At 34.4% G+C, this 60,948-nt stretch overlaps 3 protein-coding genes across 3 annotated transcripts in view; 1 reads left to right on the top strand and 2 right to left on the bottom strand.

Annotated features, from left to right (window-relative positions):
- Positions 1-346: 346 nt before the first annotated feature.
- LOC136040966 (mitochondrial glutamate carrier 1-like) lies at positions 347-36,870 on the bottom strand. The gene is made up of 8 exons (XM_065725435.1): positions 36,791-36,870; positions 28,584-28,718; positions 24,538-24,593; positions 21,801-21,894; positions 19,386-19,516; positions 12,296-12,481; positions 8,149-8,305; positions 347-1,637 (listed from the first exon to the last, which is right to left on the bottom strand). Exons 1-8 carry the CDS (start codon positions 36,811-36,813, stop codon positions 1,496-1,498), a joined length of 924 nt encoding a protein of 307 aa, XP_065581507.1. The 5' UTR covers positions 36,814-36,870; the 3' UTR covers positions 347-1,495.
- A 3,617-nt stretch (positions 36,871-40,487) lies between these two features.
- On the top strand, positions 40,488-41,894 carry LOC136040734 (GDP-Man:Man(3)GlcNAc(2)-PP-Dol alpha-1,2-mannosyltransferase-like). Its single transcript, XM_065725039.1, has one exon. It carries the CDS (start codon positions 40,488-40,490, stop codon positions 41,892-41,894), a length of 1,407 nt encoding a protein of 468 aa, XP_065581111.1.
- Positions 41,895-60,845: 18,951 nt separating this feature from the next.
- Positions 60,846-60,948, bottom strand: part of LOC136040733 (phosphatidylinositol-3-phosphatase SAC1-like) — a 1,734-nt gene continuing 1,631 nt past the window's right edge. The window contains exon 1 of the mRNA XM_065725038.1: positions 60,846-60,948. This exon is cut by the window's right edge and continues 1,631 nt beyond it. Within this exon, the coding sequence (XP_065581110.1) occupies positions 60,846-60,948 (103 nt within the window).

Here is a 60,948-nt window from a genome sequence, read left to right as displayed (position 1 = left end):
GAGTCTCGACTTTTTCTTCTTCTTCTGAAATAGAAGAAATAAATAAAACAATTTAATGGATCGAGAAGGTTAATAAGTCGATTATTTATGAAAAATGTAGCTAGATTTCGTCCTCTAGAAGAAGAAGCATATGTAATGACAATACTAAAAAAAAGACAACTTTTGGAATATTTAAAACTGTTTTTTTTTGTTACACTAAATCAGTTCCAGAAGTAGGTATTTTAGTTCAATCGTAAATACTATTCAGGCCATAGATGAGCCTTTCAGAGGCAAAATTAGTCAAGTCAGTAAGAGAGAAAAAAAGAAAGAAAATTCAAGGAGAGCACCTATTCCCATTTTTTGAATTAAAAAAAAAAAAAAAAAATTAAAATTAGAAAACAGCGGAAAATTTTTAAAAGGAGACACATCATTGGTTTTGATTATTCTACCATTTTTTTTTTTACCAAGAAATCTCCAGGGTAAGTAGGTGTTCATTGATGTGATTGATTACAGAAATATTCAATAATCCTGTTTTTGCATTATTGATGACGTAGTTTAATTAATTAATTAAGCCATGCTTAATTAAAAAATCACTTGTTCAATTATTTGTTTTTTGTAAATTGATGAAAATAAAGTAGTCTATTCTTGAGGAAAATGTTTATTATTATTTTTGGTATAACTCTCATATAATTTGATTGTACAAATGAACACGTACAGTTATTCAAAATTAAAACTCATTTATAAATATTGACACAAAATAATATTTTGTGTCAATGCATTATATTGGTAATTTAGAGAAAAGGATAAAGATACAAAGTTAAGAGTTAGCCATGTGTTAATGGTTAGAATCCAAATTTAAAAGAGGACTTAATAGTTTTGGCTTCTGAAAGGCTCAAATACCACAGACCTAAGAGACGTGCTATTTTGGGATAACAAAAAGTTTAAATACGGGATTTGTCTTCAGACGGCTAAGCTTCGAGCTCAGTCCTTGAGAGGCGACGTCACATTCAGGGAAGTTCAAATTTTAGAGCAAGAATGAAGCTTAAAATATACCGTTCTAGTTTTCTCCTATGATAGTATCCAGCCATCCAAGTCCAGGCGTAGTTTTTTTAGGGGGGGGGGGGGGAGGAGACTATTAGAAAAGCAAACATTTTTTGAAAATTTAAATATATTTTCCAGAAATTAGGATAATTCAAGATTTCAGGGGCGGCCAGTCCCTTCCACACCCTATGTGTCCATGCTTCCATTATTACTTCTACGCAATTACCAGGAAAATCCAGATAAGCAAAATTCCAAAAAATAGAAATCTCAACTATGCGTTTATGATGTTCAACTATCGCTCAAATTAACTTTATATAAACTGATGCCCAGATTTTAAAATCTCACGAGATTGTGTAAATGAATTTTTCATTAAAATATATACGAAAGTTCGGTTTCATTGATAGATCTTCGTCAAGCATAATTTTTGTCTACAGTTCGAAAACTAGTCCATACACCCTACATAAGTAGATTTAAGTCAATTTTTGATCCCAAGGATTCTCTCAGCCACACCCAAATAATATACTGTTTGTGCAATGCCGAAAAGGGGTGCTATCACCATTACTCTGCACCCAGCACCCTTCATGAAAGCAGAAAATCCCTCCTCTCGAACAATTGATCTGAAATAAAAAAAATTATTTAACAAAAAAAAAAATTTAAGCAGCATAAAGTATAGCTATATTCAACGCAATGTCAGACAAAGATCATCAGTAGACAAAAAACACAATCAAATAGCAATAATAATGACAAACTCTCGTGTTTCCACGTTTCGAATACCTAACTTTAAAGACGTTGTGAAACCCGAATTTTGGTATGTCCCGAATTGGACATTCACGCTAGGTACTCCAAACCGAAAACATGAAAACCACAAAGAAAGATGCAGCAAGTGTAATAAGAGGCCTAAAAATCAGAAGTTACTTAGCAAAAAAATTGCAAGACAATAAATTATAATAAATTTGTAAAAAGAAAAGGAAAAATCCATTCAGCATTCCAATAAAAAATTCTTAAGTTATCTATAAGAAACATATAAATATTTCAAAATATATTCAATTAACTATTCTTTAGATCGAAGATGGAAAAAGTTCTTTTTCCAATAAGAAATTTGACAACCTTTTGTTCTTGAATTAGCTTACGATTTATTAGCCTATATTGTTGTATAATAGAAAAATATTGTTGATTAATAGAAAAAAATAGCTTGAAACAAAATAATTTGCCTATTTCCTGAAATTTAAGCCTGGGTCAAAACAAACTTGATTTTTTAGTTATTTTTCATTTCTTTATAAGTTTCAAGACTTAATACTGTAATTCTTAGACTTAAAGCTGTAGAGACTACAACCACGATGAAGATAACTTGAAGCATTTAATTTAATAATAATTGTTTATAATTTAATAATTTAATAATGATTTAATAATAATTGATAACATTTAACTTAAAGCTGTAGATAACTTAAATGACGTTGCGAGCACACTTGTCAGCACCAGATAGTATAGTTTTCCTTAAAAAGTGTGGGTGTTTTTGTAAATCAACAGGCTACTAATGTTTGAATTTTTACAAATCTTGACAACGCAAAACACACGGGCAGTGAACGGGGAATATGTTATTCCTTTTTCTGTCCTTTTTATGGGGTCGCCAAGCTCAGGCAGTAATTTTGATGTATTTTTGCGACCTATGCGGTTATGATTTACAAGGACAGCCACACTTTTAAAGGAAAACTAAACTTTCTTAAACTGTCAGCACCTAGAAGCTATCAACCACGTAATTTTTGGACTTCAGTAATTTAAATATATTATTTTGATTGGTTCTAGTTCTGTTGGGTCAGTTGCACTGTGGCCACTCTTAGTGGTACAGTGATACTGTACTGGTAGTGACACCAGTAATTTTTTATTTCCATTGGACCTGTTTAATTTAATTAAATTTTGCGGTTATATTCACGCTAGGTACACCGAGAGTCTTTTAAAGGGGGATGGGGAGAAACCAGATAAGCTGCCCCGGGCGCCACAGATAGGGGAGGTCACGATTGGAGGTTGTCCACTTTGATCAAATTTCCACTTCGATTTAACTTTTTTACTTATTTTAGTCGGGAGGTGGCGCTGTAATTAATTTTACCCAGGGGCACTACCACCCCTAGGCGGGGGCGAAGCTAGAGTTTTAAGTTTGGAGGGGGGATATAAAGAATTTACCGACAAAACCGTCAAGTTTGCTGACAAGTGCGGACACATAAGCTGAATTAAGACGCCTAAGATACCCAAAATTCCCAGGCATCGGCACTACGTGCCAAAACCTTGGATTTTTGGGGGGAGGGGGGTTTCTTTTAGATTTTCTAAGGAAGGAACACATTTTCGTCAGTGCTGCAACGTTGAGTCGTGGAAATACAGCAAGGGAAACTAATTAGTTAAATTTGACAACCTCAAATTGAAAAAGTAAAATTCAAACATTAATAGCCTGTTGATTTACAAGGACGCCCACACTTTCAAAGGAAAGCTATACTTTCTTACGGTGTTTTGTGCCTTACGTTTTTAGCATGTTTTTTGCCCATGTTTCTTTTTTCTATAAATTTAGCAGCCCCTACTACAAAAAAATGACGGGTCAAAAAGAACTATCCTAGGTCTATTCATACCCAATAACCACGATTTTCAAAGATGTTCCTTCTGAATTTATCTAAGGCAGTATCAAATTTTCGTCAGTGTTACCACGTTGAGTCATGGATAAACAAGCAAAACTAATTAGTTAAATTTGACAGCATTTTTCACCCGTAAAAACATAAGCATTAACAACCTGTTGATTACCAAGGACATCTACAGCTTCAAATGAAAGCTACACCTTCTTAAGCTTTTTTAATGCCAGAAGTTTTAGCTTGTTATTTGCCCATATTTCTGTTTTTAAATTTAGAAGCCCCTACTACCAAAAAATGATCCAAAAAAGATGGGTAAAAAAGATCTATCTTATGTATATTCATAGCCAAAAAACCGCGATTTTTAAAGATTTTTTCTTTTGTAGTGTCTGAGGCAGTATCACATTTTTGTCAGTGTTGCCACGTTGAATCGCGAAAATAAACAGGCAAAACTAACTAAGCGTAACAAGCGTAACTCCGTAAAATTTCGAATATTACAGCCTGGTGATTTCCAAAGACACCTACACTTTCAAAAGAAAGCTATGCACTCTTAAGCTGTTTTGTGCCATATGTTTTTAGCTTGTTATTCGCCCATGTTTCTTTTTTTTAATTTAGCAGCCCCTACTGCAAAAAAAATGACAGGTCAAAAAGATCTTAAGTAAGTCTATTCATACCCAACAACCACGATTCTCTAATATTTGTCTTTAGAGTTTCTAAGGCACTATCATATTTTCGTCAGTGTTGCCACATAAAATTGTGGAATCAAACAAGCGAAACTAATTGGCCAAATTTGACGACGCTTTTACTCCGTAAAAATTTCAACTTTAAACTCTTTCTAAGACCTCAAAGGAGGGTTACATCATATGTTTTTAACTTATTATTTACCCATGTTTTTCTTTGTAATTCCGCATCTACTGCTATTAAAGACTGCATAACTGCACATGGAAGGTTTTTTCATTAAAAATTGAATCAAGATTTTTTACTAATTCTTTATCTCTACGGTTGTGCAAGTTTCCACTTAACCAGTTCAAACAATCATATTTCATCTCCACTATCCTTCGTACTTTAACTAAAGACCAGGGAATACTAGAAACACCAGATACACCAGATACCAGACACCAGATCAAGTTTCCACTTGACCAATTCAATAGTCAAATTTCATTGTCACTGTCCTGGTACTTCAACACATTCTGCGCTAAGCAAAAAATAAATGAAACTGTGAATTATGTTATTCTCCAAAATAAAGCCTCAACAAACAATGCCACTTTAGCCTCATAACTCTGCAGTTTGAAACATTCCTAATCAAGGCCGTATCTAGGGAGGGGAGTGTGTTTGGACCCCCATCCCCCATGTTTTCTTCTGATTCGTCAAATCGTAGCGAATAATGCATAAACAAACTTTTGATAAAAAAATTTCGTATCCCTCCCCCTCCCCAAGCAAAAATCCTGGATATAGCCTTGTTCCTAATAAATGTTTTAAAATGTCTATTATAAGCCTCAACAGAATTTCTAAGTAAACTGGCTTAACATTCATTTTTATTACTAAACATATATAAATATATTTTTTTCGTTACTGAGCTTAACTAATTCAATGATGTGAAATTAAGACTGGAACCGGCACTACATTTCAAATAATTAGCTATTTCGAAGATTTCAAAAAATCCAACTTTATAAAAAACTTGCGGACAATAATTCAATTGACAATAAAAAATAATAATAGAAAAGATGTTATTGGGTCAATCAAATCTCTTTCCAAACAGCAATAATTATAAAGTTTTGAAATCCATAATGAAAGTGAGAAAGAACAATACTTTTATAGTTTAAAAAAAAATATCATTTTTTTATGTCTACATAATGAGCTTCCCTCTGCTAGAAAATTGCAACTAATTATTAATTTTTTAAATTGTTTGTAATAAATGAACTAGAACCGGAAAAGGAAGCTGACAAAAACGCGAAGACTTTCACAATAAAAAATATGAACAAAGCCCTCATGCATCTCGATATCTCTTTCGATTAAAAAAAGAGAAGAAAAACAAAATAAAGAATGTAACAGAAATCTTTACCAAGAATTGAGGACAAGATATGTGTTCAACAAACTCATGAAAAGTATGAAAAAAATGAAATAATTTAAGCATGTCTTGTTGACTAGATCACGTATATATAGCTTTTCAAAATTTTGGTCTAAGATTTAAGGCAGAAAACTGCCAACTTTTAATTATTGGTCTGGAGCCTTCTAGTATTAATAATATTATAATTATATTAATTATATTATATTAATATTATATAATATTAATAATAATAATAATATTAGGGTCAAGAGATAAATTTGACATCCTTCTGATATTGTTTGAGTCTTTTCTTCACTCAAGTATCTCTTATAGTCCTTTGCCCCCAAGGGATATGAAGTATATGCTGTATAATTAGTACATACAATGAAATCTCTCCGTTCTTGTATTTCTGCAAGCTTTCGTACTGCAATTTCTCTCCACGATTTTTTAATTAGAAAGTCACTATAATCGTTTTAATTCTCTAGCTCTACCTTAAGTTCTTTTATCTTCAGGATGGTTACCATATCTTGGTTTTTCTAATCATCCTGATTTTGAATTTTATTTAGCTTTAATGATGAAACAATATGCTATAAAAGATCCCATTTTGTTAATGAGTAAGGAACAACAAAAATTAAATCAATTGCTCATGATCTTTTTTTGTTTTTGAAAGTCTAGAAAAGTTATTAAGCACTCTAAGAAAAATTTAGGTTTGCTCAGTTTTGTTGCTTCATACTGGTGCTGTCTATTGATAACTATTTACATTTGCTTTTGTAGTTATATTTTTACATTGTATAATTTATAATATAATAATTTTTTTTTTGTATATTTATTTATTATTTAATATGCTTTATTTATTATTTTATAAAATATATATTATTTTGTATTGTATAATATATTTTATATTATATTCAGTCCATTTCGGTTTTCGGCTATGGTAATTCTAATGGTGTAATTTTTATTTCGATCCGACGCAATTTTTCTGGGGGTTTCAGACTATTTCCGAAAGCCCCATATATCTGTTTAGAGCCGTCCTAGCCAAGTGGTTAGCGCGCTAGACTTAAGACAGTTGGTTCCAGAGGACATGAGTTCGAGTCCTGGTGTCGCTGGTTATATACTGCCCGTTACGGGCAGTGCTCTCTTAGGGTGTAGTTAGTTTATAGTGTGTGATTTGTTGTTTTGTTAATAAACGAATTGAAAACGAATTGAATTATTTATAATGAACGGGGTGAGTGATGTGACTCTGCAAGCTTAGTCAGAGTCGACCCAGCTCTAAATGGGCACCTGTAGAAATCTGGGGAAGGAAGGGCGTACGAAAACACAGGATGGTTGGCCCCAAGCCCCCTTGCACTTCCTGGTTGAAGGGCCATAGAACGGAAATCAGCAGAGCCGCTAGGGATTGTAAAAATCCAATGCAATATTCTTTATAATATATGTGTTTATACAACGAAACTTTTACCATTAACATACATCGAAACAATAGTTAGCATTCCTGAATCACCAACAAAACACCGGTTCTTACTCACTCGACAGTTTTTGTTAAAATACCTTTTCAATCTTTCAGTTACTATAAGCTAAACCTTGTTCTTTACTAGGCTGGATCTGATACTGCAACCATGATTTGTCTAAACAAATATTTCATTTTGGAAGCTCTTCAATTTTAGAGGCCAATAAAATGTTTGAACTGAATTTGAAATGAATTAAAGCATACCGGTGGCAAGAATAGCGGCGATCAGTACTTTGTTGATGGCGAGGTGAACCTTACATGCAAAATTGCTAGCGTTGAAGTTCTTGCTTACCAAAAAACTGTATGTTCAAGCTAACTGTTGTCAAAACCCACTAGTTTATTAAGAGAAATAAATAATACTTTTGTACGATATGATGGGCAACAGTGGCAAAATATACCTCTAATAAAGCTCTAAGCAATCTAAGCAAGCATTTGCTTATAATTATACCTCTTAATTATTTAATTATTATATATTTATTAATTATATTAATTAATGATTAATTATTAATTAATATATATTAATAGATAATTAAATTATATTAATTATCTAATTATTATATATTTAATTATACCTCTAAGCAAGCATTTAGTGAGTTGACTTTTTGTGCGTACATATGTTTTTAGTTAGTTCGAAGATAGTTTGTAAAGAGTTCTTTCAAGTTCGTCTTAGAGTTTAGAAAAGTTCATGTTGTTGGAATGACACTTCGGTCAATAAAAGTAAGTTATATTTTCTAACGCCGCAGTTGGTTATTTCCCTTACCCGGTTAGGTTTGGGAAGAGAGTCTTAGGAGAGTTCTTAATATATATTGAGGGGAACCCTTCCTTCAACCCCTAATAATATGCAAGAGTGGCAAGATATACTTCTCATAAAGTAAGCGTTTAACAGACAATGTCCAGTTTAAGACTTACCTAAAGACGTTAGGTATAGCCGTATATGCTCATTTAGTAGCAACTCTCACAAGACTTACCTAAAGGCGTCAGGTATCCCCGTATATGCTCGTTCGTTAGCACCTCTTGTAAGAAGTTGCAATCGTGTTTTGATGACATCGGCTGGATTCGCTGCCACTGCTGCAACCCCTCCAGCTATTAATCCTGACGTAAATGACCAATAGAAAGGGGCCTCATCTATAAAACAACAAAAACGAAGTACAGTTTCTAAAGCGTTTCATTCCAATCTAAAGAAACATGGAAGAAAATATCAGAAATTGCAGTGTTGCAAACAGTATTTGAAATGATGCACTAGAAACCATGCAAATTGAGATTTAATTCACAATTATATTTCAGATAGGAAATATAACGCTCATGTTAGATCATTTTTTAGTTCTATTTTTAGCTCAGGTTTTCGGCACAGCAAATATAATAAACTTCTTCTAAGAATTGATTCAAAGTATACACATGAAAGTAAAAGCTCCATCGGACAAAGATATTCATATTCAGCAACTGCTAGTTTAAAAATCGCATTTCATTTACCCGGAATAGAATAAAAATTTTCCAGTTATGCTGAACATTGCATATTGTAAACGGTAGTAATTGTATTGGTAATTACATCAGTAATAACTGCATTGGTAATAAACAATAATGTCTTTGTTACCGCGGTAATAATTAATATCGAAGGGGGATTACATAGCAACTGCTAGAATTTCCTTTTCTTAGGAGGAAATAAATTTCCTAGTTTTACTGAAAAGTGGTAGTTCCTTGTGATCCGGTTTTAGGGCTTGTTCGAAAAACAGCGCGGAGGAGCATTTGCATGGGACATATTTGAGCTTCTCTACATGCAATCGACTGGTGTACTGCAACAGTTACCATTTAAAGTTTTAAACATATTGTAAACGGTAGTAATTGCATTGGTAATTGAAAGAGTAATAACTGCATTGGTAATAAACAGTAATTTCTTTATTGCAGCGGTAATAACTAATATCGAAGGGGGCTCACATAGCAACTTCTAGGCTACTGCTGGAATTTGCTTTTCTTAGGAGGAAATAAATTTCCTAGTTTTCCTTAAAATGGCCAAAAACACGACAGTGTGTCCAAGTCTAAAGAAATCTTCAAGGCTAAAAAAACTGAAAGATGAGCCTTTCCTTCATACTATGATACTTGATACTATACATAAGGATTACTTCAAATTTCAGTTCTTAAAATAGCGAATAAAACTACAATTTTCCAGACCCATTCTTATTTATAATTGTATAGATAATCGTAACGGTAATAGCTGCATGGCAAAAAACGGTAATTTTGTGATACAACGGCAATAGTTACCATCGAACGGAGCTCGCACAGTAACTGTTAGTTTACTGTTAGCACGCATAGGAAGAACTAAATTTTCTAGTTTTTCTGAAAATGGCAGTTTCTTATGATCAGGTTTTAGGGCTTTTTCGAAAATTAACGTGGAGAGTATTTGCATGGAAGCTACTTCAGCTTCTAACTTCACTTGATAATATTGAAAGCTGTATTGCAACCTTTACCATTTAATGTTTTCAACCCTTTGTAAACGGCGATAGTTGTAACGCTAATTGTATCAGTAATAATTGCATTGGAAATTGTAGCGCTAATAACTGCATTGGTAATAAACATACACAGCATTCCCAAAGCATGGCAAACGCTAATAATTGTATTGTTAATTGTATCAGTAGGCTAATATGTACATTGGTAGTTGTATCGACAATAATAGAATGTGTAATTGAAATAATAAGAATTAAATCGGTAATTGTAACGGTAACAGCTGCATTGGTAAAAGAGGCAATTTTGTGATACAACGCCAATAATTACTACAAACAGAGCTCGCACAGTAAGTACTAGTTTACTGCTAACATTTATAGGAGGAAATAAATTTTCTAGTTTTTCTGAAAATGGTAGCAATAATCATATTGGTAGTTGTATCAATAAAAATAGAATTGACAATTGAATCGATATGAACACTATTGATAAATGTAACGGTAATAACTGCATTGGCAATAATCGATAATTTTTAGTGTTCGAAAATACTTGTTCGAAAACTAACGTGTAAGGGTTTTTGCAGGGAAGGTACTCGAGCTTCAAGCTTCCCTTGATGCAATTGAATACTGTATTACAAACCTTACATTTTAATTGAACATTTAATCGTACGAAAACGGTAACAGTTGTATTGGTTATAAGATCGGTAATAATTGTATCAGTAATACCTATATTGGCATAATGTGGGAGAATTTTCTCGGTTCGGGTGTTAGTGATGACAGACTTGGCAAAGCACAATCACAACGAAGGTTCTTCTGGGGAAGTCGATTTAATTTCTACATGGGAATCCAAATTTTCAATTTTCATTCTTAATGTACCAAGGACGATGAAAAATGAAATCTGATTGTCTGATTCGGTTAAGTGAAAACTTACACAATTATTTATATTTGAAGAAATTTGGAGAAAATCGTATAATTACTTTTTAATGAAAACGACATCAATATGAGGTTACGCAGTTTTTGGTAGTATTGGGTGTCAAATGAAATAAATTAAAAAAAGTAAAAAAATTCAGCGGAAAAGCTAAAAACAAATGGCACCAAATAGCTTCAGAAGATTTATATGTCGTTTGAAGGTGTAGATGTCCTTGGGATTCAACAGGTCGTTAATCTTTGAATTTTTATGTGATAAAAGCGTTGTCAAATTTAGCTAATTATCTTTTCTTGTTTATTTCATGACTCAAAGTGGCAACACTGACGATAATTTTAGACTGCCCAAAAAACCTCAGCAAAAAGCTAAAAGCATATGGCACCAAATACCTCAAAAGGTGTGTACATCCTTCGAAGATGCAAATGACCTTGGATTCAACAGGTTGTTAATCTTTGGATTTGTACGGGATAAAAGCGTTACCAAATTTAGCTAATTAGCTTTCCTTGTTTATTTCATGACTCAACGTGGCAACACTGACGAAAATATGAGACTGCCCAAAAAACTTTAGCAAAAAAGCTAAAACAAATTGCACCAAATAGCTTCAGAATGTGCACATATCCTTTGAAAATGTAGCTATCTTTGGAATCAAAAGATTGTTTACCCTTAAAGTTTCTTGCACCTTAAAAATTAGGAAGAATCGAAAAAACACTTCTTTATGAAAAGGACATCCGTAAGCAGTTACGAAGTTTAGCCAGCACTAAATTAAAATAAAAGGAACTTTGGAGAAAAATCGGCGAAAAATAAGCTAAAAACATACGGCACTAAACAGCTTAAGAAGGTGTAGATTTCCCTTGAAGGTGTAGTTATTTTTGGGCAACCACAGATTTTTAATAATTGAATTTTTTGGAAGAAAAGCAATGTCAAATTTGACTAATTTAATTTCGCTTATTTCTTTTCACAGTTATCCGTGGCAACCAGGGATGTGGAGTTGGAGCTTTTGTAAGTTTTGCTGAATGGGGTCGGAGTTGGACTTCAGAATATTGCTAATGTCTAGAGTCAAAGTCGGAGTCAAACTCGGTTATAACTTTAAAATTTAGTCAAATGAAGCTTTAAACAGGGCTGTGGATTCAAAGTCGAGGAGTCAGAACTGGAATCAAAGTCGGTATAACTTATAAAATCTAGGCAAATGATGCTTTAAAACAGGGCTGTGGATTCAGAGTCGAGGAGTCGGAGTTGGAGCTGAAGTTGGTAATAACTTATAAAATCTAGGTAAATGAAGCTTTAAAACAGGGCTGTGGATTCAGAATCAAGGAGTCGGAGCTGGAATCGAAGTTGGTAATAACTTATAAAATCTAGGTAAGTGAAGCTTTAAAACAGGGCTATGGATTCAGAGACGAGGAGTCAGAGTAAATTTTTGCTGAATGGAGTCGGAGTTGGAGTCGCTATATTGAAAATGTCTGAATTCGGAGTCAGTATAACTTATGGTCGACTCCAAATCCAGGGTAGCAACACCGATGAAAATAGGATACCTTCCTGAAAACTTTATAATCTTGAAGCATCCAAAAGAAAATGTGAAAAATTTGCGGTTTTTAAGTCTGAATTGCCCTAAGGTAGGTCTACGAAACAAAACAAAAATTATTTTTATGACCTTGGTACTTTAATGGATACCATCATCACTTTCAATATTACTAAAAATTTTATCATAAAAAAAATATTCACCAGAAAATCCGCTACGCAAAAACAAGCATTTTCTCTTACCAACTTGATTAGTTCGACCAAGGTCCCTTAAATTGGCAAACAGCGGAAAATATATCAAAGAAAAGAAGACATCTCTGAGTAAAGTAGCTGCATTTCCTTTATAGAGACCAGTTATGCCTTTTGACTTAAGCAGGTTTAAAGCAATAGCAGTGGCGCTGAGACGTGGCGCTTGCAAAGCTGCTCCACCTATAGAAGGAACGAGTTATTATAAAGTAAGAATAAGCTAAGGTCATTTAAACCAACTAACCAACTCTGGAAAACTAACGTCCGAACGAACTAATTCTACCTTCTTACATTGACAAAAAGACAAACGAAGGAATATCGTTGATTATAAAAAAGTGGAATATACTATGGACAATTAAGAACATGAAAGTATTAAATGGAATTTCATGAAACTTAATTTCATCTTTTCTAATAGAAAAGGATCTAGGCGATCGATAATACATTTGGCATATAGGCATTAAATTTATCAATCACCAAAGTTCTTTTATATAGGCATTAAATTCATCAATCACCAAAATTCTTTCAAGTCAGAAAGACAGAAACAGATCCCCAAAACCACCAGAAAACAACATGAATAGTTGGCCCTCCTTAATATGGAAATATACTATCTCTATGTACGAGTACAAAAGTCATATATACTAGAAAACAAGTCTATATAAGAGAAAGAGAGAGAGAGAGAAAGAAAAAGAGAGAGAGAGAGAGAGAGAGAGAGAGAGAGAGAGAGAGAGAGAGAGAGAGAGAGAGAGAGAGAGAGAGAGAGAGAGAGAGAGACTTTTGGTATACATATCATCAATATACAAAAGAACCACATCAGCCACTTTAGAAGGTAAAGGACTTGTTAGTAGTGACTGATAAACATTCAATGAACACAATAGCAACCTCATTAAAAAAAAGCGAAAAAAAAAGGAAAATAAAGATGAGAGAGGGAGAAAAAAAATCCTATTCAGTCAATATAGTCAATCTAAAAGCTATAGTAAACCAGCAATATATACTAGTAAAGAAGTAAATATACTAGTAAACAAGTCAATATCGTTAATTATGAAGTCATATACATCTTGTGAAAGTGAAATAAAATGTGAATAATTAAGCACATGAAACTCGTCAAAATTAATAAATAGGAAAAAAGCCAATGAGGTGGAATTTAATAGAACTTAATCTCATCTTTTCTGATACCAAAGCATTTCGGTGATCAGATACTAAATTTTGTCATATAAACATCAGATTTACAATTACCGCGATTTATTTGAATCAAAAGACAAAAAGATCTAGGTTGCATGGGTAACGTGAGGCGTTGCGACAATCTTGTTCGGCTTCAGCAAGTAAAGTGTTGTGAGAGCAACACTTTGGTTTTGTTTCCTCGCTTCGATTAAACGCTCTCCTACATGTCTTACCACTGGAACCAAATTAGTCTTACCATTAAATACACATGAAACAAATAATAGGTACACCAACTAGCAAAAGTTGCGAGCCCGTCATCGCCGAAGATGATTATGAGCTAAAAGCCGACTGTTGCTTAAAACTCCCCTATATGTCTCACAATTTGTATCGGCCTATTTTTGGTTTCAGTGTGTCCCTTACTACTGAAGTTGTCAACACCTTTAAACTTTCAAACTGGTATGCCTCATGAAGGAATTTTTCTACCAAAAAAATGGATGACACATACTTTGATCAGCTCATCAAGAGCTATCGACTGCCGTCAAAAAAAATCTATCTGTCTTAGTTCAAAAGTTGACTTTTTTGCCGTTGGCCAAGTTTCTAACGTCTTCACTTAGAAAGGATCAAAGAATAAACTCTAATTTCTTTAGCGATGAGAGAAATTTTGAAGTTTAAGAGGCACATCTGATACTATTTCTGTATCGGCCTATTTTTGGTTTCAGTGTGTACCTTACTACTCAATTTGTCAGCCCCTTTAAACTTTCAAACTGATAAATCTCATGAAGGATTTTTTCTACCAAAAAATTGATGACATATACTTTGATCAGCTCATCAAGAGCTATCGACTGCCGTCAAAAAATATATATATATATATCTGCCTTAATTCAAAAGTTGACTTTTTTTTGCCGTAGGTCAAGTTTCTAGCGTCATCACTTAGAAAGGAGCAAAGGATAAACTCTAATTTCTTTAGCAATGAGAGAACTTTTAAAGTTTAAGAGGCACATCAGACACCATTTCTTTACCGCAATCACAAGTGCAAAAAAACGAATGATAAACTCATCTGAAATCACGAACAGAAATGGGTAGAAACAATAGATTTTTGGCCCCAAACAAGAGTTCTACGAAGCTTTCCAAAATCCAAAGTCATACTCATCAATCCGTCCTAAGGTCCACACTTTCTGTAAAAGCCGCAGAGGTTAGACCCTTACCACTTTCTAAGAATAAGCTGAAATCGGGGTGCTAGAAAAAACAAAAACAAAAAAAAACGACAAAACCAAGGTGTTGCTCTCGCAACATAAAACAGGCTCCAATGGCCATCTGTAAGATAGTGAGTAGTTGGCTCTTTTTTATATGTAAATATACTATTTACATATAATTACATACTATATACGGAAAGGTCCGAAACTTGAGGTGGTTATGATGAGATATTATAAGAGGATGTTAGGACTATGGGATTCGTTTAGTAATTTGGTAATCCAGGGGGATTTAGGGCTAGTATCGCTGCGATCTATGAGGCTAGTGACCATGGTGAGATATTGGGTTAGGATACTGGGTATGCAGAGATTTACGGTAGCAAAGGCAGCATACTTAGAGGCGTTGAGAAAGAATAGTAAAACAGGGTGGCCAGCGGAGATTAAGGATATCTTAGATAAGTGTGGATTAGGGGAATGGTGGAATGAAGGAAAGGGGATTATGGGTATGGAGGAAATAGTAATAATGGAGGTACAAGAGAGGTTGAAGAACCAAGAAATACAGATATGGTGGGCAAGTCTGGATCGTTCAGGGTCGTTAAAATTGTATAGACAGATAAAGGGTAGTTGGGGGGAGGAGGTATTTTGGAAGGCTGGGTTAAGTAGAGAGGATTTGAAGGCTTATTTGGATTGGACGGGAAATGGATTTTGGATTGGGGAGAAAAGGAAGTATCAAGGGAGAAAAGGGGAGAAGGTAGAATGTATTGCTTGTCCTATGTGTGGATCTCAGGATGAGAGTTTAATACATTTTTTGTGTGAATGTGTCGAATTGAATAATTGGAGGCGAGAGATGTATGGTAAAGGAAAATTGAATGAGATATGGATGGTAGATAGAATGAAAGAGACAAATTTCCTGAGTATTAAAAGGATAGCAAGATTTGTAGGGATTGTAGCGGCACATCGGTAGCGTTTTCTTTAAATAGTATTAATTTAATTTAGTTAATTTGTTGTTTGTTTTTTTTTATGTAAATTTCCTATGGCCCACGGGCTTTTTCTGGAATAAATTATTATTATTATTATATTACTATATATTTCTATGAAATTACACGTTTCCTCTAGACGAAATCACGGCTTTATGGCCAATCGAGGAAATAAAAATCCCCAAACTTGTTAACTAAAACTATCTACGAGTGTATATTTATTTTATTTTGTCGGTCCTGTACCAAAGGTCATGAGTTACAAGATAAACAAGTCAAAAGATGTTAATTTACTATGGAAGAGATCTTTGTATAACTATTTGTTACAAAACAAGCTAATATTTTTAAACTTTCCAGCATAAAGGTTGTCGAGCCCACCTCCCCCTAAATAAAATAGCTCCAAATAATCTAAGCTGAGGGGCTGCAGGTAAAAAAAAAAAAAAAAAAAAAAGGATACGGCATTAGACTTTACAGTCCCTACCGGCGGTGCTGATCTCCGTTTCTTGGCCCTTCAGCCAGGAAGTGCAATGGGGGGCTGGGGGCCAACCATCCTGTGCTTTCGCACACCCTTCCTGTTTACCTTCCCCAGATTTCTCCAGGTACCCATTTAAAGCTGGGTCGACTCTGGCTAAGCTTATAGAGTCACGCCACTGACTCCCGTCCCAAACTGAACAATTGGGTACACTGGGATTCGAACCCGCGTCCTTTCAGACAAAGGATCCCAAATCCAGCGCACCAACCGACCAGGCTAGGACTCTGTTAAAGCTATAAAAAGACTATTTAATATTCGATTATAAAATTACCCTCAGAATAAAAAATCGGAGAAGTTCGTTTGGAGTGTAAAAACGACACAATTGAATTTTATAGACCACAGTTGGGAGAGGGTCAGTAAATTTACAGATGGGATTGGGTCCTTCAAATAAATCTTGGAAAAGTACTTTCTTCCTTCTAGCGAGCAGACCTGTTGAAACTTCCCAAAGAACTTGCAAAAATAGAAGTGCAAATTTGATTAGAAGGTTCCCTTAGGTTCCATTGATGGAAAATGGTACGTTAAAAAATATCTGTAGTCCTTTTTGTCTCCTTTCCTTTTAACTTAGGGCAAAAACTGTGCTCTCTTGGCGTTTGACACCTCCGCCAATTTGAGATTACTATCAATAGTCAATCAATAGTCAAAAACGGCATGGCAGCCAGGCCATGCCGTTTCCCCTTATGTGTTGGGAATGTCTTTCAAGTCTCTAATAAAATTAAATAAAAAAACTATTTTTTTAACTGAAAGTAAGGAGCGACATTAAAACTTAAAACGAACAGAAATTACTCCGTATATGAAATGGGTTGTCCCCTCCGCAATCCCTCGCTCTTTGCGCTAAAGTTTTTAATTGTTTTAAAAAGTAGAATTGTGGCAAAGAGTCAAACTTTAGCGTAAAGAGCGAGGGATTGCGGAGGGGACAACCCATTTCATATACGGAGTAATTTCTGTTCGTTTTAAGTTTTAATGTCGCTCCTTACTTTCAGTTAAAAAAACTAGTTTTTTTTTATTTAATTTCTGAACGTTTTTGAATTAATGCATGTTTGATTTTGGCTCTCCGTACATAAATTATTAAGATGAAATTTGCATAATAATTGTTTTTTTGGCTAAATGGCTTTCTCTTAGTTTTGATCCGACGATTATGAGAAATATGGGGTGGGGAAGGAGGCCTAGTTGCCCTCCAATTTTCCGGTTACTTAAAAAGGCAACTAGAACTTTTAATTTTTAACGAACGTTTTTATTAGTAAAAAATATACGTAACTTAAGAATTAACTTACGTAACAAACTTTTATATTCTTATATTTTTGATTATATATATGAGGGGGCAAGCATTAAATGGTTGGGTATCTCTTTTTCCACGTTACTTTCGTCTACTTGTTCCGCTATTACGTCCAGCGTGCTGAAAAGTATGCGGGTTGGCTACGGAAAAATTTCACCAAATCGTGGTCGATATAACCGAAAAGGACTTTATTCTAGTTTTTGTGCCCCTACTGTTTTTTATCTTTCTGGTTTTGCTTTCCTCCTTCGCAAGAAGGATACAAAGAAAATAGAAGATACAAAAAATAAAGGATATTTTAAGTATTGCAAGTATTTGCTGCGTCTGCCTCGGTGATATTGGAATCATACAGTCGTTTCTAAATTTGACATCGTTGATGCGCCCTCGCGACTGAAACATTTATCTAAAGATATATCTCTTAAAACTCAGCAAATGATTGGTGTTTTTGACCCTCTTTAGCCATTTTTTGAATTGAGGTAATTTGTTATGTTGTATGTTGTTATGCTGTTATGTTATTTATGTTATTATGTTTTTCTTCTTGTTTTTTTCTTTTTTTGTGTGTTTACTCCACAGTTTAATGTATTTTTTGGGTCATAAATAATTTATTATTATATATATATATATGCAATATGAAAAGACAGGAAACTGTCTGCAGTTAGAACACAAGGGACAATGAAAATCTATATATAAAAGCCTGCAGCGTGCCATGCTGGGGCCCGTCGGCGAAGCCGCCGGGTCCCAGCTAGTATTCTATAATAAAGTCTATCATACGGAACACCATAGTACACTTTATTGAGCCGTTAGAAGACTCGCTAGTTCCTATGTGTATGCATCAACACACGGTGGTTCTACTGGAGAGTACAATTTTAGAATCTGGAATTCTGAACCCAGTTTGAACTTAAAATTTTATTTTAAATTTCATCACCTAAAACAGTTCACCATTTGAAACCACACACATTTTATTTTTACAGGTTTGACTTTTTTTTGTGTCATGTTTTTTGACATTTTATGTTTCATTTCAATCACCTAAAACTGTTCACAATTTGAGACCACACAAATTTTACAGTTTTTTTTATTATATCAGTGAATGTTGCCGCTTTTAAAAGGGTACTAGAGATAGTGCCCTAGGGTGATATTTAAAGGGCACTAGATATTAGCATGTAGAGATTAGCTTCGGCCAAAGGTTTAGTAGCTTTGTTATTTTTGAATCGCCACAAGTCAAAGCGGTATATAGATAAATGCAGGAACTAGTAGCCAAAACGTCTTCAGAAATTTTGTAATATACAGACAACTTTAAGATTTTTTTAGAACATTGTTCGTGCGAATTCTCATTCTTTGTGTTAATCTATGAAAAAAAAAATAAATGGCATTTTTTGAAAAACTGGAATTAAAAAAAAAACTTAACCAGCTTCCAGAAAATTTACCTACCAGACGTCCCTGATGTACTTTAACAGTCATTGACTTTAAGCAGCAATTTTTTTGTAATGATGAAAAGTATATATTCAACTTTTACTTTTAAGATTTAACTCTAGAAGTTTTTAAAAGAAAATCTGTGCCAGTTCTTAGCATTGGTATTTGCTTATGAAAAAAAATAAAAAAAATATCGAATATCTTTTCTTTCTTAAATTTTTAAAACAATTTTTTCTCTTCAATTTGAATTTTTTTCTTGAACAATACAATAAACTTCCCGAATGGATTACCCCGTACAGTTTGACCATAAACCAGATATACAACTTACCAGGCGCGCACGCGCATTAAAACTGGCATGTGAAACTGTAGAACTGCCATGCGCATTGAGAAGCATTTTCTTTTGTGACGATGAAAAGTACATAAACATACTCTCACTTTTAATGTGTGATTCTGAACTTTTAAAAAGAGTTCCTGTCAGTTCCGAGCATCAATGTTTGTCTATGAAAGGAACTTTTGAAAATGTCAACTTTTTAAAAATTAAAGGTAAACTTACCATTTCTAGACTGTGCTGTCAATCTTCCCGCATCCTGAAGTTGAATCTTCAGTAGTTCCATAGGCGTTGTAATGATAACCTGGCAAAAGCCAGCGGATGCACCAGCAGCCATTTCCCTCCAAAGTGTTAATCTTAAAATCAAAAAAATATCTCCTTGAGTCAATAGAAACTAAAAAATAAACTTGAAAAATATAATATTTGGCTTATTACAACAGCTTTGCTATATAAAAAAAAGGAAACGGCATTAGACTTTACAGTCCCTACCGGCGGTGCTGATCTCCGTTTCTTGGCCCTTTAGCCAGGAAGTGCAATGGGATTGGGGGCCAACCATCCTGTGCTTTCGCACACCCTTCCTGTTTACCTTCCCCAGATTTCTCCAGGTACCCATTTAGAACTTTGTCGACTCTGACTAAGCTTACAGAATCACGCCACTGACCCCCGTCCCAATCTGAACAATTGGATATACTGGGATTCGAACCCGCGTCCTCTCAGACACAGGATCCTGAACCCAGCGCACCAATCCACTCGGCCAGGACGGCTCTGGCTATAAAGAATCACAAAAAGTTAATCCTGATCAAATAAGTTTGTAAAAACGGATAATGATTCAAAAGCTTCTCCGCTAAACGCATCTTCTCTAGATAGCAAGTCCTAAGACTAGATAAAGAATAAGGGTTGAGTTGCAGGCTTGCTGCCATCCTCCAGAACCCAAAGGGCACCACCCACAGGGAAAATAAAAAACGAAACAGAAACATTAAGATTAATTCTCATATTTAACCCCTTACTGACTACAACCACAAAACCCAGGACAAGATTTATGAATGCAAAATTTTCCCTTGAATTTAGTTTCTGGAACGTCTTCAGGAACTAACAACTCACTGTGGCCCCAAGCCGCCTGAGGGAACACAACTACACATGGTCCTCTTCCATCACCAATCTATTTAAAGGCTCTTTTTATACCATCCCAAGAAATTGTCCTATTTCCCCTTAAATCTTTCCTTACGAAATCTTCCCACCCCATTCGGAGAAAACCTCCTTTTCGTTTGGGCCTAGATGGTTGGCTGACAAGGACTACCTTTGGCAATCTGTCATCCTTCATCCCCAGATAAATAAATAACAAAAGTAACTCGTAATAGCAGGGCTTCTATGCACTTATCCCCTCTAAAAAAGTGACTTATGGCACAAAAAAGTGACCAAATAGTATCAATTTTCAGCAGAGGTTCCCAAAATTTTTCTCTCAGAGACAACTTAAAAAGTTTTACTGGTTCCGGTGGACCCCCTTCAGCTACATTTCTACCGTATCTCCAAAACTCGACAAAAATATGAAGATCAGATCTAACTATGGAAATCTGCTTTGTGGCTGAGTTCCAACCAGGAATTAACAGTTTTCGAGAAAAAAAAAGAGAATTGATTGGTTGATTGATCAACTGATTATGCAGTGAGTGGTTGTCAAAATGTAAGATTGACCAATCAAAATATTATGTCCGTTCAACATTTATTACACTTTTAATTAATAACGTAAAGTCAGTTATATTTCTACAATAACAATGAAAATCAATAAGAGAACGTATTATCGAATTTGATAAAACTTTTTGTTAGTTAATATTCAAACAATAGCAATATGTTAATTCCCAAAGCAGAGTAAACTTTCAAAGAAAAGCTGCAACTTCTTGAGTTTTTTTGGTGCTTTTAGCTTTTTTTGCTCGAATTCATCCAAGTTTTTTTCCTTTTAATTTTGTACCCGCTACCACCAAATAGCTGAACTCCAATTGGAGGGCTTTTTTATTAAGAATTGATTTCTTGATTTTTCCTATTTACGAAAAATATACGTGGTTATGTATGCTCCCATTTAACCGATTATGAATGATCAGATTTCATTTTCACTGATCTTGGTGCTTTGAGTAAAGACCCTGAAATACTAGAGACACCAGATACACCAGTTAACTTAAGGTTAAGTTTCCACTTAATCAATTCAAATAATCAGATTTCACTTTCACTGCCCTTGGTCCTTTGAATAAAGACCCTGAAATACTAGAGACACCAGATACACCAGCTAACTTAACACCAGGTTAAGTTTCCACTTAACCAATTCAAATAATCAAACTTGATTTTCACAGTCCTTAGTGCTTTGAGTAAAGACCCAGAAATACTAGAGACACCAGATAACTTAACACCAGGTTAAGTTTCCACTTAACAAATTCAAACAATCAGATTTCATTTTCATTGACCTTAGTACTTTAAGAACCTTGGGTCACACATTGCTCAAAGTTTAGTTTACAAATACGGCTATGTCGCAAGACATTTACAATACGACTAAAATATCGTGAGCTAGAAAATGATATTTACATTCTAACTAGAAAACAAAAAGAGAAATGAACTAGTATAGAGTGGGAATAACCGTATATGGGAGAAGTTTACCCAGACTGTCCAGTATAATGGTGTCGAAAAAAATCATTTGCTGCAAGCTTGATCGCCTTTTCTGGTGTCACCAAAACAATATTCACCGCCGAACCTTAAAGAAAAGCCGTTATTGATGCAAAATTAAAACAGGCGCGAAGAGTAACAAACAGAAATACCTAAGCCAAACATTTTATGTATCTGTTCTGGTCTTACGAAAAAATTAAAAGGCGAATGATGTCATAAATGAATTAAATTATAATTGAATTACATTGGAAAGACAAATTTTGAATAGTTAATACAAAATATAAGTTAATGGAAAATCATAATTTGAATCAAATAATGATTAAATAGAAGTTGTAATTTCATTGTTTTGCGCCCAAAAATAAGTTTAGTCAACCCTGGATTTTTGGCATTTAAATTGAGAGCCATGAAGATACACTCGTTAGGCTTATTCTCAAAGAAAAAGTTAGATCTGAAAAGAAAAATGGACACGGAAAATATACGGTGGTAAATATAATTAAAGAGAAACATTTAGGCAGAATATTTCATTGCTTATTCTCTGATTTCACGTATCTTCTTCTTCTTTTGATTCTTCCTTCTTCTCTTGTTTTACGTAAAAACATGAAAACCAAATTAGTTTTGGGAACTACAGAAGGTTACACGGTTATAAAGTGCCATAATAATAATTTATTTTTAACTTGATATCGAACAACAAAACCCAAGCGAAGTACTAGGAAAAAGAAACAAAAAAGAAAAATTAAAATGCACAAATATAATACACAACCATGAACGGCCAAATAACCGGATTAGGGGGTGGAAACAACCCAGAGAAAAAACAACATTATCAGCTAGAACAGTATTTAATATTTCAAATGACTCTGTAGCACTGAATTTACTAACAATAATATGATTACGGTAAGAACGAGGCAAATAAAATAGGTACTTCAGGTACCTAAAGTACATCATTCAAATTGATTTTAGTTGCTTTTTCTTGAGCAGTGAATACATACAAGAAATAAATAGAACAGACTGGTCGCAAAAATTACTATGAAGACGGGCGAGTACTCGACGTGAGTGATTAGCGACGATTTTCCCATAGCCTATCTGAAGCTTCTGTTTGATTAACGACGATTTTCCGTAGCCTATCTGAAGCTACTGTTTAATGTTGGCAACAGCTTTTGAACGGAACTCTGACAGCGTACTGCGAATATGGATTCCAAGCCACTTAATAAAATTAGCAAATCGGTTTGAAGAAGATTTCCACGGTAGTAAACAAAAACTGTAGATGACGATTTTACATTAAATGGTATGTACTCGCATTTATCAATATTCAAAGCAAATCCATAATTAAAAAAAGAAGAGGAAAAAAACATTCACCAAGCATCAATCTGAAATACTAGATAATTTGCTAGGTTAAAAAAAAATATTTAGATATACTATTGACAATTATTGAATTTAATGCTGATCAAACTCTTTGGCCATATACGACACAACTAATGACACATCTACACTAAAAATATAATTAACGACCGTTGGCAACAATTCACAGTAATTACGGGGGGATTAACACTAACATACCTTTCAAAATATAGGAGGGGAATATTTTTTCAATTTTCAATGAAAATACGAAAAAAGCGAGTTCTCAAGGAAACACGCCGCATAAAAAATTCTTAAAATCTATGGGAAGGGGGGGGGATAAAGGTAAATATCCCCTCGTTGGCACCACTCTTTCGCCACATGGATTACTTCTTGTTTGTCTCCTTCTTATAACCAGCCCGACTCCTATAATAACAAATTATACCACTAGAATTTGATCATAAACTTTAAACATATCCTTACTATATCGAGAATAATAATAGTAATAATAGTAATAACATGGAGAATAATAAATAAATATTCTTGAATTTTGGGTTGAATTTCATTTCTTGTTTATTCGAGCTTATTTCGTCATATATTGACTATTTTGCAATTATTTTCTTTAAAATAGGCCTACAAAATGTAGCTGTGAAACTTTTCCAATACATGAAAATGGTCACAAGACGTGTGTGTAGAGGGGAATTTTTGGTATTAAAACCTGGAGATATAAGGATACAATCCACTAAACGTATTCACTTCTGAACGCATGAATCTATATTATTTGTGCATTTTTAGAAATTAAAATTCGGAATTATAGTAAAGGAGAATATTTTGACGACAATAGTATGGATACAAAAATTCTGGAGCTCTGCCCGTACTCCGATATGGATTGGGGTCTCCATTTTGTAGAAAGTTCATTCCTCCGTGCCTATACCCGGGAGGGCAGCCCTACCTGCGTGGTCCTATAGTGATGTTGTTTTTCACTAGTTTGCCGAACTAGAACCATGACGGTTAGTTACGATGCAGGATGACCTTGAAGAGTGGGCACTTCTCGACGAAATTATAGCCTAGTAAACGGCACGGCATTGCAACAACCTAGGGACAAACGAAAAGCAGGTCATCTCCAAATAGAATGGACAAGGTCATAAGATAAGATTTAGAGGAATTTAGGAATTCATAGGAAAGAATGAATCTTTGAATAAATTGTGGTGGCGTGGACCTAAGGCTGCTCGGTGCCCCAATAGGTGTTAGTAGTAGTATGGTATTATTGAACCTTTGCATATTAGATACAATACTGTCAACACAAATCAATTCTTTTCATCTTAGTGTTCAATCAATTAAAATAGTGGGTGAAGTTAACAAAGTATCTATAGATTATAAAAATTACTTACGTTCTTACCTCTATACATTCCAAAGTAGCCTTCTGCCTTGAGGGTTTTCCTGAAGCAATCCGCCCTAAAAATAAGAATCAAAACGATAAAAATTAAGTAATACTATGATTATACTAATTAGTTGCATTAATCATAATTAGCAATTATTATTTATTAAATAATATAAACCAAATAACTGGTATATTTACATAGATTAATAATGTTAAGCATTTCGGTAGTAATGAATAATAATTAATGAAAGGTTGGTTATATCAATTGTATCGACTGATATAAAATTGTTACAGAATTGATCAACTGTAATAAAACGTAAAATAAAGGAGATGAAATCTTAACTTGTGCCCGGTGGGATAGGAAAACTTCAAATGGAGAATTTAAAAATAAGTTTTGTAAAAGTGCACACAACCGTCCTAATAATTAGTTATTTTAAGTTGTCTGCTGTTTTAATGAAGTCGCCTGATGTAGTAGTGAGAATGGCAAAGATGATTCATCTTCCTCTGTCTTCCCATGCTAGATCATTGAAGATACCGCACTTAGGACTCGGGGCGTTAATTTTGTAGAGGGGGCGCAATTGGCCTTTCTTGATTTTGCCCCCCCCCTAATTCTTGAAAAAACACCTTTGTTGGTATTTTCATAGGAAAAATCCGTTTCAGGTGTAATTATTGAAAAAATCCGAAGAACACTTAATTGACCCCACCCCCTCCTAGATTTTGAGAATAAATTTGCCAAACCTCTTCATTTTCATGAGTTAACATCTTTGCTTACCAGTTCCCCATTTCTATTGGATCACATGTCAGACACATATAATCAAAATTTTGAGATAGCTATTTTGTTCAGCGTAGTTGAAAGGTCTGGAAATTCTGTCTTTGAGGATGACAACCCCACACACACACACAGAGCTCTCAGTACAAGGGTTGTAAGTTATGCCCTGAGGGCATACAAGGTTTTTATGGAAAGGGTGGTCGTAAAAATTGCGGAGGGGGCTCATTGGATTGGAGTTAAGATGCTCTAGTTCCCTTTTTAAAAATCAAAGTGATCGGGGACGCCCCCCCCCTTTGCCGTATTTTCCACAAATGCATCCGATCAAAAATTTGAGATAGCCATTTATTCAAAATTAGTCCAAAGATCATATAACAAGCCCTTTGGGGTGGATAGAATCCCCCAGAGTTTAGGAATAAAGGTTGTAAGTTATACCGCAGGGGCATATTGTGAGAGAACTTTTCTCTCACAATATGTGGCATATTGTGGGCATATTGTTGTGAGAACTTTAGAAGAGGCTCATTTGACTTGAAATGTATAGTTCTAGTTCCCTTTTAGGAGTCAAAAGTGATGGACAGCAACTAGACCCCTCCCTGACATCCTCTTTTCCCAAGGGCGTTCAATTGAAATTGTGAGATAGCCATTTTGTTACCTACAGTCCATAAATCACACAACAATGTCTTTAGGGTTGACACAATCCCCAGAGCTCATGGGCAAGAGCTGTAAGCTATGTCCATGGCCTATAAGACTTTTATGGAACAGGTAGTTGTAAAAACTTTGGATCAGATGGAGCTCATTTGATTGGAAGTCGGAAGTTTTAATGCCCTTTTTAAGAATCAAAAGTAAATGGAGGGCCATCAGCCCTCCCCCAAGCCTCTCATTCCCCAAAACAAATACAATCAAAATTTTACGAGTTATTTTGTTCAGCATTGATGAAAGGTCCAGTAATTATGTCTTTGGAGATGTCAACCTCCTCCCAGTCCTCAGGACAAGGGCTGTAAGTTAGGCAATTCGTTCATTGTTTACACATAGTATATGTTATTGAGAAAGGTATGCATGTTTGAACTTTACTTTCCAAGAAGAAGAAGGGTATTCAGGTGAGCTTTTCAGGGAATGTTGAGAGGAATGTTTAATCAAAACAAAGTCATGTGTAAATGCATTGTCAAAAGGGTGCAACACAGGAATAACTGAGTATATTAAGTTATAAAATTCAGGAAATGGTAAGGGAGGTTATCAAAAGGGAATATTTGCATACTACCAATACTACTACAGCTACCACCACTGCCACTACCACATTACTCCATTTACAATATTGAGGGAAAATTTGAACTAAATCAAAAGACATTATGTGCATGCACATTGTCAAAATAGCGTATCTCAAGAATTGATTTGGTTGTTAAGTTGAAACTTTCAGAGAATGCTAAAAAGGGAAGATCATCTCACCAAAAGGCAATATGTGCACACTACTACTGATACTACTGTTACTACTATATTTATTACTTCTACTACTACTACTACTACTACTACTACTACAACTATACTTCTATTGCAACTACTTGTAGGGCTAAGAGCATTGAGATGAAAACTTCAAGAAGTATATGAACGTACAGGTTATCAAAAGGACATATCAGCAATGTCATAGTAATGGCTAATTGTATTAAGTTGAAATTTCCAGGACTTGATGAGAGGGATTTTCTACTGACCAAAAGGCAATAGGCTAAAATTATCGCTGTTAGTAGTCCTAGCGCTATTCAATACTATTACTAGTGATATCAATACTACTACTGTGACTACTAATACAACTATGCTTAAGGGTATGAAGGTGAAATTTTCAAGAAATTTTGAGGGAGGGGGGGGAGATGAGCTCAGGAAAATTTCGTAGCCTGCCATATGACCTGACGACATATCATGGTTCCACGTTTCTGTAACCGCGATATTATTTGACATACGGTAATTTCAGATTCTTTCATTTTGTTGCATAAAGACTGGTATTTTATAACAAGAAAATCCAGCATTCTATTTTTCACAGACCGTAACAGGGGGGGGGGGGGGCTGACCACTACTAGCCAAATATATCGAAGCTTGATTGAAAGGAATAAGAGATGGCATATTGGCTTTTGTTGAGCAGTCTATCTCAACAAGCATACGTTGACAGGTTTCAGTTTTTGGATCATGACTGGTTGTTCATAATGACACGATAACTGGGATCATATGGTGAGTTGTTAGTAGCAATAGTATTTGGAGATATTTTAGGCTATTATCTTTCCCGGAAATACTAAAAAAAACATAAGAAAAGATCTTAGAGCATACAAACTAACGTTTCATGGCATTTGCTAATAAAATAAGCATCTGCAACTGTTATTTTATTTTTTCTGTAGAAATGTCTAGTTGCAGAACAAGGAAAATGATGGAGAGGCAAACGCATGGCCCCGAAGGAGGGAACCGAAAGATTTTTCATCGTTTTGGGATAGAGGCCCAAACAGTTTGAGTACCCTTTGTGAGCATTTTTACATTTTTTGTCTAGTTCGTTTTTCTTTAGAAATCCAGTTTCAAAAATAACAATAGCATTTCGTATTACAAATAAATATTATCAAGTAAAAATTAAGTGTCTAGCTTGAGCTGAAAAGGCAGCAAAAAAACAAATGACACATACTTAAGAAAAATAGACAAAATAGCAGTATTACTGAACAGGGACTTCTCATTATCTTGCTAAGGAGTTGAGATAGAAAATTGAACCATCATGAATGGATATAGAGCCAAACTTACTCCCTGGGAAGGTTTTTTTCCAGTTAAAAAAAAAGGACAACGCTAAAAAAAATAACGCTAGAAGGCGATGTTCATTTTTTTCAAAACTAGCACTTTAATACACTCGTGCCAGTCTCCTATACTCTTAGGCCCAATATAGAGCTGTTAGCTTTGTTATAAAAAAAAAATATCAAGATTGTAGATAATTTAATATTTTTTTTTTAAGAATTAGTTGCCTAATAAATATTGATGTCTGTGGGTATATCTTTTCCCTGGGGCCAGGTATTCCCTTTTCCATCATTTTCATTAATCAGAGACTAGAGTTATATACAGTTTTTTTTTATACTAGTTGAGAAATAACTACAGAGTTATAAAAAACTTTTTTTTCCACAATTACTTTCCAAAAAACCACAAAATGCTTAAAATTTTCTTTTTCATTTAACTCTTTGAGATTCTCAACATATAAGGTGTGAGTAGTTACTATAATTCGCTTAACTCTTCTTCAAAAATAGTAATGTAAGTAGTAAAAAAAGTAAATATTAAATATACAAACATTGATGCATAGAGACGTTCTCCATTTTTCCCAATCTGTTGATTCTGAAGTCTTGTTTTAACTAAATCAATTGGAAAGACACATGAAACACCTATAATTCCAGCTATTCCTCCATTAACAATCTTTGGTAATAATCTGGAAAAAGAAATATACTAAATTAAAACATTTCTCACAGGTGCAACTTAAAGCAATGGGTATCACAGGATATAAGGAATGATTTAAATGCAATTGGAACTTCTTGGGAGGGGGTAAAGCTTGACCCTCTGAATAGACTGGGATGGAAGGAGCATGTATAGCTATGTTGGCTTTAGGCGGCATGATGAATTGTCATGAAGTGAATTGTCAGTTGTAGTGGGAGAATCACGCCTCTCATTCACACGAAAAAAAAAGGTAAAAAGAATTATTACCAAAAGCCTTTAGTGGTGGAAAGACTTCCATAAGATGTCACCGTTTATTACCTATTTTTCAATAGCATCAAATATGCCTAGAAGACGACCCGAAAAAAAAACACCAAATTAATAGCCGTTTCAGCTTTTTCAGGCGTTTACACATAAATTGTTGAAAAACAAAAATTTAATTACCACGAGAGGGACATCAGGATTTTAGAAATGAATAGGTTGGACATGGCCTGTAATCTGTTGGGGACCACTAGTCTAACCAAACACCTAAGAGCTTAAAAGAGTCTTTGGTGCTCAGTTCCAGGTCTCGGCAGTCTTTTGTGCTGGTAAGCTTCAGAATATGCTTCAATTGTTCCAGAATAAGCTTCCAGATAGGGCTGGAAGACTACAATAATCCTTTAGGCAATCACCATTTTTTTTGTATATATAAAAAAAGTAATATTTTATGGATGTCTTTTCAACATTAAAGGATTTCGGCAATAATAATGCTATCTCATGGACATCTGAGAAACAGAGTTCAGTGCTGATGAGAGAGATAGAGATTCTGTGCTACATATATACCTTTTGTCTGCAGTCAGATGCATCTGCGTTGGTGTTGCACGAGTCCTTTGCGCAATTTCAGAATAACGAAAAATAATTAAGTGTTTCTTGCAATATCTTAAAAAGAGAAGGATGTTGCAAAGCCCTATTAAAAACCAAATTTAAGGCTTATAGCTTCCCTCACTCTTGTCCTGGAAAATGCACAGGTACAGGTTTTTTTCTTTGCAAAAAATTAGCAATTTTAAAATTGAGTGGTACTAATAAAAAAAAATATCTTAATTTTTACTTGCAATTTTCTAATTTATTTGCAATTTTAAAGAAATTAAAAATTGTACTGAATTAAAAAAATGAATTGGTGATTCTTTGCTGCAAAAGCAAATAGACTTAACTAATAGACTAAGAAAGAAATCCAAATAAAATCCTTTGGCTCTATGATTTGAAAAAAAAAATGTATCTTTTGCCTTTATGTTCTTATGTACTCTGAAATATTTCTGATTTCCTGAATAGGACCTTAAAATAAATGAAGACCTACAAAAAAAATTTCAATTCAAAAATGAAAAATCTAAGGGTGGGGGTGGAGGAGTCTGTCTAGAACCAGCCTGGAACACCTTCAGTACTGCTCAGTTTATTCCTTGTGAACATCACCACAGCATAAATATATATACCAACAGTAGCAAAAAGTTTCTTCAAAAATAACACATCATAGCACACTGAATGGGAGGTTCCGAGTACATCAGAACAATAGTTTCAATTGCGACTTGGCATTGGATCAGATCATTCCGTTGTAATGAGCTAAACATTTGTCATTGTGTGAAGAGGCAGTCATGAAGAGACTTCTAGATTAATTGAGACTATAAGACATTCTGCTAATGTTCATATATATATCTATGCTGTAGAGCATCACCCTCAGTCAATCCTTCATAATTTTCATACAGATAATTTCATAAACCACACTGGTCTGCCATAACATAAAGAAAGAAAACGGTCAAAAATGGGGTTTTTAAAGGCCAAATGAAAATACTGAAGGAAAAATGGTTAAAATCAGAAAGCAAGTGACCTAGTTCTCCAATTTATTCCATTGCTGCTTCGCTTGTTTTTGAGTGAATGAATTTTTTCTTTTATTTCTCAGTTGTTCATTAGTATCCATTTATGGCAATTCATATTTGTTTGTATTTTGTGCAAATTGCGGATAATGGCGAATAACTCACTTTATTGTTTGTTAGGTATTTGATTTTAATTCTATTAATTTTTGGTCTTTTATTGAATTGTATTAAATTTTTTTTGGCGGTTTTTTTCATTGGTTTTGTTGTGCATTCTATGCTTCTTTTATGGTTTTTGTTTTTTTCCTTGATCATAATATTTTGTTTGCACTGAAGAAGAGAGGCGGATGTTCTCTCGAAATATTCACTTTCTGCGTTTTCTTCAGTATTTTCATTTGGCCTTTAAAAAACCCCATTTTTGATCGTTTTCGTTCTCTATTGGATGGTCCAACTTTATTTTCACAGAGCAACGTAAATATGAAGAAATGAACAAAAACAGTACCCAGATAATTTTTAGCAATGCTACTAAATGTTCTGCTTTTATAAAATAAAAAAGAACGGTCCAAAAAATAAACATATATGAACAACCTGGCAACTCTAAGGACTATGGTTCAAACCAGCTTGTCACAAGGTACCCAAAGAAGAGAGGGCCATAAAAAAATATATCCAGAACATATAGCTTTACACTTATGCTTTGGCTGCAGACAGGTTTATGCTGTGACGAGTTGTAGTTTTGGTTGTATGTCATGTTATTATATATGAGTTGGGTTTTTAATGTTATTACTAGGCTATACTTCATTTTGAATCAATAAATTAAAGGTTATTTAAAAAAAAACTGCTCAAAAGCCATATTTGTTTCTCATAAAAATAGATGCAAGGATTGAAATTAAAATAGTACAGAATATAATTGTACGACACAGTTAGTTTCCCCTACATTCCCTACATTAAATCCTTCTGGAAGATTCTTATACTGGCTGAACATTTGACCACTTTCTTCTGTTACACAAATACCTACTGAGATATCAAAGCTCATCAACAGTCTTCATATAGCAGATAATACTATAGCTGATGCTAAACTTATAGTGAAACACAGTAAAAAGATTTAAGAACATGCATGGAACCCAGTGTGGAAAAAGTGGGGTAGCATGGAAGCTGTGCTACTTGGCAGTTTTCATGAAAACGTTAATGATAACACAACGCAGTAATGACACTATTGATATTTCTATGTTTCATAGAATAGCTCTTGAGTACATTCTGTTTAACAGACAAGTGCCATTCTTTCTTTGAGACTTGTCTTCAGTAGTGAAGTATTTGTCATTCAGAAATGTTGTACTGGTGACAGGGGTCATTGCTACCAAAGGGAAGGACATTACACTTTCATATGTTGAACTCAAGTTGCCAGTTTTGTGCCCTGGTTTAGATTTTAAGAAGATCACATTGCATGCTTTCTAAATATGTGGGCCTAAACAGATTGTAGCTGTTGGCATAGAAAGTGATAATAGAAACCAGTTTCCCTTCCTAGATCAGTTATGATTTGCTTTTTTTTAGTGAGAAAACTACAATGTACATATATATTTATACATATGGTTAGGGGTTATGTTAAGTATTTAATATAATGTGTTCTGTGTAGCCTGCTTTCCATAATTCTGTTTCTGAAGTATTATATTATCATCATGTTTTGGTATATTTCATTAGGATTACCTTAACTTCACTTATTGAGTGTATTCTGGGTATCATGGGTCTCAACATGAGTTTTGTCACAGAGCAGTGTATTTTAAGTTTAGTTATTTCCTTTTTTTTAATTAAACCCAATTGAACCTTGAACCTAACCTTCTGTTTAATAGACAAGCACAAAAAGAAATCTAGGAAAGCTGATAAAAGGACAATTAGTTACACAGCAACTAGCAATATGCAGTCACAAGAGGGCATTCAAGCCTTGATCCAGTCAAATGCAACATAACTAGCCACTCTTGCAAACTCAAGCTGAAATAGCAATTACACCTATAGCTGTATCCTTTAAGTCGAAACTTGGAACGGAATAGAATAGAAAGTCATTGAAATATGAGGATGACAGTCTGTCTTATTCAACTACCTATTGATAGCAACTTTGTCATATGAGTGTCTTGCTAGGAAACTGATATCACTTCTCATACCTAATCATCTTGTATGCTCTTTTTGAAGTTACTGTTTTATGGCAGTGTTGGCTTCAAAACACCTAAGAATGATCATCATAGGCCACACCTACCTTGTGCTCACCATTACCAAGGAGACTTAAATTGTATTTTTCCAGCAGACCTCTGTTATGGTCTGTCACTGGGATGTAGCATAGTGACAACATTTCATCATATTTGAAATAAAGCAGAAAAGATTTAATATGGACCTTAATTTTGCTTCAAAATGGAAATTCAGGTAATTAAGTGTGAAATTCTAGATTCATCTTAATAGGCAGCTGACTAGCCTTCTACCAGTTTCTATTTCTCCCAAAAATGCTGTTTTGGTGACCTTTTACAACCTGGGCTATGCTTTGCATAAGTCAAACAGGTAAAATTCTAGTTGAGTGACTTCTTGCTATCTCAGAAAAAGGTTAGGTTAGGAAAATGAAACCTTCAGGGATGGGTCTACAGGCTAAAGTATGTCCCAGGAAGGTGTTTTGAAGTACCTGACTCAACTCCTTCTCCCTCTAGAGGGCCCTGAAATTTGCCTACATGACAGGTCTATACCAATTAAAACTTTGACAAAACAACATTTTACCTTAATTTTCAGTTACTAGTTGCTTTTTCTCTGCCTTTAGTTCTGAAAATGCAATTCCTGCTATTTGAGTAGAATTTTGAGCCATATCAATGTTTTTTTTTTCAAAATTTGAGGAAATGTATTTGCATATCTTAAAAACCTTATAAAATGGGATTGAGCAAAGTTATGAAGCTGAAAACAATTTTGTTGTACTTCAATTAAGCAGAAGATCTATTTTGCAAGGTTTCACTTTTATAACACACATATTTTCAAAGGTCAGGGCCCTCTAGATGGAGAAGGAGTGGAGGTAGTTGCTTCAAATACCTTCCCAGGACATACTTTAGTCTGTAGATTCATCCCTGAAAGTTTCATTTTCCTAACCTAAACCCTTTCTGAGATAGCAAGAGGTCAATTAACTAGAATTTTACCGTCTGTTTTGCAAGGTTTCACTTTTATAACATTCATATTTTTAAAGGTCATCAAAGGCCAGGGGCCTTTAGAAGGAGTTGAGGTAGGTACTTCAAAATACCTTCCTGGGACATACTTTAGCCTGTAGACCAATCCCTGAAAGTTTCATTTCCCTAACCTAACCCCTTTCCAAGATAGCAAGAAGTCAATCAACTAGAATTTTACTATCAAACCTTGCAAAATGGACACTCTACCTCAAATGAGCAGATCAAAACTGTTTGGACCATTACACTTTGGCTTAATCCTAATTTAGGCTATATGGTTTTAAAAATATATAAATTTATTTATATACTAGCTGTTGGTGTGGGCACTTTGCACCCCCAAGCACATAAGTTGCTATGTGCCATATTAGTTACACACCATTGTAGTTGTGTCCCACCTGTGAATATATATATATATATATATATATATATATATATATATATATATATATATATATATATATATATATATATATATATATATGTTTTTAACAATATAAAACTTGCAAACATACAGTATTCTTTGCTGTCCTATTGTCTGTGCATATAAATAGATTGTCAGGTTTACCGACTCTTGAACATGCAACATATAATTGTCCATGGGAGAACAATCTGTATTCAGATCTATACTACATTTTTCTAATGATTGCCCTTGGGCTTTGTTGATGGTAATTGCTAGTCAAATATTCCCTGTGTCCCAATGGTTATTTGTATATCCCCCATGTGCCCTTCCAGCATCCCCATTGTAGTTGTGTCCCAGTCGTCATTTGTGTCCTGGTGTCTTGGTCTGTATCTTCTCTTTGAGTGTCCCGGTCATCATTTATATTCCCTGTGTCCTGCTTGTCATTTGTATCCCAGTCTGTAATTTCTCTTTGAGTGTCCTGGTTGTCATTTATATTCCTTGTGCCCCAGTGTCCCATTCTGTAACATATGACAATAGATCAATTGTTTTGTAACTTTGTTCACAATCCCATTCTACACATGTAGAAATAGAAGCAGTATGATTAGGTGAAGGCATTCCCAAATGCCTGAGAAGTTTGTTTGCAATAGATAAGCACTAATCTTCAATCAAAACGAAAGAGCAGGTATAAATTTCTGTTGGTATCATATACAAGCATTCAAAATATATACATGATGTCATTATGCTCAATCTTTATAATGATGTCAGTCAACAAACATGACATCAGTCAACACACAAACAACTTATTTTTATATATTTACTAGCTATTAGGGTGGTGCTTTGCACCACTCCAACACCTAGTTGGTGCGCTTTGCACCCCCCCCCAAGCCCCCCTTGCATGTAAGTTGTTACATGCCATATTAGTTACGTGCCATTGTAGTTGTGTCCCTGTGTCCCATCTGTGTATATAGATAGATATATATATGTTTTTAACTAACGTGGCACCCCAACACCTAGTTGGTGGGGGTGCTTTGCACCCCCCCCCCCCAAGCCCCCCTGCATGCATAAGTTGTTATGCACCATATTAGTTATGCACCTTTGTAGTTGTGTCCCTGTGTCCCACCTGTGAATATATATATATATATATATATATATATATATATATATATATATATATATATATATATATATATATGTTTTTAACTACATAAAACTTGCAAATATACAACATTCTTCACTGTCCCATTGTCTGTGCATATAAATAGATTGTCAGGTTTACAGACTCTTGAACATGCAACATATAATTGTCCATGGGAAAAACAATCCGTATTCAGATCTATACCTCATGATTCTAATGATTGCCCTTGAGCTTTGTTGATGGTGATTGCTAATCAAACATTCTCTGTGTCCCCGTCTTCATTTGTATATCCCCCTGTGCCTCCTGGCATCCCCATTGTAGTTGTGTCCCTGTGTCCCAGTCATTTATATTCCCTGTGTCCCAGTCATTTATATTCCCTGTGTCCTAGTCATTTATATTCCCAGTGTCCCAGTCGTCATTTGTGTCCTGGTGTCCCAGTCTGTAATTTCTCTTTGAGTGTCCATATGATGAAATAAATTTTTTGCTTTTTTGCTTTTATTCTTTTTAGTTTTTTTGTTTTTTACCTTTTTTTAGTTTTTTTTCTTTTTTCTTTTTAGTTTTTTTTTGTAGTTTTTACCCTTTTTTATTAGTTTTCTTTTTCTCCTTATTTTTCAGTTTTTTTCCTTTTTTAGCTTTTTTCCTTTTTTAGTTTTTTTTCTTTTTTACTTTTTTTTCTAGTTTTTTTGTAGTTTTTACCTTTTTTTAGTTTTTTTATTAGTTTTTTTTCTTTTAAGTTTTTTTGTAGTTTTTACCTTTTTTAGTTTTTTTTCTTTTTTAGTTTTTTACCTTTTTTAGTTTTTTTTTCTTTTTAGTTTTTAAAGTCAAGGTTCAAACCTGGAGCCTCTCAAACCTAGAACCTGGAACATAATGTGTTACCAACTCAGCTACATTGGCTTGAATACTTTCATTTTTGAATTGATATATGACAGAAATAATTCAGACATCATACGTGGACAGACAGACAGACAGACAACTTATTTTTATATATATAGATATATAAAAAGAAAACTTTATATGGCTGAAAATTCAACTACAATAACAGTACCCTAATTGCATCTTCTAAGTTTAAGAAGTGTTTGAAAACTGAAGGTTAAGGTAGCCTAATACATTTTTGTCAGAATTAAGACCCATCATGCTTAGACCTGTTAGATATTGTTAGACCATCGGAAGTTAAACCTGTCACAAAAGGAAACTTTTTAGCCCTATAAATATGAGAATAGCCTTATGCACATTAGTATCTTGGCCATACCTTCTCAGGAGCCATTTTAAGCCCTGGTTTCATTCTTAAGAGCTTGATTCATCTAACTAGCCTAAGCTAGGCAACTTTCCAGTATTGCAAGAAACTCTTAATCTAGAATTTAATGATACTGGGTTATCTCCATATTAGTAAGATCTTTCTTTCAAAGGAGCCAGGTCTGGGTCAAATTGGGGTGCTTTATATTAAACTATCGGTAATACAGACTGTCTCTAATCTATAACAACTAATCATGAAAACAAGGTACAAGGATTTACTTAAAGTCGTGACCAGTTGACATTTATAGACTATTTTCTGAATTTGCGTGCTTAAGGCAGTAATTTCTTCTGGTTCTTCATGATCTACGGGTAATCGGCGATGTCAAATTGTTATCTATGCTAATGGGCCTTTGACATTGCTATGCAAGAAATTAGGATACAGATTGTATGTACGTAGTATGTTTTGATTTGGTTCAGCTTTCACTACAACATTTCCTCAAATTTTTACTTCAATATCCTCAGCATTGGTAGTACTCGCTACAAATTCAGTAGTCGCAGTGGAAGTGATAGCACTAGAAGCTGTGGTAGTAGTAGCATGCAAAAATTACATTTTTGGGCAATTTATCATCCCCTCATCATTTCCTAAAAATTCCACATTAATTCATTCAGTCATTGCCAAGTTACACCCTTTTGACAGCCAGTATGCATATATCATGTTTTGATTTAGTTCAACATTCCCCTTGTTAATCTCTCAAAAGCATGCCTGAATGTATCCCGCTCTCTTCTGAACAATCAAAACTATAGATAAATCATGTCCTTTAAGAATTGACTTCTTCAAGCTTTAATCATTATCAAACAATATTTCTCTTCTTTAAGATATCAATTGCTGCCTTAAATATCTTACAACCAATTTCCCATGGCAGCTTAAAATCCAGGATAGCTGTATAAGTATTTAGAATCTTAGCCAAGGAGCATAAACGCTTAAGAGCAATAGTCTCCTCACTCTGAGCCTGGCAATCAAATAATATATGCTGGATTGCTTTGTCTGCTGAAAAGCAGACTCGGCATAAAGGGGAATGATGTAGCTTCCAATTAAATAATAAGCTATTTAGAAGTAGGTCACCTGATTTCAGCCGGTAATATATTATTATATTATTACTCTTGTATGAAATTGAGATAAAATTAATTTACTGTGATTAACATTGGATCTTTGCCTGATAATATCTCGTGAATTGAGGTCAGAGGAAGGAATAGGAATTAACATAGAAGGCTTTGCTGCTAGAGAATCAGCCATATCATTATATTTGATGCCTTTATGACTTGGAACATGTTGAAAATAAACCTCATTTCCGTTGATCTTAAGATTAAGAAGCTGCCTTCTAATATTATATAAATTCTTACCATTGGCAATTCTATTAACATTTTGGATCAATAGTAATGCTGATTTGGATTCAGAGAGACAGAGTATATTTTCAGTTTACATGTTATAATTTATAAGTGCGTCCAAGTCCAGGCAAATGGTACATAATTAAGCAGACAAGATAGAAGATCCCAATGGGAGAGGAGAATAGATGTTCAAATTCAGGGATGGGATACATGCTCCTGCTTCAGCTCTTTCCCTCTGGACAAATCCATTTGTATATATTTTTCTATAGTTGGGGTACGCCTTTGAAATCCGTTCAGCCAAAATAGTCAGGATCTCGTAATTAGGTATCAAGTGTTTACTAATAGAGATAAGTTCTACTTGACAACTTGGAGGACTCGTTTCCCATGGAGGGGACTCAGTAAAGGGACATGCATAAAGCGAATTTGGATTCCAGTTTGGGACCTCCAGTTGAAACTGATTCCATGATGAATGGACATTGGGGCAGGCTGACTTCCCAGCAAACTGACTTCTCAGCTTTCCTTCCTCTCTTTGGGTACTAAAAGTTCAAAAATGCCGACCTTTTGTCAATGACAAATACTATGTTTAGACAGTGGATGAATTCAATAGCTTGCAGCCCTTCTGCCAAGGGTTTTGGAGGAAGGGGGACGGCTGGCATCCCCAAAGACAAACCTACTGGACTTTTTAACTCTGCTGTACAAAATAGCTATCTTGAAATTTTGATTGTATGTGAACGGAGATTTGTTGGGCGTTAAAAAGGGGCTCGTTTCCCTCCAATCACTTTTGAGTTTTAAAAGGACACTAGAGCCTTGAATTTCCAATCGAATTAGCTTATTCTAAACTTTTCTCAACAACTCCTCCTTTACAACGTGAAAAGTTGCAAAAAATACATAGTGGACAAATTGCTCTTTACTTAAGCAGCGCTAATTAATGATTGCATGGTCTAATTGTGTTGTCACATTCACAGCTTCAAAAGAATATGCAAAAGAATATGTTTGCCCTTATTTTTACAATGTCATTCGCTCTCCAGGAGTACTTCAAGTGAACCTGAAACTGAATGAAACATAAGAGCAATGCCAACAAAATCTGGAAGAAAATAAAATCAAAGATTAGTAGTAAACTAGTAAACCTGTATGAGATTAAAATTGTCAGGCCTCTGTGAAATGAAGCTTTACCATGAACAACAGAATAGGTTGTACTTCAGCTAGTTTATTAGAAGTCATCAGCTCTCTTGTGGGTTTTCAAACGAATCTGAAACTGAATAAAACATAGTAGCAATCGCAAAAAAATCTGGAGGAAATTAAAATCAAAGATTAGAATCAAACTAGCAAACCTGTATGATACTAAAACTATCAGACCTCTCTGAAATGAAGCTTTCTATCAATAACAGATTGAATTATATTTCAGTGTGTTTGTTAAAATTCATCGGCCCTCTAGTGAGTTTTTCAAAGGAATCCGAATTCGAATTAAACATAATAGCAATTGCATCAAAATCTGGAGGGAAATGAAATCAAAGTATCAGATTAACGACGCTTCTTGACTACTAAGGTTCCTGCGTCGGCCCTGCAGTGCAGTCCTGCAGCGTGATTCGATCTCTGGGTCCCGTATTACCAAGCTAAGGTCAAATCCACTGCGCCACCACAGGACGAATGAAATCAAAGTGTAGCACCAAACTAGCAAATTTGTGTGAGCTTAAAATTGTCAGACCTTTATGAAATGAAGCCTTCCCACGAATAAAAAGGGGACTATACTTCAGTTTGTTTGTTACAGGTCATCAACCCTTTAGTGAGTTTTTCAAACAAATCCGAAATTGAATAAAACATAATAGTAGTCGCAATAAAATCTCGGGGAAAATGAAATCAAAGTAGCAAATATACATGAGATTACAATCGTCAGACCTCTATAAAATGAAGCTTTCCCATCAATAAAAGAGTGAATAATACTTCAGTTTTTTGTCAAAAGTCATCGGCCGTCTAGTGAGATTTTCAAACGAATCCAAAACTGAATAAAACACAATAGCAGTCGCAAAAAAATCAAAAGGGAAATGAAATCAAAATGTAGCTGTAAATAGCAAACCTGTATGAGATAAAAATTTTCAGGCCTCTCTGAAATGAAGCTTTGCCATCATTAATAGAGTGAATTACACTTCAGGGTGTTTAATAAAAGTCATCGGCCCTCTAATGACTTTTTCAAACGAATCCGAAAGTGAATAAAACATAAAAGCAATCGTAAAAAAATCGGGAAGAAAATGAAATCAAAGTGTAATAGTAAATTAGCAAACCTGTATGAGATTACAATTGTCAGACCTCTATTAAATGAAGCTTTCCCATCAATAAGAGAGTGAATTATACGTCAGTTTTTTGTTTATTAAAAGCCATCAGCCCTTTAGTGACTTTTTAAAACGAATCTGAAACTGAATAAAACATAATAGCAATTGCAAAAAAATCGGGAGTAGAATAAAATCAAAGAGTTGTAGTGAACTAGCAAACATCTATGAGATTTAAATTGTCAGAACTCTATGAAATGAGACTTTCCCATGAATAACAAAATGATTTATACTTAAGTTTGTTTGTACTCATAATCATTTTGAAAATGATTTTATTTGTAGTGACGAAAATTTTCGTTTGCACACTTGTGTTCTTTTTGATTTTACTTGGGATAATAAGAGTTTATTTGAGACAGCTGAAAAAGCGACATTACAAAAAAAAACGAGGACCAACAATAGGTATATTTCATCCATATTGCGATGCTGGAGGAGGTGGGGAAAGAGTTCTGTGGTGTGCAGTCAGAGCAATTCAGGAGCGTTATGAAAATCGGAATATATCCATTATAATTTACACAGGTGATCATGTTTCTCCAGAAATATTGCTTTCAAATGCAAGGAGAAGATTCAACGTTAAAATAGAAAAACCGATAACGTTCAAGTATCTACGGTTAACGCGTTTCGTAGAAGCAGCCAGATATCCTGTTTTGACACTGATGGGCCAGAGTCTTGGCTCTCTTCTACTTGGATTTGAGGCCATGATTCTACACATACCAGATGTGTATATAGACACCATGGGGTATGCATTTACTTTCCCAATGTTCAAAGTACTGGTAGGATCAAAAATTGGGTGCTATGTTCATTACCCGACAATTAGTAAAGACATGCTGATCAATATTGACACAAACATGGCAGCATACAATAATAGAGGAGCAATTTTCAGGTTTATTAAACTTATTTATTATAAAACTTTTGCTAAGTTATATGGATTTGTTGGAAGGTTTGCTGATGTTGTTATGGTAAACTCTTCTTGGACAGAAAATCATATAAACTCTATGTGGAATATACCATCTAGAACAAAAAAAGTTTATCCACCATGTAATGTAGACGAATTTTTGAAAATTAAAGCAATTCCTGATTCACAGAAGCGGATGATAAATATTGTAGCTGTTGCCCAGTTTCGACCTGAAAAAGACCATCACTTGATGATTATGTCATATTTTAGTTTGTTGCAAGTTATACCTGACGAGCTGAAAGAACGAGTACGACTTATTTTTGTTGGGAGCTGCCGTAATGAAATTGACGAAAAACGAGTTGAAAACTATAAGGACCTTTGTAAACATCTTTCTATTGAAGATTTTGTCAAATTTAGAGTAAATGCGACCTTTGATGAGCTGAAAACAATTTTACAAGAAGGAACTATTGGAATTCATACTATGTGGAATGAACACTTTGGAATTGGTGTTGTTGAGTGTATGGCAGCTGGATTAATAATGGTTGCTCATAGATCGGGTGGGCCTAAATATGACATTATAGTCAATAGTGGTGATAATCGGAATGGGTTCTTAGCAGAGTGTGAAGATGAATACTCCAGCATCATATTACAAATACTAAATATGTCAGATACTGAGCGTCGAGAAATAAGAGAAGCAGCTCGGTCATTTGTTGATAAATTTTCGGATCTAAGTTTTCAGGAAGGATTCTTAAGAGAGATTGCAGTATTGCTGGAAACCTAGATTTTCTTCTTCTTTTTTCTTGTAAATTTATTTTTAGGTTAAATTTATTATTGCTTAAAAAAAATCTTCACTACGAAATTCAATGTCGCCAATTTTGACGCTTCCAGGATTGGAAAAATAGTGGAGCATAGTAGAAAAGTTGAAATTTTGGAATTTCTTCTTGCCTGTGTGGCTGCATATTCATCTCTCAGAGCAGATTGGCTTAAGTGGAGCCATAAGTATTGCCTGAAATGATCCAGTATCTGTGATGGTTTAAATTTTTTTTTGAATATTTTTAGGCTTTTTTCAAATGTGTCCCTCTTCAACTCTTACTATTCTATAAATATTGAAAAGTATCACGAGTCTTTTGTATTTTTGGCAAGTTTTGTATAGCCATTACGGCTATACATTTACGATTCCATGTGGTTTTTGTTGATTCTTTACCTGTTCAGAGGTCATTGGTCATCTTTTGTAATTTTGTATGCATCATAGATGCTAAAAACGTTGCGACTAATCTCGGGGGAAACGATGGTGTAATTTATCGTCATGACGTACTCATAAATATGATGTCACGCATAGGACTTTTTCTTTGACTTTCTTGTGACCAATCTTGATTGTTTTCAGGGTATTAAATCTCAGAATACCCATAAAAAAATAAAAATAAAATACAGGTGTTTCCGGGTAAAGATACACATACACACAGTATTTTTGTCACTTAAAGTGAGTAGATTGAGAAAATTTACTTAAAGTCATAGTTTTGGAAACATACTTTTCCATTTATGCGACATAATATTTTCATCATTGTTGTAACGACACCATGCACTAATTAGAACAGTAACTATTCAGGTGTGGCCATATCTGCGGGTATTGTCGCTCCAAAACAGTAACAGTGGACAAACAAGAAAAATGTTATACTTATTCAAGAATGACTATAGGTCTCTCCCTTCAACATTAGGGTCTTAGGCGCTCTGAGGGGGTTGGACTTTCAGGTACCATGTCTACCAGTCCATCCAAAAATACAAAGGATAAAAAATCCTAATTAAAAGTATAGTTTCTGAGAAGGAAAACTCCCTTGTATTCAGAGAGCAAACTTTGTTTGCTCTCTGAGGGCGTATTTCGTTTGATTTCATGTGTTTAGTTAAAAAACAGAAAAGTTCTTATCAGCTAAAAGTAAGGAGGAACTTTAAAATGTGAAACAAATTTTTCTGTTGTTCGTATATAAAGAACAAGGCCTTACCCAGTGGGGGGGACTAAGGGGTTTCAACTCCTCCCCCTGACTTTTTGTCTAACTCGTAAAAACGGAACAAAAATGTTTTTGAGGGTCTTTCTGTGTAAAACTCCCCGCGAAAAAAAAAAATCCTAGATACGGCCCTGATAAAGGGGACTACCCTGTTCTCAATCTCTTACTGGTTACACTAAAGTTTCTTAGCACTTGAAAAATCTTCTTATCAGAGGTAATGCTATAGCTTAATAAAGACCATAAGTGTTCAGTGTTTTCATATTTATTTACTATTTTTTTTACTCTAGAGGCACTTCAGATGGAATGGGTGATCGTAAAGCTTAGTAGGGGGCTCATTTGAATGGAGATCGACAGTTCTTGCGCCCTTTTAAGAGTCAAAAGTTATTGGAGGGTGATCAGCACCTCCACACAGACCCTTTCCTCCTAAATGTACTCGATAAAATTTTGAGACAGTCTTTCTGTTCAAATAATTAACGTTCAGAGGGGGTTCATTTGATTGAGAATTGAAATTTCTTGTGATCTTTGATTCAAAAGTGAGTGGTGGGTAACTAGCCTCCACGCACTTTTCCCCCAAACATCTTAGAGCAAAATTTTGATAAAGCTGTTTTATTAAATATAATTCAATGATGAGATAACTAAACTCCGAGGACGACAGCCCCCCCCCCCAAGAGCCCGGTGGTAAGAGTTGTAAGTTATGCTGTGAAGGTATATAAGGTTCTCATGGAAGGGCTGATCGTATTAACTTAAGAGGGGGCTCATTCACTAAAGAATTGAAAGTTCTTGTTTCCTTTTTAAGAATTAAATTTGATTAGAGGGCCACTATCCCCCCCGTCTGCTTTTATCCGAACATATCCGATTGGAATTTTGAGACAAGCAATTTTTTTCAAAGCAAACCGAAGATTAAATAACAAAGCCCCTGGGGTTGACACACATTCCATGGAAATTTTACTCTAATTGGAGGCTATTTAATTTGTACATCCCCTCTAAGCTCGTCAAGACTAGAATGGGCTGAATTGTATCCGTTTCCTCTCCTATGAGAAGAGATGGATCTCTTGGACGAGTAAAAGGTGATGCCTCCATCCCAAACCTCTAGACAAAAAATTCAGCTGCCTCTCTATTCATCACAGACGGACGAGAACACATTTGTCAATTTGTCCTTTGACAGATATTAGCTCACACGTAGAAGAGGTGCATATTTCTATGAATCTCATAAGCCTCTCACTCATGGGTGAATTCAGACAAGATGGCACTGGAGACCTCTCCTGGCTTGAAATTGTTGTCACTTAGACCTTTGACCACATTCAATGGAATAAAATCGTCCACCATAGTACCAGGAATAGGTTCAAAGTCGGTGTAACGTTACTGGTGCAAATTTTAATTTATTTCTGCAAAGTCCATCGTTTAAATACAGCTCTTTACTTTTCTTTGAAAAACTCTCTCTTTATGAAAACTATTTTTTAAATTGATCACCGTTTAGTTATTCGAATTTTCCATGTGATATAAGCAAATATAGTACTGCCGATTTTTCTGAAACAGAAAACAAGGATAGTGTGCATTGCAGGGTTACTATGAAATATCTAAGAATGAAATATGCTATTTGAAACATCCTTCAATCTTCTCTCTGAATCTGGTATAAAATTTTAAAATTCCCAGTCAGGAAATTTTAGTGAATTCATTCTGATATTTCAGATTGTTTTTACTTCAAATAAAGCATACATCAGTTTTGACTCGATAATCCCTTAAATTTCAGTAAGTTATATGCATAATTTTTTCCTTCATGGTTACCTTCTTCATTTACTTTTAATTTAGATTGTAATTTTTTGTTAATTTTCGCTTTATAATGAACTACGTAGTTTAATTACCTTGTTTTCTTGTTAAGCTCAATATAAGAGGAAGTTCTTTCCCATTGCACTTACCAGGATAGCTTTAAAAACCTGCGAAGGCTGAGAAAAACCTTCAAGGAGCCCATTAAATCAAAATTTCTAAGATTGTTACCTGATAGTTTCTTTAAGAAAATCTACGCTAAATCAGGATTTCCTTGGGTGTTATGTTTAAAAATCATGAGGTCATGGCTTGTTTACTTGTTGATTCCTGAGATTGTTATATTAAAAAAAACCTTCAGGGGCTCCGCTAAATCAAGATTACCTTGGGCTGTACCTAATAGTTTCTTTTAAAAAAAACCTACGTTACATAAGATTTCCGTGGGTGTTATGTTTAAAATGTAAACGCGTGGGGGAAAACCTTTTGGGACCCCGCTAAATCAGTTTTTCTTCATTCTTTTACCTAGTAAGGTTTGCCTGTTACCTAATAGAGAGTGTCTTCTGCAGGATGCAAACGTTAGTTAATTGTTTCTTAAAAAGAAACTACGCCAAATCAGGATTTCCTTTATTATTGTTATGATAAAAAACCTAAGGGTGTAGGGAAAACCTCCAGGGACTTCTTTACCCCAGGATTTCTTGTTCAGGAATATTATGTAATAGGGTCCGGGATGCTACATAATAGGACGTGTTGAGTCAAGCTGGGGAATTTTATTAAGACTTCTTTCTTCAAGAAGTTTTTCAAAATGTTTCAAGACGTTTTTAAGAAATTTTTGTTTAAAACGTTTTTTCAAGAAGTGTCAAGACATTTCAAGACGTTTTCAAGATATTTTTCTTCAAGACTTTTTCAAGACATGTCAAGAGATTTCAAGACGTTCTATGAGACATTTTTCTACAAGATGTCTTCTAGTCGTTTCAAAACATTTCAAGACATTTTTAAGATATTTTTCTTTAAGACGTTTTTCAAGAGGTTTCAAGACATTTCAAGACATTTTTCTTTGAGACTTTTTTCAAGAGATTTTGAGAGTTATCGGGACGTTTTGTAAGACATTTTTCTTCAACACGTTTATCAAGACGTTTCAAGACATTTCGACATTTTTTTAAACTTTTTTTCAAGACGTTTTTTAAGATATGTTTCTTCAAGACGTTTTTCAAGATGTTTCAAGACATTTCGAAACGTTTCTTAAAACATTTTTCTTCAAGAAGTTTTTCTTCATGATTTCTTCAGTTTTTATGCAAGAGGGGAATGCTTACCAGTGTTAAGGGTGACATATTCATCTGTGACTTGTTTCTTCAAGGCCCGCAGGGAAATACCGCTTGTAACTGAGCAGAAACAAGATTTTCGTGATTTCGTAACATGATAAATGTTACGAGATGGCAGCACACACGGTAAATGTTACGCAGTGGCTGCGCAAACGTGGGTTATACATAATGATAATTTATACTTGGGATGCTACATAATACTTTAAGAGATTTTATTTTCTTCAAGATTTCTTCTTTTTTAAATCGTCAATTTTTCTTAGAAATTATAAAAAAAATGGTAAGGTGCTTTTCTCAGGAAACACTTATATTCTAAATATTTTATGTCCACATTAAGATTCGAAAAGGCCATTTCCATCCAATAGAACTGTGCCTTGGACATCTGGACCATGAAACCCTTTGTAAATTTTGTTTAAGTTAATAGATTCTTCATGATAGCCTATTCAGCGCATGGAAATATCTATATTTTGAATACTGGAATAAAAAAATGTATTGCGTGTTACCATATGATGTACAAGTAGTACAGTTCGTACAGTCCTCCAAATTGAACCTAACCTACTACAATTTCTATCAACAAAATCACCTTCACGAGACCAGAAAAATCAATATGCAGCAAGTTTAAGAAAACTAGGCATTCAACATTTTCCATGAACGAAAATCAGCATACAAGAAGTTCCATGAACAGAATCAGATTCACGAGGAAAAAATTAATGTACAAGTTTCACAAAGAGAAAAATCAACATGCAATATACAAAATTTTAAACACATAAGTTAGCACTCAGAAAGTTCCATGAAACAAATGAGCGGGTAACAAGTTTCATGAACAAAATCAGTTTTCACGAGGAGAAAAATCAATGCACAACTTTCATGAAAATTTTCAGAAACAAAAAATTAGCTTGCAGGAATTTTCAGGAACAAAATCAGCACGCAACAATTTCCATGAACAAAATCAGTCTCACGAAGAGAAAAATCAGCATGCAAAAAAGTTTTACGAACAAAAATCAGCACCCAATAAGTTCCATGAACAAAATCAAGACGTAACAAGTTCCATAACCAAGAACAGTTTCATGAGGAGAAAAATCAATGTACAAGTTTCAAGAGGAGAAAAATCCACATGCAATCAGTTTCACGAATAAAAATCAGTTTGCAATAAGTTCTATGACAAAAATCAACAAGTAACAAGTTCCATGAACAAAAACAGTCTTATGAGTAGAAAAATCAATGTCAAGTTTCATGAAGAGAAAAATGAACATGCACATGTTTCACGAAGAGAAAAACCAACGTACAAAAGTTCTATGAACAAAAAATTGGACTCAACAAGGTCCAGTAACAAAAATATCAGCAGACAATGACTTCCTTGAACAAAATCAGATTCTCGAGGAGAAAAAATTAATGTACAAGTTTCACATAGTAAAAAATCAACGTGCAACAAATGCCACGAACAATAATCAGGACACAGCCGGTTCTATGAATAAAAATTAGCACGCAATAAGCTCCATGAAAAAAATCAGTTTCATTAGGAGAAAATCCATTTATAAGTTTCACGAAGAGAAAAATCAACAATCAACAAGTTTCGCAAACACAAATCAGCATGTGACAAGTTCGACGAACAAAAATCAGCAAGGAGCAGGTTCCATGAGCAATATCAGTTTCATGAGGAGAAAAATCAATGTACAAGTTTCACGAAGAGAAAAATCAACATGATGTAAGTTTCACGAACAAAAATCAGTGAAAATCAAGTCCCATGAATAAAAATCAGCACCCAACAAGTTCCATGAACAAAATCAGTTTCACGAGGAGACAAATCAATGTGCAAGTTTCACGATGAGGAAAATCAATGTACTAGTTTCACGAAGAGAAAGATCATCATGCAACCAGTTTCACCAACAAAAATCAGCACGCAGCAAGTTCAAATAGAAAAAAAGGCCATTTTTTAGTGTGTAAATATACGGGACCCAGAGATCGAATCACGCTGCAGGAATGCACTGCATCGCCGACGCAAGGACCTTAGTAGTCAAGAAGCGTCGTTAATTCTTAAATAAAAAATAAAATTAGTGTATAAATTTATTTTTGAGGGAAAAATATTGAACAAAGGTGTGATAATATACGCCAGAAGGGAGTTTTCAGAAGTGGTAGATTGTGCTGCGCTGGCCTCAAATGCTAGGAGTAATCAGAAGAAACACTAATGGTAATTTTCATATTAAGTTTAATTGATCAGTTTTAGCTCAGATAAACATTTTTGCAGGAAAATTCTAAAAAAGGCATATATGTGATAATACATGCTAGAGGATGTTTTTTGTCAGCTATAGAGTGTCACGACCCTGAAATTGTCATGGAACATCACAATCTAGCAAAGAAAAGGTAAGTTTTCACTGTTCAAATAGATGCAATGGTCAATTCTTAGTTTAAAAATTGATTTTTGACGGAAAAGGTTAGAAGAATCCTTAGATTTGATAATGTTTGCTAGAAAGGTGTCATCAGGAACGGTACATTGTAATACACTGGCCTCATATGCTAGGGGTCATCAGAAGAAACGTTAGTAGGGATTTTTTTCTTTAAGTGTATACGATCGATTCTTGTGTAAACAAATATTTTTGCGTGAGAAATCATGAAAAAGTGTGAAATGTGCGATAATGCTTGTTAGAGGGTGTTGTTTGTAAGCCATTGAGAGTCAGAGGCTGGGCATTGTCATGGAACATCGAATCTGCCACTGAAATGGCTAGTTTCCACTGTTGAAATAATAACAATGGTCATTTTTTAGTTTATAAATTTGTTTTGAAGGTCAAAGCTCGGAAACCCCTTAGGTGTGATGATGTGTGGCAGAAGGAGGTCATCAAGGGGGGTGGGGCTAGTACATCTTGCCACGCTGGCACCTATTTCTAGGAGACATCAGAAGAAGCGCTAATGGAGATTTTGTCACTAGGTTCAAATGATCGATTTTAGTTTAAACATAAAATTTTACGTGAAAATGTCCGAAAAATGCCCAATGTGTTAAAAAAGACTGTATTTGTAATAAATGCGCTAAGAGCAGCTCGTATTACTACCAGATAATACTCTCTAAATATTACTCAACAAGCAGGTGTACTTTAACTATAAGCAGATTTCAGCAATCGATTTTGCACCCTGCATTTCGGTTAACGCAACCATATGGGAGCACGCAATAACTTTAATCATTCTACAATGCAAAACAGGGATTTCTCCATGCGCTGAATTGGCTATCATGTAGAATGTTTTAACCAAATCAAAATATTAGAAAGGGCTTCATGGTTCAGATGTCCAAGGCACACTTCCATTGGATGGAAATGACCCTTTCGAATACTAAAGCAGACATACATTCTTTATAATATAAAGATTCCCTGCGATAAACACCGTGAAAGAAAATGGAATCATGAAGAACAAAACGCTTTGAAAAAATAAGGAATCACGAAGAAAATGAAATCTCTTCAAGTGTTAATTAACATCCCACGTGTACATCGTCATTGCATAGCACTCACGTGTGCACTGCCATTACGCAACACCTGCCGTGTGTGCTGCCATTATGGACCATATAGCGTTTGCGATGTCATTATGTAATACTAACGTTTGGAGCATCATTACGTATCATCCACGTTTTTACCCTCCTCAGTTAAAAAGCGGGACTTTCTCACGGGCCCTGAAGAAACAAGTCACGCGTCAATACGTCAAACTTAACACTGGTAAACATTCCCCTATTACATAAGAAATAAAGAAATCATGAAGGAAAACGTCTTGAAGAAAAATGTCTTAAAAAAAGTCTGGAAATGTCTTGAAAAGTCTTGAAAAACCTCTTGAAGAAAAATGTCTTAATAAAACTTCCCGGCTAGGAAAAAAATCCTAGGATAAGGAAGCCCCTGAAGGTTTTTTCCGCACCTTTGTGTTTTTTAAGCATAACAACCAAGGAAATCCTGATTTGGTGTAGATTTTTAATAAAGAAACTATTAGGTAACATTTGCATCCTAAAGAAAATACTTTCTATTAGGTAATAGCCCAAACCTTATGCAAGAATAAGAAAAACTAATTTAGAGGAGTCCTCAAAGGTTTACTAAAGAAAAATCTTAAAAATTATGTGGTTTAGAATTCCTGAAGGTTTTTAAAAAGCAATATTAGAAATACTGTGGGTAAAGAAGCCCCTGAATTTTATTTAGAGAACAATCTTAGAAATCTTTGGGCAAAGAAACCCTGAAGGTTTTTCCTGCCACTTGTAGGTTAAAAAAAAGCATTAGGTAACAGACACCAAGATCTCTTAGAAAACATTAGCTGTGACATAGCAGCACCTGCGTCTAGAAGAAGCTAAAGTTGGGTCGCCATCGAGGGTATAATGGGGTCACTACTCTCACCTCAATCTTTCAATTACATATAAAACACAAATGACAAAAGCTACATATAAAACGATAACTCATGATCCTAATGATCAGTTTGCTAATAATATTATAAATGAATTAAAGGAGCTAAAACAGAATGGTGAAATCACTTCACAATTATACAATAAATCTTTCCCCCAAGGTAGATTCCATCCAAAATTTTAAGGTTTACCAAAACTATATATACAAGGTGCTCCCACAAGACCTATCGTAACATGCACTAAAGGGGCTTTATATCAGCTTCTGATATCGGAATATGGTTTTGCACAGCTTTCAAACATTTACTGTATTCCCGAAATTTCAATAATACATAATAATTCAACATTTCTCTAATAATTCAACAGATATAGTTGAAAAACTTGAAAACAAAAGCATATCAGAAAACAGAATAGTTTGTGGTTTTAACATTGTTTCCATGTATATAAATACAGATGTGGCTATTTCTGAGCAATTATTCAATCTTGAAATATAACAAAGTAATCACTTAATCGAAGATTCAGCGACAGAAATTGATTTAGAAATTTTAATGACCTTAGTTAAAAATTGTAATAAGTTTTCAATGTACTTTCAGTTCCGTAATTTCTTTTATCAGGAACTAGAAGGGCTGCCAATAGGAGCACCTCTGTCCGGGCTACTGATGAATATTTTTTGTCGAGAATCTAAAAAATTGCTCTTTAAATTCATATATTTTAAAACACATCCACTGGGATCCCTACATGGATGACGTAGTATCACTTTGGAATGATGCGGAAGTTGAGCTTTTTTTTTTTTTTAGATAATCTTAATATATATGATAGAAATGCAATTTACTTTAGAAATTAAAATAAAATACTGTTTTTAATACTGTGTTAATTTTCCCTAATACTGATAAGCTAGATTTCACTATCTACAGAAAACCAATACAATACAAAACAATACATATCTTCATTTTGAATCAAATCATCCCCCGCAAGCTAAAAGAGCAGTTGTAACTTCTCTCATTCATCGTGCCCTGAACATTAGCTCCGATACATTTGATCCGAATACATGTTAAGTGGAAATCAGTCAATTATCACAAGAGAAAAAAAAGTAAAAATCTAGTAGAGTCGTGGAGAAAGAAACTTCAAGGAACCTATCGAATGGAGACAATTGTACAATGACGTTGTGGAAGAAACTGAAATAGATCTAACTCAGGCCGATGTTCTTCTGAGAATTATTAGGGCAAAAAGTGTTCAATTAACTGAGTTATTGTTAGTTGCATCCACAATAGAAATTTTGTGTATAACTATATTTTCACTGACGGCAGGATGGGTATTATATTAGAAAATTAGGATTAGAAATGTTACTGAAGAGATTACCAAACTCCAAGCATTATTGGTCACGTGTGAACAGCTCAGAGTTATACAAGAATACGCAGATTATGTAGGTGTAGTTCGTTAAGAGGCCCAACGCGCAAGAGCAAGTATAATTATTGTTGCATTAAATCTAATATTAAGCTTACTACTTCCAGATGGAGCTATCAGTGCTTGTTTTCGTTTCTGTTTTGCTTTATAAGACTTACGCCGAGTATAGTGTTGTCAAAGGAGTCGTCTTTCGGAAGCTGAATAACGTACCACCAACCGAAGGCGAATGACAAGTAGCAATTTGTTTTGATGGATCACCCCTGTACTAACTTCAGGGTCAAGTGAGAACATCAAAGCAACTGAGGAAAAATAATAAAAATTGAAACTAAGTTAACTATTCTGTTGCGAAATAATCTTCTTGTTAGCTAATATTGAAGCAACTCTTTTTGGTACAGTAGGTAATCTTGTCCCCTGGTAATTATGTAAAATTTTGATTCTCTTATTGACTATTGATTCTATTTTCAAACGACAATCGTAAATTGGGTATTAAATTCCCCTCAATATTTAAATTCCCCGTGTCTCTATTTATTGAAGATTAGAAAACATATGTTTTCTAATTTCTATAGCCTCCTTCGCCCACTGAGAAAACCCCTATCATTAGAAATAGCTGTAGTCTCATCAAATTGTATAAAATGTTCAGGATTAAAGAATGTATGTTCAACCAGAGCCGAAACGAAAGTTTCAGGAGGTTTTCTTAACCGTAGGGTTTTTTCGATTGAGTTGCGATGATCTATTAGTCTTTCAATAAATTGTTGGTGAAGTAAGACCTTTTGTTTGACCTTTTAACCTAATAAATCCCATCCAATAGGACAAAAATTCTGCCAACAGGTCTCCATGACAAGCGACTTTAAATTGGCGTCTCATTCGTTTTTCTATCTACCATACGTTTAGCTCCATAAAAACTGATTTTCTCAGAAGCGTTTTCCCCGGAATTTTAAAAAGTACGATTACGACAGTCTTGGTTTCAAAAGGCAAGCTAACAAAGTCCAATATATGCAATGGTCTATTTTTCTAATGATGGTATTTTATTTAATGCCTAGTTCGTCAAGCCAAGGGATAGTAAGTTTCCTATAAAGGGGTTTCGGACAAGACGGGTTTTGGTTCTAGTTTTAGGAGCTATAGAACTTTGTTTCTTCCTGTGGGGTGTGATCGTCTCTTTCTAGGCTGCTAGCTACCGTTGCAACCCAGAAAATGTTATAATAACATAAGCCACTACAGAATTACAGAAAAATGCAGTTTTTCGTAAACATTGATTATATTTTAAAAATTAATTACAAAAGGGAATAGATATGGCAATTTTTCTTTAAAATTAGCTTTTCAACAGCTCTCTAGCCATTCAAGAGCCGGACTTGGACCCCCTTATATCTATATTATGGATGATGTGACAAAAGGAGTTTGTGACATTCACAATGCTCTTAGAATTAAACAAAAGGAATTTAGAGCAAATGGAATTAGTGCTTGGATCCCTCCTTTGGTCCTACCTTTACTATGCTTAATTGATAATGAAGAAAAAGTAAGGCTTAAGTGGTGTAAAGTCCTGTAAGTGAGATGCATCTATGAGAAATAGATATATAGATAGAATAGATAGAAATATTCGCTTAGTATTTTTTTGTTTTTTAGTGGATTTATAGTTTATGATGAAGGTTGATTTATTTATTGGATTTATTACTGTAATTGGCTTATAATCTAGCTCATGTATCCATGTTAAATTGTGCTCGCCTTCTTACAATGATACGAATAATGGCTGAAATAAATATGAAAGCAAGAAGAGATGATGTTCTTCTTTTTTTCCTTTTATTTTTTGTTGCTGCTGATATTCTTATTTCCATTTTATTTTTCATTGTTCTTATTTTCGAAATATTCGTCTTATTACTCTTCTTCTTTATTTTTCTTTCCTCTTTTTGTATTTACATTGGCTCACTAACATGGGATGCGGAATTATTATAGAATTTGGATAATGGATGATTTGAGTATTTTACTAGTCCCTACTGGTAGGTTGGAGGAACTGGAAAAATATCCTCTTCATATAACTAAATATTTTCATAAATTTTCGTCACAAGATCAAGATGCGTCACTTGCTTATATTGCACCTAAAAATAAATAATTATCTATTCATGATCTTCCACCTTTAAATAATTATATAAAACGAATCTCATTTTGGAATTGTAAAGGACTAAATAGCAGCCTAAATTTTTTGCATGATTTTTTTTTAAAAGTATCTCAACAGATGTGTTAGGAATTTGTGAAGCATTCCTTGATGAAAATAATACATTTTAACATTACGAAAATTATCAATTTTTCGGTGTTAGTCGCAAACAGATTAGGAGGGGAGGAGTATGTATTTTTATACGAGATGACTTTACATCTTCTTTACGTAACGATTTTATGATTTGGAATGTTGAGATGCTATTTGAGAGTTGTGTAGTATAAGTGAATGATGGAAGAAATGCGTTTTTGGTAATTGTAGTATATCAGCCACCATCGTCTAGTCTTCAAGAGTTTTTAAGACAATGTGAGTCATTGTTGGATGCTCTCACCCAACAACACCATCAATTTTATGGAATGGGAGATTTTAATTTTGATTTAATGCGTCATAATGCTTTAACATCTAATAAGGGATTGGCATTTTCGAACATTCCATTTTTGCATGGTTTGTTACCTACTTGCTTACTACCGTTAAGAATTTGTGATAACCATGTAACAATTATTGATAACATTTACATATCGCAAAATTGCTTTGATGCCCATATTATTTTAAATGATACGTCTGATCATTGTGTTGTTGTTTCTGACTTCTCTGGATCAGGAATGGAGCGTGAAATGAGACAAAATAAAAGTTAAGAGGGTAATTAACCTCGCAAAAATAGATGAGATGAAAATAAAAATAAGAGATATAGATTGGAGTGATATGCTAAATATTGAGGACCCGAATCAGTCGATTGTTTTATTTTATAGTAAGTTTAACCAAATATTTGACCGAGTATGTCCTTTGATATTAAGAAAAAGTCAGGGTTTACCTCAGAAGCAATGGGCTACTCAAAGCTTGCTAAATAGTATAAAAGAAAAAAATATATTATATAAGGTGAGGATGCAGTATCCAAATGAAATAGTATCCAAATAACATTGAAAACTTTAAAAAATGTAAAGATCGGCTAACTTTTCGTCTCAGAGAGGCAGAAGCAAAATACTATCGAAAGATATTTCGTGAATGCGATTCACCGTGGAAAACACGGTAAATAATAAATAAAATAATAAGTAATGTCAAAACAAGAAATATTTTATCCCACATTAAAACTAATGAAGCAGTTAAAATAACGGATGAAAGGGTAATGACAGAAGCATTTACTAACCATTTTAGGAAAATTGAACGTGATCTGGTGGATCAAATTTTTGCTGGGACACATCATAGGAAATATATTTCAAATAAATTAGATAAGACTATTTTTATGTACCCTATCTAGTTCTTGGAATTTCAAAGAGCTGTTACTAATTTGAAAAACGGATTTTCGATAGGATGTGACGGGATTTCGACTTCTCTGTTTAAAAAATTAGCTGAATTTTTTGTCAGCCGCTTTTATTTATTTTTAATTCTTGTAAGAACAATCGTTTTTTCTAGCTTGTCTTAAAGTAGCTAAGGTTTTACCTTTGTTTAAAAAGGCGATAAAAAAAAATCAAATAACTACAGGCCTATTACAATTTTATCACCTGTTTCTAAAGTTTTTGAAAAAAAATAATAAAGTGTAGATTTACATTATTTCTGGTAAAGAATTTTTTTCTCCCAATCATTTTGGTTTCTTGCGTGGTAGGTCAACAGAGCAAGCAGTAGCTGCTTTACATAATTTCTTATCAGATGCTATGGATGATATTTATTTGGCGGCAACTATATTTTAATACAATTGATACAATTTGATACAATTTTGATACAATAGAACATGCAATTCTTTTTTATAAATTGGAAAACATAGGAATTCATGGAATAGCTCTTGAGTTAGTGAGATCTTATTTATTAGAAAGAAGTTTTACAGTCGAAGTTGGTGAGGAATCATCTCATATTTTTCCTTTAGAAAATATGGGGGTTCCGCAAGGGTATGTATTGGGGCCGTTACTTTTCTTATATACATAAATGACCTTCCAAAATGCATGCCTTCGGACGATGAATTACCAATATTGTTTGCAGATAACATAGCAATTAGTTTGACGGCTGGCAACGAGAAGGACTTACGAATTGCCCTTGAAACTGTTGCTTTTAATATAAATTCTTGGTTTCATGCAAATTGACTAATACTTAACCTACAGAAGACAGAATTTGTGGTTTTTGGGAGAAATTTGAGAGCAGTGAAGCGTGTGTCATTTAAAACTATTAGTATTGGAACTTCCTCCATAAAAAGAGTGGATGTATTTAGATATTTAGGTATCTACACTGACTCAACTCTGTCTTTTAAGGCGTATATTAAAAGCACCGAGGAAACAGTGTCCAGGAATCTCGGTTGTTTGCAGAGAGTAAAGTTCCTGTTTCCTTACCAGTTAATGAGAAAATTAAGTTTCTCATTAGTGGAATGCTATTTTCAATAATGCCCAACCGTTTGGATGTTGACATTCCATTCACATTTACGAGGACTTCAAATTGTCAAAGACAAGGCAATAAGAATCCTATACCTTTTTTAACACACCCTAGGAAGACAAAAGAGTTATCTGAAACTAAAACATCTTTTTTATTTCTTGATATTTTTCATTTACAACAAATTTTTCACCTTAATATAGGCATATGGTTTTTAGAAATCCAACGTAGGGATAATTTTTTCAGTAAAGTGAAACTCTTGGTTGAAAATAAACACAGCCATTTATCAAGAGCAAGGAATAAGTTTCTTTTTCCTTTTATTGAAATGAGAGATCAAGACTAAGTTTAAGATATCAACTTCCTGATATTGCCCATAAATATAAACTATTTGATTTAATAAGTGAGTCACCATCACTCTATAAATATAAAAAGAAATTGAAAGAGATAGTTCTTTCTGCCTACAGTACCGGGGACTGAATGTAAAGTGATTTATTTATAAATTAGTTTATAAATCCCTTCCGTGTCTCAATGAGTTGATTTTTTGCTCTCTCTCTCTCTCTCTCTCTCTCTCTCTCTCTCTCTCTTTTTCGCTATGTACTCTATGTGAGTTATTGAGGTGTAATTCCTTCTTCTTTTTTCTCTCTCTATTGTTAAAGGAGACAAAAAGAGTTGCCTCCCTGTCTCACTTGTATGAGATTTATATATATCGTTTCTTGTTTAATAAAGTCAAGTCTAAAGTCTCAGTCTAAAGTCTACGATGTTCCAGTGCCTTGCTATCTGAGGAAGAGAAGAAAATACCATGTATGCAGAATATCGTGGTGGCTGCAACTTTTTTGATTTTCAAGCAAATATATTTTCCTTGTTCAAGCAAAGGGACGGTAAGTATCTTATGTTGGGGTTTTGGGCATGGCAGTTCTAATAGTGTACTCCCTGTTTTGATTTGACTGTACTTTTAGGAGCTGTGGGTTACTGTTGTTTTTACAAAGGGACTTCATCGTCTCTTGCTAGGCTCCTTGCTACCGCTGCAACCTGACAGAGTCATTAAAAAGCTCTTTACGATCTTCCAGGGTCCCGCTGGCTGTAGAGGAAAAAAGATTCCTTCGATACAGACTACTGCAGTTAAAGTAACTTATCTTGTTTTTCAAGGCAATAGATTTTCCTCGTTATTCAGGCCAAGAGACGGCAAATTTCCCATAGAGGAGTGTCAGACAAGGCAATATTTTTTCCTTCTTGGTTTGATCTGACACTATTTTCTAAAGATATGGGCTATTACATTTTTTAGTATCGGACATAATCGTCTCTTACTAAGTTGCTAGCTACCACTACATCTCGGATTAGTATGGGACTTGGTCGTTCCTTACTAGGTTGCTAGCTACAGCAATATTTATAAAGAACTATAATGAACTTTTATATAGTTAAAAATGATATTTGATTCTGATATTCACAAGCAAGATGATGTTAACAACATTTGTTACTCAACTGCTATACAAAAACACAATTTTTCCTAAAAATTCCCTTATTTTAAAAATTTTTGAGTCATTAAAAAGCTCTCTATAATTTTCCAATGCCCCGCTAGCTAAGGAGAAAAAAAATGGAAAGAACAAGAAGATCCCTTCGATAAAGAATATCGTGCTTGCAACCCCTTTTCTTGTTTTTCAAGAAAATTGATTTCCAACATTATTGAAGCAAAGGAGCTGCTAGTTTCCCTTGCAGGGGTTTGGACAAGACGATTCTAATAGTTAACTTTGTGTTTCGATCTGACTATATTCTTAAGATTTATGGGCAATTTTGTTTCTTAATGTGGGACGTGATCATCTCTTACTACGTTGCAAGCTACATCATCAATCACCTATTCACTCTTTCAAATATCTTCTATCTATATATATAGGGGTTTGGACAAGACGATTCTAATAGTTTACTTTGTGTTTCGATCTGACTATATTCTTAAGATTTATGGGCAATTTTGTTTCTTAATGTGGGACGTGATCATCTCTTACTACGTTGCAAGCTACATCATCAATTACCTATTCACTCTTTCAAATATCTTCTATCTATATATATAATAATGAGTTGTATGTATGTCCGTCTGTTACACTATCTTTACCGTTACACCGTTACACGTTATTACCGTTATAAAAGAAAAAAAACTAAAGAAGGTAAAAACCTAAAAAACTAAAAAGAAAAAAAAAAAAAAAAAATTGAAAAAGCTAAAAAAGCAAAAAGTGTAAAGAAGAAAAAAACTAAAAAAGAAAAAATTACTAAAATTAAAAAAAGACTAAAAAAATTAAAAAATAAAAAAGAAAAAAACTAAAGAAATAAGGAACTAAAAAAAGAAAAAAGAAAAAGAAAAAACCAAAAACTAAAAAAGGAAAAACTCCAAAAAATAAAATATTAAAATTAACTGTAAATATGGGAGTCCGATTGCAGAACAATCACTCTAGTGAAATATTTTCAGATCAGTTGCTGGCAATTGGAAACGGAAAGCTCCCAGTTGACTCGATTTCAGGACGCATACAACTGCCTCCTGAATTATGTAATTTAGTGACGTCAGAAAATGATTTGACTGAAAAGGTATTTCAAAATATTCTAACCAATTATAAAAATCATAAATGGTTAAGTGAACGAGCTATTCTGGCAGCCAAGAACAAAAACGTCCACGAATTTAAGATTATTATTCTGGCCAAGATTCGAGACCAGGCAGTCATTTACAAGTTAGTCAACACAGTTCTGAAATCAAATGAAGCGGTTAACTATCCATCAGAATTTTTAAATTCCCTGGATCTCCCAGGGTTTCCACCACACATGCTACAACTAAAATTAGGCGTACCAATAATACTGTTTCGAAACATTAACCCACCAAACCTTTGCAATGGCACGCGAATTGCCGTAAAAAAAATTGAAAACGTATTAGAGGCAACAATTTTGAAAGGGCCTTCCGAGGGTGAAGCTGTTCTTATTTTTCGCATTCACATGATTCCAACGGATCTGTCTTTTCAATTTAAAAGATTGTGAATTCCCAATTCGATTAGCATTTGCAATCACCATGAACAAAGCTCAAGGGCAATCATTAGAAATTGCAGTATAGATCTTAATACGGATTGTTTTTCCCACGGACAATTATATATTGCACGCTCAAGAGTCGGTAAACTGGACAATCTATTTATATGAACATACAATGGAATAGCGAAGAATCTGAAGCCACCGGGACCCAACACTGTCTGCGGTTAGAACACAAGGGACATTGAGGATCCATGTATAGAAGCTTGCCACGTGCCATGCTGGGCCTGGCGGCGAAGCCAGGCCCTAGCATGATAAAAAAAAGAACATCTAAATATTACGTCATATTCAAAATGACGGCATTGCAATATAATAAAGCTTTCATTTTAATACATGATGTCATATTTAATATGATGTCTTATTCAATATAAATGTTTGCGGCTCAAAGAGAAAGTATCACTAATCCTACAATTGTACCAAAAAGGGCACACCAGAAGGAAACACCAGAGAAAACGTAATAGAGGCAACAATGTTGACAGGGCCTTCTGAGGGTAAGGCTGTTCTTTTTTAGTTATTTAAGAATTAACGACGCTTCTTGACTACTATGGTCCCTGCGTTGGCTCTGTAGTGCATTCCTGCAGCGTGATTCGATCTCTGGGTCCCGTATTACCAAGCTAAGGTCATTTCCACTGCGCCACCACAGGACTAAGGCTGTTCTTATTTAAGAATTAACGACACTTCTTGACTACTATGGTCCCTGCGTCGGCCCTGCAGTGCATTCCTGCAGCGTGATTCGATCTCTGGGTCCCGTATTACCAAGCTAAGGTCAAATCCACTGTGCCACCACAGGACTTAAGGCTGTTCTTATTCCATGCATTCCAATGATTCAAACTGATCTGCCTTTTCCATTTAAAAGATTGTAATTCTCAATTGCATTAGCATTTGCAATCACCATCAACAAAGCTCAAGGGCGATCATTAGAAAAATGCAGTATAGATGTTAATACGGATTGTTCCCATGGACAATTATATGGTGCTTGCTCAGGAGTTGGTAAACCGGACAGTCTTTTTATATGTACAGACAATGGAACAGCGAAGAATCTTGTATATCCACAAGTTATACGCAGTTAAAAATTAGCATATATTCGTTGTATGTACACATGAGAATCCATACATAGAAGCCTGCCGCGTGCCACTAGATGGGGCCAGACGGTGATGCCACCTGGTCCCAGCTAGTAAACTTATAATATTTTTGTATAAGGGATTGTTTCCAAGAAAGGCAACCTCTTGCGTTGCATTGTATATCTTGCAGTTTTAATTTCAAAGTACTAACCCAAATTTTAAATTTGATAAATGAGTTGTTTCTTGGAATTTGATGGTGAATTGTGCCTCAGATACTTGCCAACCAGTCTAGGTACATTCATATATTCTCTGCCATAACCA

Source organism: Artemia franciscana, chromosome 21 (assembly GCF_032884065.1).
Source record: "Artemia franciscana chromosome 21, ASM3288406v1, whole genome shotgun sequence".
Classification (NCBI taxonomy): domain Eukaryota; kingdom Metazoa; phylum Arthropoda; class Branchiopoda; order Anostraca; family Artemiidae; genus Artemia; species Artemia franciscana.
The sequence above is the reverse complement of the archived record's forward strand: the minus strand, read 5'-3'. Positions and strand labels throughout refer to the sequence as shown.

Bases quoted from the DNA above. Each gene is read 5' to 3' on its own strand.
- LOC136040734 (XM_065725039.1), top strand. From the start codon at position 40,488: ATGATTTTATTTGTAGTGACGAAAATTTTCGTTTGCACACTTGTGTTC.
- LOC136040966 (XM_065725435.1), bottom strand. From the start codon at position 36,813: ATGTCAACTGGTCACGACTTTAA. The intron at 12,482-19,385 runs GTAAGTTTACCT...TTCCTTCTATAG, and splicing joins GACAGCACAGTCTAGAAATG to GTGGAGCAGCTTTGCAAGCG. The intron at 1,638-8,148 runs GTAAGTCTTGTG...TTTTTATTTCAG, and splicing joins GGGATACCTGACGCCTTTAG to ATCAATTGTTCGAGAGGAGG.